Here is a 65,294-nt window from a genome sequence, read left to right as displayed (position 1 = left end):
ACAATTTTTTTTGAGATTACAATTGACAAATGGAGAATAGTTCGATGAGTCTTGGGTCCAGTTTAGTTCGCTTCCAAAATGCCAAATTTTTTAAGATTCCTCGTCACATCGAATCTTTGACGGATGCATGAAGCATTAAATATAAATAAAAAATAAAACTAATTACATAGTTTAGACGAAATTCACGAGACGAATCTTTTAAGCCTAATTAGACTATGATTGAACACTAATTGCCAAATAACAACGAAAAGCGCTACAGTATCATTTTGCAAAAAAAATCGCCATCTAAACAGGCCCTTGGCTCTTGTCAAGGCCCAACACTTGATCGTTGCATTCCAGCCAACAGGCCGCAACTTGTGTAACAGGGCCCGTTACGTAATACACCTACTTTTTGGGCCATCATAACGGAAGAAACTAATTGCAATTCGGACATGGGCTTCGGCCACAAACCACTCACCCAGGTACCACGCTGGATCAAATAGAGAGCCGACATGGCGACATTGCTAAACATGCATTGAACTACTTGCATGGCCCGATATACATAGAGTGGAGAAACGAACGTGATCTATCTCGGATAATAAACCCATAACAGACATCGTGTGGATTGAAATTTTGAGTGACTCAAGGGGGGGAATTCATCAGTTTATTTTCCTCGTCTCCAATTAACGTATAGCCAAACAAGTCTTCGGATTAGAGGTTCACACTTGTTGCAAGAACACTACACATTATGGTTTGATCCATGGAAATTTTGAGTTTGTTTGAACTCTTTTAAATCTGATTTCACATTAAAACCTATTTTTTAAGCATGTGCTTTGTTAAGGAACTTTGGATTTTCCATGCTTTTTGGAAAGCATTTTGGGTCTAAACAATTTAACCGAGCTATGAACAATTCCAAAATCTTAAAACTATGAACTATGATGCTAGATCCAAGCAAAATGGGTCATCATTGACTTTTAGCATCTACTTGAAAAAATATAGGTTTATGGGAGGTCCACAGATCCTTCATTTTGGATCAATATAAGAAAAAATAGGTTAACCGAAACATCAAATATAACGTTGGAAGAATTTTAGTTTCAAAACTACAAAAGCTACGATACCATTTGAAGCAAAATGGTGTGCTTGATTTTTAATATTTACTTAAAAAATACAAGATTTTTGAAGGTTTCTATGACATTCGTTTTGGCTTCCGTGAGCATGTTGAGTCACTGTTTCACGGTGTGTGGACACATATCATTGCCACTAACAAAAATGATTTGTTTATGTATTGCATTGGGTGCTTGAATACTTGTTCCCCATTGTAACCAATCACTTCTACCCGTTCCCTTGTCAGAACTATAACACACGATCTTCTATAAACTCATATATCACCTGTATGCGTAGCCGCACTAATTCCAATTGTGATGTACTAAACCTTTAAAGGGATTGTCTAAGAATCATTGGATAGAGGTGGAGTGTGCATCACATCGAACATCCAAATGTGATCGAGGGTATCTGTGATGTTTATCTTTTTGGTACTGAAGCAAGCTAAGTTGTCGGTTGTCAATACAACAAAAAAACATTTCATCTTTTGGCTTGCTTTCATGTCACAAGTAGTACTCATGAGAACTAAAATACAATATTATTCCAACCAACTTTCTTACTCATGTCTTCCGTGAGCATTTCAACCACTATTACTCACAAAAACGATTTATTTATCCATTGCGTCGAGTGCTTGAGTGCTTGTGGCCCTACTATAGTCAACTACTATTTCTATCAGTGCCCCAACAACAACTATGGCACCCATCTTCTATAGTCTCGCAATCAGAAGTGCTATCACCTAGATTTGTAGCGGCATAAATCCAATCATGATGAATCCAAAACTTAAAGGGGTTTGTCTAAGGAGGATCATTATTGGGTAGAGGTGAAGGAGCAAATCACGTCGAACATCTAAAGGAGAATAAAGGCATATGTGGTGTTTATCTTTTTGGTAGGCTGCAAAGCAAGTTAAGCTGTCGGTTATCAATACAAGGGAAACGCTCTAGCTTTCGGTTCACTGTCATATCCCTTGGACTCATCAAGAACTAAAATACACAATTCCATCCAACTTTATCACCCATAGCTTCCATGTGGGTGTTGAGCCACCCACATTATTGCTACTCACAAAAATAATTTGTTTATCTATTGCATCGGATGCTCGAACACTAATACTCCTATTGTAATGAATCACTCTATTTGTGCCCCAATAAGAACTATAGTACCTGCCTTTTATAAGCTTACAATATAAGTGCTATCACCATATGTGTAGCCGCACCAATTCTAATCATGATGAATCTAAAATTTATAGTGGATTGTCTAAAAATCATTAGGTAGAGGTGAAGGAGCATGGTCTAAAGATGAATAAGGGTATCTGCGATGTTTATCTTTTTGGTAGGTTGTAAAGCAAGTTAAGTCGATAGTTATCAATACATGAATACAACAAAGCCCAAGTTTTTGGCTTGGTTTTATATCACTAGAGTTGGAGTGTGTAACACATCTGGTGTTACGAGCTCGCTTAGCACTGAGATTATGTTCGGAGAAATAGATCTAGTAGTATAGTGAGTTAGTCTAATCAAATGCGATAATAAAAAACCTAATTCCTAGTTATATGGATAAGTTAATAGTTTGACTTAAAATGTGTTTTTTTATAAAGCAATAATAATATATAACGTGTGTTTGGGGTTTTAATAAAAAATTGAAGTACAAGTCGAGTAGATAAAAATGCAACTTGGGTTTTGGGAGAACGAATATTGTTAACTAGGGTTTTTGCCAGCTAAAAAATCAAAATTTAAAATTTAAAAACCATCTTCTCGCGTCAACGGTAGAAATCGGAAATTATATTTTAAAGCGTTGTTTGTGGCGATTTATTTTGCGTAAAATAATTACATAATATCCTAATATTTTGTTCCATGGCTTGGTATGGAGCATGAGCTATCGTGTGAGATGTTTATTAGTGGTAGTTGATAGGATTTAGATCTTTTAAAATTGCCGTCGTTCACATCCGCGTCGCGTCATCTCACGCACAGTCACACCGCCAGCAGAGCCACGCGACGCTCATGTGTTCAGCTGCTGTATGATCTCTCGCATCCTTGCTGCTGTCACTGTTGTCTTTGCCTCACTGCCTCCTAGCCGCTTGAATACGGTGGTGCGTCCCTTGCTCTGAATCCATCAACTATCCAATTCATTCACGTCGCGTCGTGTTGCCCTGCCGGCCACGTTGTGCTAGGCCGCCCTGCCCCACGCCGTGTTTAAGATGCTGGTGGTGAGCCGCACACGGCTCCTCGCTCTCTCTCACGCGCCTGCTCTTCCTTGCCTCTGTCCACTCCCCTCTCTCTACCGAGCAACCGTCGTGGTCACACGCCGCCGCGCCTCGCGCCCGCCATCATCGGTTCTCCCCCTCGCAGTGGAGGCGCGTGTGAGCCTCCGTTCCCGTGCTGGACCGCAGCTCTCAGCGCTGCCCCTCCTGTGCCCCGCAGCACTACCACCACCCGTCGCCGTGTCTGAAGCCCAGCGCAGCACCACGACGCCATCTTGGAGCCAGCCGCACCATCGAGCCATCCGCGGTCTCGTCGGGGCACACCACGCCTATGCACGTGATCTGTCGGCACCAGTTCCTCCCTGCACCAGGCACCCTGCCGTCTCCAAGCCCACCGGCGAGCCGCCCCTTCGGCCGGCGCACTACCTCCCGTGCGCCCGAGCCCGCGTTGCCACGCGCCGCATCCTCCTCCTCGACGGCCGCAGCTCCATGCTACCGATGCCGCTCCCGACTGCTCCTCCCATGGCGACCTCCCCTGCTCCCGCTCCTCTGCATGTAGCACCTACGCCCCTCTGCACCGTTGCCGCCGCCCGCTTGGCCGACGCCGCCGTCGCCGGTGTGCCCGCCACCACGGCTCGCGTGGGCAAGCTACCGGGGCCCGGCTCAGGTCTTGCCGTGGCCAGCCCGAGGTCGTGCGGACTTCCATGCACCTCACCGATGGGCTTCCCACCGCCGTCGTGCTTTCCCCAGCCAGGATTGACCGCTGGCCTGTGCCTCCGCTCTGTGCTCTGCTTTTGGGGAGAGAGAGCAGGTGAGAAAGTGTGAATAGGAACTAATATAGGATTCTAGGTGTAAATTACGTTCCTCATATAAATAGTGCTCTGGATCTCGGGTTGAATAGAGAAAAGCGTGGGGTCCTTTCTGTAAAAATGTGTGCCGTGCCTAGGCCATGCCGTGTGGGCCGGCCTGTTGGGCCGCTCGTCCTGCGCCTCCACATCCGTGGCCTGCTCCACGCCCTGCCTGGGTCGTTTGCGCCGCGTTGGGCCACGCGCGCCGCATGCCCTGTCTGGGCCAGCCTTGTGCCGCCGGGCTGCGCCTGGCCAGTAGGTCGCGCGCGCCTATGGGCCGAGCCGTGCTGCCAGACAGCCACTGCGCCTGGGCCGCGTGTGCGCGGACTTCCGCCTTGGGCCGCTAGGCCGAATAGGTGGCCACTGGCCCCTTTAGTTTTCTAAGCAATTGTTAATTTAGTTTCAGAAATAAACTTGTAAAATCAATATAAATTTATGCAGTTGTCCAAAAATTATGAAATCAATTTTGTTAGGCTCCTAAAATCATAATCTATTTATTAGCGTATTTGGTTCATCTAGTTTTAAAATGTTTCTAGGGTTGCTCTAATTATTTTAAAATGTTTAGTATTGTTAAAATGAGAACTTGCAGGAATTTTTGTGAAAAGTCGGTGATAGTGTTGACTCTAAAAATTTTACAGTAAATTACTAATATCATTAGCTGCTCACTGTAATTTCTGTAGCTCCAGAATAATTAGTTTGCTAGATAGATAATAATGCCCTATTTCGAATAAAGATTAAATCGATAGAATTGAATAAAGAGACAACTTGGGTTTGTATAACTAAAACACTTGTTGGAGAATGACACCTTTCTTGACGATGTTGATGCATAAGACTAGTACGTTAGTCATTATAGCTAGCTTGTTAGTTCATAGTATGTACTCTGTTTTAAGAGTTGTTGCCTTGTTAATTATTCGTTGCATCATTTGCATCAATGCATATTATATAGGTATGATGATGGATCAACGGATCAATTGAAGGATGATTAGGAATCTAAAGATGGTGTAATGGTATTCTCTCCAAGAGAAGATGCAATGGGCTTTCTATTCAGTTGATGGTGGATGATCTGAAGATGCATATACTAATTTTTTAGTATATATTTTACCTAGGCAAGCCCCGGTGCACAACCCCTACTTTTCTGCACTTTAAATTATATTTGTGCATTAAGTTTTAAGGAGTTGAATGAAACTCACTTGCATATATATATATATATATCTTTATCCTATGAGTTTTACCAGTATGATAGGACCGTATAAATTGCTATGCTATAGGACTCCGATAGAAGTCAAGTAATTGCCTGTCACTCGTGAGAGATAGGAAATATATTATTGTTGTTACTATATTATTATCACTTGGAATATATATGAGAATGTTAAATGGAGACCGGGCAGGGATATTGTTTGGGTATTGGTGGGTGTAAGAGGTTGTGCCATGCGGCTAACGGGGCATAGCTTGGTTACACTGTTTTCCCTGTCTGTGTCGGTTAAGGACCGACCATTGCATTGGGTTCTAGGCAGGTCACAGACTTATTATCCCGAGCGCATACTTGGGTATGGGTGCAGGGAAGACTTATTACTCTCTTGTCATGGGTTTCGGCTCTTTACGAACTGACTTTCAGGGTGGTTTTTGGGTGGAGGTCCTTGCACCACACTGAGTCCGAGACTCAGGAGCAGAGGCTTGGAGTCCAAGTTTGGACGGTGACCTGGTGAAAGCTCTAGTTTGGTTTTGGTTAATTGATGAACCCCTAAGTGCTGACCTAGTTTATCAAAGTGATTATGAGATAGGTAGCACTACTTTAAGTAATGAAGCAATGGTAAAGATCATGATGATGGTGATGGCATGGTGATGATCAAATGCTTGAACTTGAAAAAGAAGAAAGAGAAAAACAAAAGGCTCAAGGCAAATGTATAAATAGTAGAAGCCATTTTGTTTTAAGTGATCGAGACACTTAGCGAGTGTGATCACATTTAGGATCGATAGCCGTACTATTAAGAGGGGTAAAACTCGTATCGAAATGCGGTTATCAAAGTGTCACTAGATGCTCTAACTCATTGCATATGCATTTAGGATCTAGTGGAGTGCTAACACCCTTGAAAATGTTTGTGAAAATACGCTAACACATGTGCACAAGGTGATACACTTGGTGGTTGGCACATTGGAGCAAGGGTTAGGAACTTCACCGACGGAGTGTCCGCCCGTAGAGTGTGGACAGTTCGAAGGTGCCACCGACGCCCTATACAGAAAAGACAGGGGTTCATAGAGTCACTGCACCACCAGCGTCCGATCACTCTGTGAACCCCTGTTTTTTCTGTATAGGGCGTCGGTGGCACCGTCGGACTGTCCGCACTCTATGAGTGGACATTCCGCCGGTGAAGTTTCTAACCCTTGCTCAAATGTGCCAACCACCAAGTGTATCACCTTGTGCACATGTGTTAGCATATTTTTACAAGCATTTTCAAGGGTGTTAGCACTTCACTAGATCCTAAATGCATATACAATAAGTTAGAGCATCTAGTGGCACTTTGATAACCGCATTTCAATACGAGTTTCACCCCTCTTAATAGTACGGCTATCTAACCTAAATGTGATCACACTCGCTAAGTGTCTTGATCACCGAAACAAAATGGCTTCTACTATTTATACATTTGCCTTGAGCCTTTTGTTTTTCTCTTTCTTCTTCTCAAGTTCAAGCATTTGATCATCACCATGCCATCACCATCGTCATGATCTTTGCCATTGCTTCATCATTTGGAGTAGTGCTACCTATCTCATAATCACTTTGATAAACTAGGTTAGCACTTAGGGTTTCATCAATTAACCAAAACCAAACTAGAGCTTTCACATAGCAACCTTGTGAGCTTAGCAAAAGCCCTCCCAATCATCTCCACCATTGATCCATCATTATTGTGAGATTAGGAGAGAATCTAAGTACATTGCTTGAGTGATTGCATCTAGAGGCACTTGGCATTTGTGTTTCGCTGCGGGATTCACTTGTTTCTCTTGGTGGTTGCCACCACCTAGACGGCTTGGAGCAGCGGAGGAGGATTGGCACGAGTTGGTGATTGTTCGTGGCCATCTCCAGCGATTGTGAGGGGATTTGTACTTTCCCTGACGGAGTGTCGAAAGGTAACTTTAGTGGATTGCTTGTGTCATTGAGTTACCTCACTTGTGGGTAGGTTCTTGCGGTGTCCATTTGTGTGGACGAGGTTCGTGCAACATCTCTTAGCTGCCGAACCACCAAGTGTTGGTCGACACAACAGGGACATAGCGTGTTGGCAAGCACGTGAACATAAGGAGAAATTTGGTTGTCTCTTGCCCTTTGGTATTCTCCTGGTGATTGATGAAGTATTCATCTTGTGATTGGTTCACTCCTCTACGCGGCTGTATAATCACCTCACTTACTCATTTATATTTCCGCAAACTAGCTATAACAAACTCTTTAGTGTAGCTAGAATTGAGAGCTTGTTTTGTGGATTAAGTCACCGTTTTTCTATAGGTTGTAAAGCTACTCTGGTTATCAATACAGCTTTCTGTGTGCGTGTTGAGCCACCATTTTTTGGTAGGTTGTAGAGCAAGCCAAGTCATTGGTTATCAATACAGAAAAACGCTTCAACTTTTGGCTTGCTTTCGTATCAATGGAGTTGGACTCACCGAGAATAATAAATACAATTCCAACCAACTCTCTTGCTCACAACTTTCTGTGTACGTCTTGAGCCACTGTTTTTTGGTAGCTTGCAAAACAAGCGAAGTTATCGGTTATCAATACAACCAAAAACCGCTTCAACTTTCATCTTGTTTTTATATCATTGAAGTTGGACTCACCGAGAATAATAAAATACAATTCCAGCCAAGGCCTTGTTTAGATCACCTCCAAATTTCAAGTTTTTTCACACTCTCTCCATCACATCAATTTTTAGCCGCTTGCATAGAGCATTAAATGTAGGTAAAAAAAAATAACTAATCGCACAGTTTAGTTGGAAATCACGAGATGCATCTTTTGAGCTTAGTTGGTCCACGATTGGATAATATTTACCAAATAAGACGAAAATGCTACTATTCATCGGGTTGAATTTTTTTGCAATCTAAACATGGCCAACTCTCTTGCTTACGACTTTTTATGTGTGTGTTGAGCCACCGCTACACGATACGCAAACTCATGTCAGTGCTACCAATATTTTTTTATTGCACTGAGTAATAAAACAAATACAGTTCCATACGTTTTTCTCACGCATCAACCTATCTACTCCAGAAGACGAAAGCCAATACATGTAAACAAGGGTGCTAAACCCACAGAAGACGAAAGCCAATGGTGTTATTGAAAATAACAGTACCTCTTTTGTACCAACGATGCCACCGCAGTCCACATAGGATGATGAAAATGTATGTGTAATAAAGTTCAAAAAAAATGTAATATCAAATCAAATCCAAAAAAGTAAAGCTCCATCACAACGGCATATGATCGCATCGATCCGATCCTTGATATCTAATCACGTGACGATCCAGCGCTCCAGCTTATTGCCATTCAGATTTCAGAACCGGCGCTAGATCAGCGGATCAGCCCACCAACCCACTCTGCAGCAAACGTGCCGGTAACTATAAACAAACGGATAACCTGAACTGGGGTCCCAGGTCGCAGCACCAGATCTGGATCCACACGACGGCTCTGTTTTGTGCTCTGTCCCGTTTCCCTCCCGTGCCGTCAGCAGGCCCGTCCTATGGGGTGGGGGTAGCCTGTGCGATGTCCATGAGCCCATGAGGCTGGGGGCCCACGTATATACTGTATAGTAGATACTATCAGCCTATACTTGGCTACGTGCAACATTGAGAAGGATATTTTAGATACAATTAATCTTGAAAGTGTTCTTGAAGATTTTGCATCAATAAATACCCGAAGACGTTTTTTTTAAAAGCACTGAAGCACCGTAGTTTTATTTGAGATAACCATCATAGTTATTTTGCTATTTTTTTATCTTCTTTGATGTACTGTTACCTTCAAAAAGAATTAAATATATGCTACAAGTTATATATTTTAATCGTCCTATTCAAATATTACATTGCCGGGTAATTAGTGTCTTACTGGCCCAAGGGCCCATGAAATTTGTGGGATGGCCCTGACCGTCAGCTTATCTCATATTCGACTTGTTCAGCTTATTTTTTCAATCAAAATAATATTTTTCTCTCACAACAATTTAGCTAGAATAGTGTGCGTTTTTCAGTCAATTTCGGTTAAAATTTAGACCAGCGAACGGGGCGTAAGCTGACGGGACGGGAAGGTCCAAAGTCCAAACCCAACTCTGAACCGGGCAGCTGTGTCGCGTCACGTCGCGCCGTGCTCGTGCCGCCGCCGAGTGCCACCCGCTCTCCAGCTTTGCCCGTTGCCGTCGCCAATCCATCCCGCCCCTAAAAAAGGCCGCGTCCCACGTTGCCTTGGTTCCCCCACCCCTATTGACTCCCTCCTTCCCCGGCACTGCGCAGCGCGAGTGCGGCGCCAGTCACACTCGGCTCCCTCGATCGCTCTCGGCCCTCGGACCCGTCTGCGTCGCCAGGAGGCGAGAGGAGGCAATGGCGGCGGACGGGAATGGCGCGGCCGCTGCCGGCGGGGACACCAGGGCGGCCTTCGCGCAGATCTACAAGACGCTCAAGGAGGAGCTGCTCACCGACCCCGCCTTCGAGTTCACTGAGGAGTCGCACCAGTGGATCGACAGCGTAACGACCCCTCTCCCTCTACCTCCCTCCCCCTCTTTCGCTCTCGCTGTCGTCCTTCCTTTTATGTCGCTGTTTCCTGGTTTGATCCTTGTGGCGTGTGGGGGCTCCGTGCGCCGTCGCCGTGGCCCAGCGAGTTCTCCTCGTGTTCCGTTTAGGTTCCACCCCGGATCGGCGGGCTCTCTGTAGTTCGTGCGGCACCGGGTTCTTATTGAAGCGAAATTAATTTTGTTTACCGCGTGCACATGGACATATTATGGGTGAATAAATGAAGAAAGCACTGGATCACGGGTAAATAAATGAGCGAGGATTAGTCCTCTGAAACAGCTTGTTACTGCTGTTTAGTAGGAGTATGTTTTTACGTGGGCTGGATGGAACGGATCAACACGTACTGGAACTTCCCGTTCAGTTGGGTTGGGTTGGGTTGACGGGCTCTGCTTTTGGACATTGAATTGCTGCCAAAACAGAGCAGAGCTTGTGATTATTAGGCTCTGCAGTTAAATCCAAACCACCGTAGCAATTATTAATGGTATATATGGATCTTGGGTGTTTTAGCAGGCCACTTATACTGTTTGTTCTGTTAGCTAGTGCTTTTGATTTGCGATGCTAATGTGACATTTCTCTATCTTCCTCTTCAAACAGATGGTTGACTACAATGTACTCGGAGGTGAGGAGATGATTCTGAATTACTTACTTTTTACATTATACGAAAAACTAGTAACACTTCTGATCCATAACTGTTGTCCAATGACAGGCAAGTGTAACCGTGGGCTCTCTGTGGTTGACAGCTACAAGCTGTTGAAGGGTGCTGATACTCTGGACGAGGAGGAACTGTTCCTTGCTTGCACCCTTGGCTGGTGCATTGAATGGGTAATGTTTTGTTTTTGTCCCCCAATGTTGTCAGGAAGAATGTCAGTCAAGCAATTGAGTAGCTCATCTAAGTTTGCTGTTGTATTTCAGCTTCAAGCTTTCTTTCTTGTGCTTGATGATATCATGGATGACTCCCACACTCGTCGTGGCCAGCCTTGCTGGTTCAGGGTGCCTCAGGTTAGCCGTAACTGAATACCAAAGCATTTGTCTATTTTTCCTTTGTGTAGTAACTTCAGTGCAGAGAAATTTCTAATTCTCTTTGTTAAGTAATAGCTAAGGGCATATTTTGTTTGCGATAGGTTGGCTTCATTGCTGTGAATGACGGGATTATCCTTCGCAACCATATCTCACGGATCCTTCGCTGCCACTTTAAGGGCAAGCCTTACTATGCTGATCTCCTTGACTTGTTCAATGAGGTAACTATATGTTCTGATGCACATCAATGTTCAGATCAAGGTTTCAGATTATTACAGGTCCTGATTATGTTGTTTTGTTTTCCTAGGTTGAGTTCAAGACAGCTTCAGGTCAGCTGCTGGACCTTATCACAACCCATGAGGGAGAAAAAGATCTGACAAAGTACAACATAACAGTGTAAGTTATTATGTAATAATGACTGGCAAAACATTCTTTTGTACTCCTATGTTTTACCATGTGAACTAAAGTGTTCCTCTCACATTGTCATGTTTAGCTTTAGAGAAATGTTCTTTACATAATAGCATATCTATGGTAATTCTGATTCAGGATGTGCCTTTTATTTACTGATGATCTCCTGCAACTCGTTCTGCAGTCATGGTCGTATTGTTCAATACAAGACAGCCTACTATTCATTTTATCTGCCGGTAATTAACTTTTTTTTTTACTTTTGCATATACTATTTTCATGCGACCCCCATCTAGATTATCAATACCACATGAATATTATCAAAGGTTGCATGTGCCCTGCTGCTCTCTGGCGAGAATTTGGACAAGTATGGTGATGTAGAGAACATCCTTGTTGAAATGGGAACATACTTTCAAGTCCAGGTAACACCTATTTTACTGTGTGCGTCTATGTGAACTGTTTTCTGTCACAAGCATTAGTCTACTTAGTATTGATATGATTGTTCTCTATCAGGATGACTATCTGGATTGTTATGGTGATCCTGAATTTATTGGCAAGGTTGGTGCATTTATCTATTTCAGTAACTTGAACTAGCATCCTTTTCATTCTTTTTTTTCTCTTAGCTATTGTGATTTAATCGATTTTAATTTTTAATATAGATTGGAACTGACATTGAAGATTACAAGTGCTCATGGCTAGTTGTGCAAGCCCTTGAGCGTGCTGATGAGAGCCAAAAGCGCATTCTATTTGTAAGTCATGTCCAGACCTCTTTCAAATGATTAGAAGTTTGTTGTCTAAAGGTTTATACAATTGATGGCTCTGCAGGAAAATTATGGCAAGAAAGATCCAGCTTGTGTGGCAAAAGTGAAGAACCTCTACAAAGAACTTAACCTTGAGGTCTGTCTCTACCTTTGATGAAGCTTTCTATTTATCTGTAGATTGTAATCACTTGCTTATGTAAGCCCACCATAAACATAATGCAGTTAATACTGATTAAAGATCAATGTGACGCCCATTTTGTATATAGTATGGGGGTCTCTGGTTTGAGGAACCATCCCATCTTAGATGAGGTGGTTCAACATGAGTCCATCTCTCATGCTTATACTAATTATTAGTTTGTGAGAAATGAGGTGGTGATGCGTCAACTCATCCCATTCAACAAACCAAACAAAAAGTTGAGGAATGGCAAGGTGATGGGCCCACCTTATTATCAAACCAAACTGAACACCCCATATATGCCCCATATGTTACTGAAATCATATTGATTCTTTGGAGACTATACACGTGTGCAATGTGACACTTGAGTTTCACTGGACGAAGTAGCAATCAGCCACACTTTTTCTTACTTCTTTGTCTGAAAATAGGATGACATACTGAAGCACTTTGCAATGTGACACTTAAGTTTCACTGGACGAAGTAGCAATCAGCCACACTTTTTCTTACTTCTTTGTCTGAAAATAGGATGACAAACTGAAGCACATTCTCAAACCTTACTAAAGTCTGACATTTTGTTTATCATTTTGTTCCAGGCGGTATTTCAGGAGTACGAGAATGAGAGCTACAAGAAGCTGATTGCAGACATTGAAGCCCAGCCAAGCATCGCGGTTCAGAACGTGCTGAAGTCCTTCTTGCACAAGATCTACAAGAGGCAGAAGTAGGGCGCTCTTGGATAAGGAGCTCAGGTCCATCGCATGCTTGACAGATACCGGACTTCCTCACCTTGCTGCTCTAGTATGATGTGGAGCGTCTAGTTCAAAAAACAAAAAAAAGATCGAATGTAGTATGATGCACCTTGCTGCTCTGAATATTAACAGGCAACTCAGGCAAGGTGCTGTTTCGGTTTGGTGGACCGCATGTTGCAGACAGTAAATTGGTTGTTTTTATTTGCATCTTATCGACTTCTTTGCTTCTTTTGGCCACCGCCCTCCTAGGCTCCTAGTCGCTTTAAGTAAATTTCTAGCGTGCTCAGGGTAAATCTCTGTTATTGTCCAGGAAATTAGTAGGATAGTGTGAAATGGTGAAACTAAAGTGGACTTTACGTCGATCATAGAAACAAAGGATTTTACGGCCGGACGATGCTTAGTATACTCGAGAAAGCAAGGAAAATGCCAGCATCTTCTATGACTTTTGTGGAAAATGCCAGCAAGGAAAGTGCCACGACATGATAGAAGAATATTCCAAAACCTAAATTTCAGGAGCTTGAGCAATAAGCACTGTTTACGCAACAAAATGATTCTCCAACATGCCCGCAACAAAATGATTCTCCAACATGCCCATATTAGTATATTAGTGGTTCCAGCAAGGGCAAAAAAGAATAAGTTACAAGCGCCTGTTTTTCGAAGCAGAAGTCCAAGTAGAGTTTGGAGTAAATCACCAAGACAACTTTATGCGCGTTAAGAACACAACAATTTAACAGGCAAGTGTATTAGTAGTACATATAAATAAGAAAGGGAGCCCTACAAGTATCTTCCTGGAACTATGTCATTACAGCAATTTAACAGGCAAGTGTATTAGTAGTACATATATATATAAATAAGAAAGGCAGCGCTACAACAAGTATCTGCCTGGAACTATGTCATTGTTTCCACAGATGGTAATGAAGTAAGTGATTTCATACATGACATCTATCTTTTGGACAAAAGAACAGGATATAAACACTTGGTAAGTTAACATATATGAAATTCCATCCCTTCTTTTTCCAGGCACCTAATTCTAATTCGATTGGTTGGGAATCCAGAAAGTTAGGGCAGTTGATGCAGTTGCAAACATTGCTCGACGAGGGGCCCACTTCAATGCTGTAATAGGACCAATGTGACTGTTCCAACAAGCAATCTGCAAAAGAAATCTGACACTAAGACTCATAGCAACCTAACAACACATTACACATGTTAAAAGCCTGATTAAAGAAAAGCACCTCTTGTACTGTATTGATGTTCCAAGCATGCAGGGTTCCATCACCTGATCCTGCAAAACCAAACATATCAGGTAGCTCTCTTGGGAAAAATCATCTTCTACATTCAAATTTCCAAGGTTTATTCATAGGAGCATATGCGTAAAGTCTAAGATGTGCTAGAACGATGTAAGTGCAACATACTATCATATGATACAATGATCATCACTGCATTTTTTTTATTGGACGTTAACACTTGAGGCAGTATAGGTTCCTAAATATACATGGTTGGTTAATGGCAAAAGTGAAGCTGAAGGCCAATAACATAGTGAATTCTTGTTACTTGTCAGATCTATCCACAAAAGCGATGCAAAGAAAAAGCAGAAGGTGAGATGCTTAAAAAAAAAGCACCTTATTAGGCCTTAAGTGCAGGGAAACTAGAGGGCAATTTTCCACATGAACCAGAATATGCAATTACCTGAAATTACATATTGACCATCTGGAGTGAAAGCAGCTTCATTTGTTACATTGGGAGATGGCTCTAAACTAAAGCCACACCTCTGCAAATTACATTGGGATATCAGCAAAAGGATGTAAGATCAGAAATGTGCACCAAAAGGATTGGTATCTGAAGCACAGAAAAGGGGAAGATAATATAACTCAACTTATCCCCTCCATATGCATCCAGAACATATATATGGTTGTTAGTTGTTGTCAAAAGCATAGACTTGCCATCGTTGCTAAATTTGATGTCAGAAACTTCAGCTGTATCTCCACCAACCAAGAAAGTGTCAAACGGACCCTGAAATTGGATTGATTCACAAGATAAATATTTCACACCCCTTCCACAAATTCTGTATTATGTTCACTACATACCTTGTCATACGATCGGGAATCAAATAACTTAATAGCACCCCCTTCCATTGCTACAGCAAAAACAAGTCCCTGCTGATCATATGCAACAGAAGGTCTACCACGTAGCCTTAGTATGCCCTGAATGATAAATGAGAAAGCATGAAAGAGCTTAGAGGATAAAGGGCATCTTTCATCTCATAAATGTAAACTAAGCATAGTTGGTTGCTATAGTGAGCTCATCAACTAAGTTCCGCCCAAGATTGGTAGCCAACCTGACAAGAATTTACGCGAAGATCCCATATTCTGACACTGTGATCAAGTGATCCTGACATAAAGCTATCATTGACAGGTGACATACATAATGAAACGACCCTGAGATGAAAGGGAACACCTATCAGCATCTGCCCCTCAAAATGTGTTGCCACAAACAAGAAATGCAGCAGCATCAGAAGAAAAATAAAACAAACCTGTCTTTGTGCCCTTTGAAGTATCTTAAGCAACGGTTGTCATACAATGACAGATAACGAAGTGACTCTGCAGACTCTAGGTTGTATCGTGAAGAGCATAAGATAGAACTTGGATGATGACTAAAACAGACACGGTCAGCACCATGTTTCCTGTGATATGTAGTCTTTAACAACCTGAAACAATAGTCAGCAGGTTCTAGCACTGATTACTGGTGGCTTACTAAATATACTTTGATGGAGTACATATGACAACGCAAACTTCTACCGGCCATAGAGAACAATGACAGAACTAGGGAAAACAGGGCCATCAAAACTAAACTGCTGGATGATCCAAAGATTTCATCAAACATCCGTAATGAACAAATGTTGCCTGACAGCACAAGTAAATCACATCTCCATCAATATGGTCAACATGACAGAAGAGCAACACTAAGGCATAACCCATGTATATTTATCAAATGTTAACTGGTCATTGCCAAACATGCTGCATCTACCCATTAGGAAATTAGCTTCAATAGCACCTACTTCAGTAACATTAATTCTAACAAAAAAAAAAAATGATTCTATAATCTCTTGCAGTAGGGTACCCAAAAATCACATCGCAACACGAACTGTCCATTGAAATCAATCAGTAGAGCCAACACTTTCCTTCGCACACATTAGATTCCACACATTACAGCTGCATCAAAAAAGTGAGGAGAAATCAAGCAAAGGCTAGGGTACCCACGTCGCGCTGGTGATGTTGTACAGGCGGATGGAGTCGTCGTCACTGGAGGTGACCAGGAGATCTTCCTTGCGGTGGAAGTCGAGGCAGTTTATCTTCCCGGCCTGCAACCGATTTGGACGACGAATTAGTGCGAGGCGAAAAACTTCCAAGGAATAGGTGGGTTGGCTTCTAGCATCGGAACTCACATAGTCGGTGAAGACAGCGCCGATGGCCATGCCGCGGACGATCTCGTCGTCCAGCTGCGGCAACGCCGCCGCCATCTTGTTCTCGGTGGCTGCTGCTACAGTCGAGTCCGCCGCAGCCCAGGTTTTCGATCTCAATTTGGTAAGAGCTTTTTGCCCTGAAAAAAATACATATTCTTTGTAGGGCCTTTTTTTATTTTGAAATACTTGTATGGCCTTAAATCGAAATTTTCTTCCTCTATCAGGTCTGCTAAGCTATTCGAGAATTATGTATTTGGCGCTGAAATAAATCAGTCTTTCATATTTGGCACTTAAAAATTTAAACTTTTTTTATATGACATCAAGTTAAAATTTTCTTTTCTATACGGCACTACCATACATTTTATCCATTCATGTGTTAGTCGACTATTTTGACCGTGTCAGTTTTTCTTAGTGTGACCAATATACCCTATGTTACTCACGTATCTAATTTCTCCCTCTTGACTTCCCGAGCGGCCGAGCGCTCCTGTCTCCTGTGACTTTCTTCCACGAAAAAAACACCAAACCCTAGATTGATGGAAGAATGAGGAGAGGACGATGGAGCAGAGGATCTCGCGGCCGACGGCGCCCAGCATAAACTGCGCCACGACCTCACCCGGCGGAGCCAGGCCGTGGCGCGGTCGCGGCGATGGGGCGAGCGCGGGCCAGCGCTCTGGCTAGCCCGCGGCGTGGCGGAGGCGGCGCGGCCCCTCCGGCCAGACAGCAGCAGGGTAGAGGCGGCGCGGTGGCGGTTCCCAGCACACAGGCCACAGGGCAACCTCCTCAGGCCACATCAAGAGGATTGCGGGGGCATGTTCTTGGATCTGGAACGGGATAGAGTTTTCTTGCACTTGTTATTTTTGAGATTTGCAATGCTTTTTTTTGCTAACCGAGTTCAACTGGCTACATCATCCAACAGCTTGGGAAGACAAGCAGTGCTCCCAACGAAGTCCTTTGTTCAATAATTCGTAGTTTTGGTGATTGGGCGAGAAATACGAGTACTTGTATGCTTCTGATGTTCAATTGTGGAGAACTCTAGATGATTGGCTACCAGATGCTCAAACCTATACTATTCTAAGCATTTGTGGAGAAATATTTGTTTGTTGTCTTCATGTCTTGCGATGACCTGAAAAGAATATAGGACTGACCAAACTGAGATGAGCGAGCTGCTAAACTGCATCAAACAATTTCTGACCAAGCTAACTAGACAGGGCAAATCCCTCCCGTGCTAAGCCTACCCAGCGGGACCTGCTCTTGCCTTAGAATTTAAAATTTATTATTTATTTATTTGCAGACTTGGATTATCAAAATCCCATGTTTTAGTTCACAATATAATTGTGATATTTATAATCTTTTTATTTGACAACCTGTCCATCTATTATTTTCCTATTTGGCATGATGTATTTCTGCTACGAAGAAGAACATTTATGTCATTTTACCATCCACTTACGTCGTTACTAGTCAGAATGGATGGCAGTGCTATCGAGCGAAGGAAATTTCAACTTAATGCTAGATAAGAAAGTTTAATTTTTTTAGTGCAAAATACAACACTGATTTGTTTTAGTGACATACATAATTCCCTTTGTTCGGTTGGTACATGAAATGTCTATATTGCCCTTCTCTGCTCTTTCTGCCAATACCGCCGCATCCAACCGAGACCCAGCAGGCGGAAAGACACCTAGACCGAGCGATGCGGGTGGGGGCCGCCGCCGCCGCCGGGATCTCCGGCCCCAGCCCGGCGCGGCTGCCACCTCCGATGGCCAGCACGGCTCGGCAGTAGAATGGATCGATCTAGTTTGCTTCAGTCTGTTTCGGGCTCCCGAGCAAGCGCCGCCGCGGGCCTCCGCTTCCTCCGCGCGCGACTCCGCCGCTTGCGCCGTGCCGCGGCCATGAACCTCCGCGACTCCGCAGCTTGCGCCGTGCCGCGGCCACGAACCTCCGCCGCCTCCGCGCGTGACTTTGCCACCTGCCCTGCGCCGCGGCCACAGGCCCCGCCAGCCGCGCGCGCCCCCGCCTCTGCTTTGGCTGGGCCACCCGCCGGCGGCGCTGCTGCTGTCGTACTGCTGAGTCCATCCGCTACCTTCTCTCAAAGCGCCGGCAAGGCCTGCGCGGCCGCCAAGGCCGTCTGCCGTACTGCGTACGCATGCGAGTTCGAAGCGCTTGCAGCTCTGGTGAAAGAGCTCTGCGTACGTACGTGTGAAAGAGGACGCTGGCTTGCTGCCTTGCAGCTCTGGTGCACTCCGTGCTCACCATGGTTTTTCATTGTCAAAAATAAAAACCACCATGGTTTTGGTCTGATTTGGGGCACAATCACCCACCAGTTTGGTTCGGTATGGATTATGAGTATTCGTAGGTGGATTAGACTGGTTCAGGGCGGTAGCTGTATTTTTATACAGCCTATTCGTTTATTGATTTCAGTCAGGACTTATCAGTCAGCTAACAATATTTTTTCTATCACAATAAACCAGAGCTTAGCAGCTCAAAAACCGACCAGCGAACAGATCGATAGTTTGAGGTTGGTTTCAGTTTGAATCTGAGCCCATTACCATCTTTGGAATTTATTTGCGTAATATTTCTTCAAAAGTAGAACAAACAAAAAAATTTTTTTGCATTTTTTTCATCAAGGGTGGGTATAATGATCATTTTACCTTAGATTTAATACCGTCAAGTGCCTAAAATGAACGGAAGGTTGTATAAGGAAGAAAATTTCATTTTAGGGTCGTACAGGTAAGTTTATGAAAAAAGACCATATAAAAAAGCTGTATTTTTTTCAGGGCTAGCCATAGCTCGTTCGGTAAGACTATCACCAACAGTGCAGACCCAAATAAGAGACCTATTCTATAGTATGGGTCACGCACAGTAGAAGGATCTCGGACCTAAAACTCTCATCCTCCAACAGCCTACCCAAAACCCGTCCTTCTCTCCTCATTCTCTCCCCCGCGCCGCACGAAACCCCCGTGCGGTCCTAGGCGCTGCCTCTCCGCCGGTCTTCGTCACCTCCGGCCCCCCTCCGCCGCGGCTCCCCGACGCTGGCAGAGGTCCCTAGTGCGACGGGCCTCTCCAGCGAGCACGAGCCTCTGCGGCGGCGCCATCCCCGAAGCCCCAGATCTCCGCGGCGGCGCCATCCCTGAAGCCGGCTCCCGTGAGGACGCGGCGGCCTTCTCCGGCGAGGACGCTGTCGGTGCGGGATCTACGGGATACCCCGCAAGGAAGGGAGAAGACATAGTCTAACTAGGATTCTTCCCCTGTAATCTTAGTAGTAGTATTATTCTGTAATCCTACTAGGAACTCTCATTATAAACCGACTAGGATTCTGACCTCCTGACTATATAAAGGAGGGTAGGGTTCCTAGGGAAGGGGATATTGGACAACACAACACTTTATGATCAATCCAACGTAAAGGCTAACGCCGACTGGACGTAGGGCTATTACTCGATCAAAGATTGAGGGTCCGAACCAGGATAAATCGACTGTCTCTTGCGTTAACCGTCGAGTTCCGCATACGCTGAAGCCCGAACATACTGCCCCGGGGACCCCCGTGGCAGGCTATCGGTGGTCAAACATCAACAGCTGGCGCGCCAGGTAGGGGCATTCGGCGACTTTGCATCCGAGAGCTCGACGGACCTCGACAACATGATCTTCTCGACGGGATCAACCTTCATCTTCGGTTCATGGATCTGCGAGGCAGGTGACGATGGCAAGCTCAAAAGCCGTCTCCTCGAAGATTCGGATCACCATGAAGACTATTTTATTTCAGCAACTACGACATATCAACTTGCTAAAAGATTCGCACAGCTCGCGATATCCGATTCAACTCAGACTTCGCGACTTCACGCATCCGATTCAAACTCGGGCTCCGCTTCCGAGACGGAGTCTTATCCGAGTTCTTTCGGAAAACCGAGTTCTTTTCCGATAAGGCTCCGGTACACGACATCAACCTATCAAGAATAGAACTCGAGGTACACTCAGAGTACTTTAAAGAAGACGGGTCCTTTTCTGTTCGATCTTCGCAACATGGCAACGTCTTATCAGGCATAGCTCGAAAGATCTCTTAATCTAGTGCTTAGAATGCCACTGAGAGGAGCCTAGGAAGGTATCATCTTAACTATAACATCTCAAGACTGCATCGTCCACTGGCCAGGTTCTGTTCCTGAGGATGGCGACACCCGACTAGTCGACGATACGACAATGACAATTCTACCCTACCAAGAAGGAGACTCAATCTGTGACCTTGAAGCCTCTACTGAAGTTATCAATAACTCTGACAGTACGGAAACCAACACCAATGACAGAACAACTCACGCTCGAGAAGTATTCATGATTCGCCATCCTCGATCACCATTGGTACCCCAAAAGCGCCCGACGTTAGGTCCTCGGATGAATCTGAGTCCAATATATCACCATTTACCCAGGGGCACGATGGTGAGACCGAGAGTCAGAGGCAAGCCAGAGAAAGAAAGAACAAATTAAAACAAGGACGTCAACGCTGTGCTAAGCAGCGCAAGGAAGCTTGGATAAAATATGAGTCAGACCTAGCCAAGTACAATAGAAGAAAATCAGAGCGAGAGGTCGAAGAAGGACGAGCAGCGAATACACCCTACGATAAGATCTGAGAAGCACTAGAAGAACTCAGGGCGACTTCACATCCCAATGAAAAACAAGAACAGCTCCAGGACTTCCTCCGATCAACAGTCCTAAGGACGCACAATGGAAGGGCCCACTCAAGACTACCTGATAGGTCAACATCTCACGAGCAGGAAGATCAAAATCAAAGGAAGTCCGCTTTTGAGAGACTTGGACCAAGTGGAAGTCACAATAGAGAAAGCAGAAGAAACCATAGTCAAAACGACCGAGTCAAACAACCAAGAAAGGCCAGAAGCAAAGCACATACTCGGACAACCACGCAAAACTACTCTCACCAAGACAACAGTTGGCAAGAAGGGGGCACCGAATTAGAATACACAGAAGCTAGAACGCACGATAGATTCCCCTATTTTGCGAACAGACTTGCTTCAATACGACTGTCTCACAAGTTTAAGCCATCCAACCATTCCAAGTATGATGGCAAGATAGAACCAAAGCAATGGCTTAGGATTTACTCGCAATCGATTGAATTGGCCGGAGGAGACGATGACATCAAGACCTTGTTCTTTCCCATGGCCCTAGAAACTATGCCTCTTCAATGGTTTGACAAATTGAATCCAGGATCAATCAAAAATTGAGAGGACTTGCAAAGAGCTTTCTGTGAAAATTTCATGGGTATCATTACACACCCAATCACCCACACAGAGCTAAAAGGACTCAAGCAGAAAGGAGGCGAAAGTCTCAGAAATTACTATCGACGATTTGGCGAACTATGAGCTCAAGTACATGATATCACCCAGCGAGAAGTAATTGAAGCTTTCTCTCACGGAATCATAGCTAGGTGGCAATTTCAAGACTTCTACAAAGAAAACCCAAGAAACAATAAAGAATTCAGACAAATAGTGGAAAAGATGATTACCGCAGTGGAAAAGACACGAGAAAGATTCCCGGATAGAAACAACCGAGACAACCCGGACAAGCAAAATATTCGAAATAATAGACATCAGGAAAGAAAACGTGGACCAGACAACACAGTAGCAGTGACTGACAAATCAAAGAAGTTTTCCAAGCCCAGGAGGTATGACGACATTGAAAACATGCGTTGCATTTTGCACCCCAAAGGAAATCACACCATCGGAGATTGCTACACCTTCAAAGATCGATACACAAGAAAAGATAGTAAGGAGAATACCAAAGAGGGCAATCAGAAAAAAGAAGAAGACAATCACGAAGACAAGGGATTCCAAAAATCCAGGGGGACAGTAGCAGTAATCTTTACCGGAGTTCTAGATTCCAGAAGCAAACATCAAGAAAAGCTAGCGTTGCGAACCATCATGGCAGCAGAACCGGCTACTCCAAGATATCTCAACTGGTCACAGTATCCAAATCAATTTTCAAGAGAAGACCAATGGACTAGCATAGGAAACGTAGGCCATTACCCGCTGGTTCTAGACCCAACTATTACCGGTATAACTGTCACAAAAGTACTAATCGACGAGGGAGCCGGACTCAACATCATTTTTTCAGAAACTCTAAGGAAGATGGGACTACAACTCGCCGAGATGATTATACCAACAAGCACACCTTTTTATGGCATAGTACCCGGCAAGGCAGCAATGCCACTTGGATAGATCACTCTACCGGTTACTTTTGGGACCCCCTCGAACTACCACACATAGTTCATCAAGTTTGAAGTTGCAGACTTCGATTCATCATATCATGCAATCCTCGGGCGCCCAGCACTAGCAAAATTCATGGCAGTACCACATTATCCATACCTATTGCTCAAGATGCTAGGGCCTAATGGTGTCCTTTCTCTGAGAAGTGATTTGAAGCGCGCTTTTGACTGCGACGTTCAGGCAATCCAAATTGTAGCAAAAGCACAAACCGCCAGCGGAAGAAAAGAGATAGCTACTATCGCCGTAGAAATAAGCCAAGAAGAACTAGAGATACCAGCTAAAAAGCCCAGCATCCTCGCACCACCAAAAGAAGCCGATGTCAAGCAAATCGACTTGGGCACTGGTGATCCCTCCAAAATGGCAACCATAAGTGACCACTTCTCGGCAAAATAGGAACTCACGCTCGCCAACTTTCTTTGGGACAACAAAGATATCTTTGCCTAGAAGCCGGCCGACATGCCAAGTGTCCCAAGGGAGTTGGCTGAGCACGGAATCGATGTCAACGAAGGCTCCAAGCCTGTGAAGCAACGGCTACGATGATTTTCACCCGATAAGAAGGCAGCAATTAAAAAAGAAATCACAAAGCTAATGACGGCAGGATTCATTAGGGAAATCTTTCATCCAGATTGGCTAGTGAACCTAGTTCTAGTACAGAAAAAGAACACGGACGAGTGGCGCATGTGCGTTGACTACACAGATCTCAACAAGCACTGTCCGAAAGATCCATTCGGACTATCACGCATTGATCAGATAGTTGATTCAATAGCAGGATCTGTCCTATTATCCTTCCTTGATTGCTATTTAGGATATCACCAGATCACATTAAAGGAACAAGACCAGAGCAAAACATCCTTCATCACTCTTTTTGGTGCCTACTGCTACAAGACCATGTCATTTGGACTCAAGAACGCTAGAGCCACTTATCAAAGAGCTATCCAAACATGCCTTGGTGAACAAATCGGCAAAAACGTAGAGGCATACGTGGATGACGTAGTAGTAAAGACAAAGAACCCGGATACACTAATTGAAGACTTAAAGCAAACCTTTGAAAATCTAAAGAGGTGGAGGTGGAAATTGAACCCAAACAAGTGTGTATTAGGAGTTCCATCAGGACAACAACTCGGATTCTTGGTCAGTCATCGGGGAATCGAAGCCAGCGCCAAGCAAATTCAGGCCATAACAGAAATGGGCCCTCCTCGAAGTATCAAAGATGTGCAGAAACTAATAGGCTGCATGGCGGCCCTTAATCATTTCATATCAAGACTCGGCGAAAAAGGGCTACCTTTCTTTAAACTACTAAAGAAGACAGACAAGTTTGAGTGTACAGAAGAAGCCAATGAAGCTTTTAAGAAGCTTAAGGCATACCTCACCTCCTCACCCGTTCTCACACCTCCGAAGAAATACGAAGATATGATGCTGTATATTGTGGCAACTCCTACTGTGATCAGCACAGCGATTGTCGTAGAAAGAGAAGAAAAAGGGCGTGTATATAAAGTACAATGCCCCGTATACTACATCAGCAAAGTACTATCAAAATAAAAAATCCAGCACCTGCATGTGCAAAAATTACTCTACGCCCTCCTGATCACTTCACGTAAGCTTCGCCACTATTTTGAAGGCCACAAGATTACCGTGGTGATAGATTTCCCACTCGAAGACATCCTGCACAATAGAGACGCAACAGGGCGCATATCTAAGTGGGTAGTTGAACTTGGTGCTCTCAATATCGACTTCACCCTACGGAAGGCAATTAAGTCTCAAGCCCTGGTCGATTTTGTTGTCGAGTGGACAAAAATTCAGCAACCAATGTCAAGTACCATCCTTGATCACTGGAAGATGTACTTTGATGGATCACTCAAGCTAGGCGGAGCCGATGTAGGCGTTCTCCTCATTTCTCTAGATGGAAAACAACTCAAGTATGTCCTTTAGATACTATGGCAAGCTACAAACAATGAAGTAGAATACGAAGCCCTCATCCACGGGCTACGAGTGACAATTACCCTTGGAATCAAGCGTTTACTCGTATACGGCGATTCAGCAGTAGTCATCAATCAAGTCAACAAAGATTGGGATTGCACCAAAGAAAACATGGGCGTTTACTGTGCAGAAATACGAAAGCTCGAAAAACATTTTCAAGGATTAGAAATTCTACACGTCCTGCGCGATTCTAATATTGCGGCAGACGTCCTCGCCAAGCTTGGATCAGACAGGGCAAAGGTCTCACCCAGTGTATTCATAGAGGAGTTATCAGCTCCCTCTATCAAACAACCTGGTGAGATAACCCCTAAAATCTCAGCTAAAGGCACCCAGATTTTGGTAATCACCACTTTATGGACCCAGGTTTTTATCGATTACATCAAACAGAATAAGCTGCCAGCAGAAAAAGAGGAAGCTACTAGAGTTGTTCGCAGAAGCAAGAATTACGTCCTAGTGGGAGACAAGCTCTACAGAAGAGCCACATCATCAGGAGTACTCCTAAAATGCATCTCATTTGAAGAGGGCAAAGAGATCCTAGACGAAATACACTCAGGCTGCTATGGAAATCGCGTCGCTTCAAGAACACTAGTCAGCAAAGCATTCTGCACCAGTTTCTACTGGCCAACCGCTTTGAAAGACGCAGAAGAACTCGTCAGAAGATGCAAAGGTTGTCAAATGTTCACAAGACAAGCTCATGTGCCAGCTCACAACCTCATCTACATCCCACTTGCTTGGCCTTTCTCCTGCTGGGGGCTGGATCAAGTAGGACCTCTCAAGAAAGCAAAAGGCGGTTTCGAGTACATCTTCGTAGCAATTGACAAGTTCACCAAGTTGATTGAATACAAACCACTCGCAAAATATAGCGCAGCCAAAGCAGTCGAGTTCATCCAAGATATTATGCACCACTTCGGCATGCCCAATCGAATCATCACAGATTTGGGTTCTCCCTTCATAGCCATAGAATTCCAAAGTTGGGCACAGGACTGCGGCTTCAGAATAGATTACGCATCAGTCGCACATCCAGAGGCCAACGGACAGGTCAAAAGGGCTAACGGACTCATACTAGCCGGATTAAAACTAAGATTGTATGAAGAACTAGTAGACTATGGATCAAAATGGATTGAAGAATTGCCCAAGGTCGTATGGGGGCTATGGACTCAAATAAGCAGAGCAACCGGACACTCACCTTTTCTTCCTAGTTTACGGATCAAAAACTATACTACCTACCGACTTGATCTGGACGTCACCAAGGATAGAGCAATATGATGAAGGAGAAGCAGAACAAAACCGAAGATTAGAGCTCGACAGTACAGAAGAAGTCAGAGTAAACGCTACCCTTCAATCAGCAAGATACCTCCAAGGATTAAGGCACCACTACAACAAGAATCCCCAGTCTCGATCATTACAAGTTGGAGACCTAGTACTAAGAAGAATACAAAAAACCGACGGACTCCATAAACTACTCAGTCCATGGGAAGGTCCTTTTATCGTCACAAAAGTCACCAGACCGGGCACATACAAGTTGATAACTGAAGACGAAAAAGAAGTCAACAATACATGGCACATCAGCTAGCTACGAAGATTCTATGCATGAAAACAACTCAAAGGAAAATATATATACAAGCCACAAGAGATCAACGTTCATGATCAACAAAGATAGCGCTCATCAACAACATATGTACTATTATGACCTATCAATATTCATGATCAATAAAGATGGTTCTTTTTCGACAAACATATGTCTTATTATGGCTTTCCCCGAGTTGTTTCCAAAAGAGCTGAGCATATCGGCCGAGAGCAAAAGAGCTGAAAACATGCTTGAGCCCGCCGATGAGGGTAGCTAACAAGCTAACACCCAAAACAAAAAAGCAAAATGGCTGAAAAGATGCCTGAGCATACCGACCGAGAGCAAAAGAGCTAAAAACATGCTTGAGCCCACCGATGAGGGTAGCTAACAAGCTAACACCCGAAACAAAAAAGCAAAATGGCTAAAAAGACGCCTGAGCATACCGGCCGAGAGCAAAAGAGCTGAAAACATGCTTGAGCCCGCTGATGAGGGTAGCTAACAAGCTAACACCTGAAATAAAAAGCAAAATGGCTAAAAAGACGCCTGAGCATACCGGCCGAGAGCAAAAGAGCTAAAAACATGCTTGAGCCCATCGATGAGGGTAGCTAACAAGCTAACACCCGAAACAAAAAGTAAAATGGCTGAAAAGACGCCTGAGCATACCGGCCGAGAGCAAAAGAGCTGAAAACATGCTTGAGCCCGCTGATGAGGGTAGCTAATAAGCTAACACCCGAATAAAAAAGCAAAATGGCTGAAAAGACGCCTGAGCATACCGACCAAGAGCAAAAGAGCTGAAAACACGCTTGAGCCCGCCGATGAGGGTAGCTAATAAGCTAACACCCGAACCAAAAAGCAAAATGGCTGAAAAAACGCCTGAGCATACCGACCGAGAGCAAAAGAGCTGAAAAGATGCTTGAGCCCGCCGATGAGGGTAGCTAATAAGCTAACACCCGAACCAAAAAAGCAAAACGACTGAAACTAAGCCTGAACATAAATCAGAGCAACTACAAGACAAGACCCTCTAGCTCCTTGTTCCAAATGACAAGAGGCTGAGGGCTACACTCAGAAGATCCCAAGAAGCGCTACACGGTTTCATTTAAGAAAGCACTCGGACAATGCTTGTTCCTGCTCGACAAGACTTGAAGGAACAAGACGAGGCTTCTAGAACTCTACCATGAAGTGCTCGGGGGCTTGTCGATCCTAGGATGTTTTTGAAACCACAGATAGGACCAGATGCTGACCACACTCCGAGTTAAGCCGAAAAGAAGAAGCTAGAAATGTCCTAAGTCTTTTCAGTGCTAACAAGAACAAAAAGTTTGTCGAGACAACGATCTATACCGAGTTGTTTACAAGTCATAGACGAAAGCCAGACAAGCACTCGACAAATCAAGGAAGTCTGCCAAAACATTAATCTACATATACCGAGTTGTTTACCAGGCACAAACTAAAGCCAGAGAAGCACTCGACAGATCAATAAAGTTTGTCAAGACAATGATTTACCTAATCCAGGTTGTTTATAAGACAAAGAAATATAGACAAAGAAGACATCAACAAAGAATAAAAAAATCTCCATTCAGTTTTCAAGTATAGTGTTTTGTTACAGAAGCTGGAATATAAAGGTCGATTACATCAGGCATTGTCATCAGGAGAAGAAACATCAATGTTAAGATTATCTACAATCTTCCTAGCTAAATCATCAACCTCAGGCTCCAACTTCTCAACAGCATCCAGATACTCTTGGCTCTCGACTTCATCAGCAACCTTGGATAAAGGAAAGTCTCGAGAAAGAACCCGGACCTAGGCAAGAACATTCCTGGTACAAAGATGGGCACACTACTTCACGAACTCCTAGAAACGGGTCGACACTTGGGGAATGAACTGAGCCCAAGATTGACCATCATCTGCTGGAGTCCGGAGAAGGTCGGCTACTGACCGAAAAGACTTCCACAAAGCATTCCAGTTATCAGTAGCCGTCGCCAACTTACCAGTCAAGTCTCGAATAGTTTTTTTGGGCCTGCACAAGATCCCTGTTAGCTCCACGCCTAATCAACTTAGCAAGCGTGAGTTCTTCTTCAGCTCAAGTAATTACCTCCTTAGCCTTGTTCTAGTTAGTGCGGATGAGTGTCTTCATCTCCTCGATACCCTCCGAGAGCTTCTGCTTTTCAACTCGGAGAGCTAGGCCAGGCAACAAAAACAAGTCAGCGGAAAGGAAAATCAGAGTACAAAAGAAAAACAAGTCAGTAGATAGGGAAGTCAGAATACAAAAGGAAACAAACAGAACCCGCAATACCTTTTTACTCGTTCTTCATGGACTCCACCGCAACATCCTTCTGCTTCTCCACCTCTACCACCTAGGCACGAAGAGCCTTCTCCTCCTTCTGATGCGTTAGATGCTCAGTCTCCAACTCGGCCTGACAGAGGTCAAGCTCTGCCTTCAGGGTACTCACCTCATAAGACAACTTTTTCTTGTTTTCAGATGAGAAAAAGAAGCCGGTATGATAATGAGAAAAAGACTGAGCAAAAAGAGACAAAGAGAAACAAGACATAAGGACATAAGAAAAGAGAAACGAACATCCAAAGAAAGAACTGCAGAAAAACTAACCTGGAGCCTTTTCCCAAAAAAAGTCGCAAGGGTCGACAAGCTTCCCTAGGCGGCAGTCAGCTCCGACAGTCAATGAGTGGCATCAAATTACTGCACCACATCATCAGCCAAAGGCGGACCACCAGAGGTGAAGAAGGCATGACCAGGGCAATCTCCTGGGAAGCCATGGCCAATCCCTCAGATAAACCCGCCGCTAGGCCCATGGTCACCTCTGGAGCAACAGGATCAGCGGCAGCAGGGGAACCAGCTTCCCTCACAGCCACCTCGCCGACCGAGCATTCCAAGTCCCGAGACTTAGCATGCAGAGGCAGGTCAGAGGACTGAGAAGAAGTCAGCGGAGGGTTAAGGGAAGGCGAGGGTCTGCAAGATGATAAGAAAAATCGACGATAAGAATATGAGTCAGGAAAAAACGAAAAGAGAAGCAAAGAAGCATAACAAGGAATCACTTACTCAGCTATCTTCTTCTTCATAAGACCAAAAGAAGACCTCACAGGAGGAACTATGGTAGCAAAAATGTCACCACCACTCGGTGATAGGAGCGGCGTAGCCAGTACCAGAGCCCTAGAAGAACTCGGTACCAGAGCTATAGAAGAACTCGGTGCCAGAGCCCTAGAAGAACTGGTACCCGATGACCGCTTACTACAAAGAAATCAAGACCAAAGTCAAAACAAAGGAGGGGTTCAACAACAGGAAAACAAGAAAAGAACTCACCGACGCGCGACAAGAGGCGCATCATCATCCTCTTCTTCCTTACTCTCGACCAAGGCCCCCATAACACCAGCTGAAATAGGATAAAAGTACTCGGTCAAAGATAAAAACAAACAACAAAGGGACAGAGCGTATTAATATGCTCACCTAAGAGCATGCTAGCTACAACTGGAGTACCTAGGCGAGTACTCAACTGGCGAGACTTCTTGGCAGCCGATGGAGCAGTAGAAGAACCATCCGCTCGACCCCTCTTTTTGAAAGTACGAGGAGCTCGAGGAATTGGACGAGGAACATACTCTTCATATACGTCAGAAAATGCGGAAGAAACACCAGGAAGCATCATGGTAGTTTGAAACTTACTAGTCAAGGACGCCCCAGCAAGACTACCCCCAGCCTCCACGTGTGCAGGGAGATCATCAAGGGGAATTGGATCAGCGAAATTACACCCCAATTCCTATAAAAGAGTAAAACAACAAGACAAGGAAGATTAAGCAAAAGTGGATACAACGAAAGAGAATCAAAAGTACCCGCATAAAGAAAAGAATAACTCACAGCAGGGGGTGGGTTCTTAGCGTTGTACTCAAGGACAGCAAGCGGAACGATGCTTACTCCTTTCAGCATCTTCTGGAGACGCTCGAGCACCTCCTCGTCGGTCAACTCAAGGGCAGGGACCATACGAGAAGGGTCCTCTGCCCCAGAGTACTCGAAACCATAATGTTCGCGCTCCTTCAAAGGTTGAACTCGACGGCGAAGAAAACTTGAAATAATCCCGAAGTCGGTCAAGCCTTGCTATTTCGAAGTGCAAATCCTCTCGAGAAAAGGCTTGATCGTTTGGAGCTCAGCAGTTGTCATAGGGTTCTTTTCCCATCGGTCATTAACCAAGGGACTAGATCCAAAGTGAACGGAAAGGGGAGGAATCAAGTTGGTAGCATAAAACCAGTCAGCACACCAATCTCTCACAGAATCAACTAGGTCATAGTCAAAGAATTTGCTTTTAAAACTCTAGCGAAACTGAATCCCGCAGCCACCAAGAATGCTAGTGTCATCACAGCGAGGTTGGGGCTTCAGACAAAAGAAGTAACGAAAGAGGGAAAGAGAAGGAGGAATTCCAAGGAAAGTTTCATAAAGATGAACAAAGATAGAAAGATGGAGGACAGCATTGGGAGCAAGATGATTTAGGCTAATCCTAAAATAGCTAAGAAACCGATGAAGAAAAGCAGAAGCCAGGAGGCAAAGTCCAGCATGGATAAAGGAGATGAAAAGAATAATCTCACCAGGACCTAGAGCAGGGACCCAATGCTCACTTGGAGCCCTCCATTCAGCAATGTCCTTGCTCTGGATCAGACCATTGCCAACAAGCTCGTGAAGCTGGTCTTTAGTCGTCGTTGGAGCCAGCCAAACCTTCTGGGTAGCCCTCATGGCCATGAACTCTTAGTTCTCGATCACGGAAAGCTATGCTTCCTCGTCGACAAAGGTCGCCTAGGACTTACTCGCTGCTTTCTTCCTACCCATGTACTAGCGGAATAAAAAAGGCACTAGGGAAAGATGAGGCTTAGACGGCGGTGCTCAGGTGACGGCAACAATGGCGGCGGTGGATTTCTGAAAACTAGGGTTTCAAGGCAAAAGCGGAGCAGTGAAGAAAAAGAAGATGAAAGGCCTTTAAATAAATTTTACAGCAGTAAAACATGGCCCACCGGGCCCATTAAAACACAGTGTGAGAACGCAATGGTCCATTTACTGACACAGCTAAAATGATGGAAGACACAAATCCACACAATGGTACAGTTCAACGGGTAGATTTCGGACTTATCCATCCAGCAAAACGGCAGAGTTACCATATTGCTGCAAAAAGAGCTCATCAGCCATGAAGCAACGAAAGGTTACCTCACAAGGAACATAACAACCCGGTCCTAACATAAAGAACCCGGGAATATCATAGACAACCGGGAAATCAGCAGAATAAAAAATGACAACTCAGAAGACAAGATTCTTTCTATTACAAATGACTTCAAAAGATACAAGATTACACATCTTACAAGACCTAACAAACTTGGTACTATGACAAGCAAGGTAGCAAAGAGGAACCCAGACACAGCTAGGCTCTGGAACGACTACATGTTCCAAATTGCTACTCGGTAGAACAAACCGCCCTCGGCTACACTGTTTTCTTCAAAGGATGGACGCAGTGCATCCAAGGCGGAAATCAGCAGCACGGCGGGACAACATGGAGTAGAGAAGGCCAGCAGGCATCTATCTACCCAAGTCCAATTTGATGCTAGATATGGTGCTGATCTGCACCAGACAGTCTCAGGGTAGGCGACGAGGATCAACCCAGAACTGCCAGATGAAGGATCGCATCCCACATCACAAGACTCCCTCCAACTACCGCTACGTACTTCTAAGTACAATGCTGCTACAGGATTAGCCTACCTCTAATCCCTATCACAAGACTCCCTCCAGCTATGGCAAGATACACAAGGATGACAAAACACGCCCGGAGGCTGCTCTACTTCACAAACTACCATATTCATGACTATGGAGACTTTGGACCACGCAACAAAAATTCTCGACGAATCAAAATAGCACAGAACGAGGATATTTATATGCCAAAGAAGCGGTGCACATAGACCAGGAGCACCAGCGGAATAAACCTAACAAAGGACATAGTGAAAAAACAGAATTCAATGAAAGAAGACTCAGGCGTGAAGGAACAGTACTCAAAGACAAGCATATTCGAAAGGATATACCAACACTGTACAACTCATGAACAAACACCATTTACACTCAACCACCACCATACAACTACATCTGACAACAACAGACTAACAGAGAATATGCCAAGACCCTGCTTCCGAGTTCTTTCTAAACAAAAGAACCCGGATAAATGTTTGGGGGCTGCAACAGGAGAGGTTTTCAGTTCTTTTCGAACAACTCAGATTCAAGACCCTCCAACTCTTTGTTCCAAATAGCAAGAGGCTCGGGGGCTATACTCAGTGAGTGCACTTTTTTGAAAAAAGCGCACGTCACAAAGAGGACTACTTCAAGACAGCAGTTTTTTCAAATGACATAAGATTCAAGACCCTCCAACTTTTTGTTCCAAATAGCAAGAGGCTCGGGGGCTACACTCAGTGAGTGCATTTTTTTCAAAAAAAGCGCACATCACTCAGAAGACTCATTCAAGACAGATGACTTCAAGTCCACACGATAAAAAGAACCCGGACATAACTATATCCGAGCTCTTTTTGACAAAGAATCTGGGTATACACTCAGGAGTCCTTTGACAAAGAATCAGGAAGATTTTAAGAAAAGACCCTCTAGCTCCTTGTGACAAACAGCAAGAGGCTCGGGGGCTACACCTAAATTGGAGTACTTTTTTCTTCAAAAAGGTACACACCACGCGGAGATCTCACGAAGCGCTATATGGTTTCGCTCAAGAAAGCACTCGGACGACGCTTGTTCCTGCTCGACAAGACTTGAAGGAACAAGACGAGGCTTCCAGAACTCAACCATGAAGTGCTCAGGGGCTTGTCGGTGCGGGACCCATGGGATACCCCGCAAGGAAGAGAGAAGACCTAGTCTAACTAGGATTCTTCCCCTGTAATCTTAGTAGTAGTATTATTCTATAATCCTACTAGGAACTCTCATTGTAAACCGACTAGGATTCTAACCTCCTGACTATATAAAGGAGGGCAGGGTTCCTAGGGAAGGGGATATTGGACAATTGGACAACACAACACTTTATGATCAATCCAACGCAAAGGCTAACACCGACTGGACGTAGGGCTATTACTCGATCAAAGATCGAGGATCCGAACCAGGATAAATCGACTATCTCTTGCGTTAACCATCGAGTTCCGTATACGCTGAAGCCCAAACATACTGCCCCGGGGACCCCCGTGGCAGGCTATCGGTGGTCAAACATCGACAGACGCGATAGCCTTCTCCGACAAGGATGCGGTGGATCTCGCCGCCGTGACTCCCAGCGTGGGCTCCTCTGCCATGGCTCCTAGTGTGGGCGGATCTCCCAGCGTGGGCGGATTCTCCTCCGCCGCGTCTTCCCAGTAGCAGCGGCGCTATTCCTGGCCGCCTGGCGGCGCTTCTTCCCAGCGGCAATGGCTCCTCCATCCCCTCCCCGGCCGGCTGCTCGTTCGCCACATTTTTTTGTCTCCGCGCGTCGGGTCTCTCTCGACGACGCAGTTTTGCATTTCGGCGAGCGTCGTATGCAAAATGGGTGGGGTGTTTTGGTATTCTGTTGGAGGCCGTTTCTTTCACATGGAAGAGGCATTTTGGGTATAGATCGCGTGATGCGTTGCCTGCTGGAGACAGTCTAACGGAGGAGGATGGGGGACGACTGCAGTCTGACCGGGTGGCAGCCAGTGCCACGCCGACCACGGAATCTTCTCGCGCGCCAGCACGCGATTCCATCCCACGGCCCAGCCCAGCTCGCGCGTTCCCACCTTCTCGCTCCATGCCAGCCCGGCCCAGCTCGTGAGCGCATTCTCAAGAGTTCCCCCGCCTGCCCCCGCTCCTGCGTTCCGGATAGGAAAAAAACAAGAAGGTATATCAGAGGTAAAGAAAATAGGAGCAAAAAAGTGTGTAGAGTGCATTGACCAGAACTTGTGGCTAAATAAAGTCATTCTCCATCGCCACATGGTGAATATTTCGTCTAAGTTACAAAAAAGTTATATTACTAAATTGTATTAGACCATTTAAGTCAAAAGAAAAGGCATTCTATCCTCACAAAAATAATGTTCTAGACTAAAATATACCATGAAAAATCTCGTACAATAAAAATTCTACTTAACAGAAAAATAAATAATAATATAAAAGAAAGAATGGAATAAAAAAGGTAATAATCAAAAGAAAAGTAAAAGGAAAAAACAAAACATATTATGGAACAAATGTGTACTACGGAGTACGTGAACATCCTAAAATATATCATAGAACAATGTGTATACCAAGTAAACATCACAAGTATATTGTCAAAATAAGAAATACTACCTCCAACCCCCCCAAAAAATATAATTCTGCAGTGTCACGTTTTAGCACCTTAAGTTTGACCAACTATAGATAAAAAAATATCTATGTTTATGATACCAAATAAATACCATCAGATTAAGTACGAAATATATTTTTCATAATAAATTAATTTAAAGACATAACTATGAATATTATTCACTAAAAACATAGTCAAAGGTGAACCACTTTTCGTTGAACGCAACACATAGTTGTATTCTTTTTAGGGCGGGGTAGTAGAAAAGAAAAACATGATAATGAAAAAATAAAAATAACTAATTAGCGCAGAATAAAGAAGAATAAAAAGAGAAATAAAAAATAAAAAATAATTGCTATGAGTATATAGAAATAAAAATAAATAACTTAACTAGAAAATAAATTAATAAAGGTCGAAACAAAACATAAGGGAAAACTATAAAAATGAAAATATCCACGTAACCAGGAAAATAAAAGAGAACATCATGTGTATACTACTTGAAAAACCGAAAATATACCATAGAACATCTCACTAGTATTATGTGAGTACTCAGAGATAATCGTGGAATGTCCAATATATACTACATGAGCATCCTAAAATACAACATAAAACATCACATCAACCAATAGATGCTAGAGATACATAAAAATGGATAAATTAATTGTATAGTTAAGCAAGGGAAAACAACATTAAAAAATCATGTAATAAATGAAAATTAAAAAGCAAATCACATGGGTACAGAAAGATAGCTAAAGAATATCTCAGCTATACTATCTAAATTCTATACAAACAAGAATACATCATAGAACATCACGTGTGTACTACATGAACATCACATGTATCAAGGTTAATGAAATTTTAATATAACATCACATGGATAATGTTTGAACAAACTAAAATATAGTATGGAACATCTGACGAGTATTGAATGAAATACTGAAAGATAATCGAAGAACATCTCATTTATTGTAATACAACATCACATGTATATCATGGAATATAGAAATGAAAGAGCAAAACATGAAAATAAGGAATAAAATAATTAATTAGAGTAAAGTAAAGATGAAGAAAAAGGGAACAAAAATAAATGATAATGTTATGAAATAAATAAATAAATTAATTAAATAGAAAATAAGTTAATTAAATAATATTGAAGAACATCACATGTTAAATAATCAATAACATGAAAAAACGTTACATAGTACATGAGCACCATATGTATCTCATGAAATACAGAAAATAAAGCAAAACATATAAGTATAGGGAATCAAAAAGTAAAACACGAAGAAAAAGGAAGCGTATCCTACGCATACCTGATCAGGGTCACAGACATTACGTGACCGCAAAGCAGTCCTACCTTCAAGCGATGTTGAGGCCATTCGTAGGTTGGGACGGTGTCATCGCGAGGCCCAAGAGAATATTTGCAGACTGTGCGCGCTGGTCAGTGAGAGACTCGACTGGTCGGACGGGAAGATTTTCGAGGAGGATATGACTTATTTTCTATTTTTATTAAAAAACATAACCACGTAGTTGGGCATTTCATTTTAGCCTTTTGGGTAAGAACATTTGGGCGGTAAGGGCTGTTAATTAGCAAAATTCGATAAAAATCCAGGCTTTGTTTAGATCCATAGAATTAACAACTACTACTTCCATTCACAAAAGAATGTAATTCTCGTTTTTCGAGGAGTCAAAGAATTTGAACTTGACTAAATTTATATAAAAAGTATAGACATTTACGATATAAAATAAGTATCATTAGATTAGTTATAAAATATATTTTTATAATAAATTTATTTATAGACATAAATATTAATAATATTTGCTATAAACTTGATCTTGTCCGGTCGGTACGGATCCCATAATTAGATTCTTTTGTGGATGGAGGGAGTAGTTGACTAATTTTTAGTCCCTAATCACCCAAACAGGTAGACTTATTAGCCTACTAGTCATGAGCTAGTTGTTAGTTCATTAGTCCACTTATAGGAGCTAATAGAACTAGTTGATAGTGCTAGTCCATCCAAACAGGCTGCTAGTAGACTCAATTTGTGGTCACAAACTAAGATTACTAAAACTTTTCATTTACTAGGATCATGCATAGTGCGTTGCAACAGGAAAAAAACAATACCACGATAATTCAAACAATACCACATCTCCATTTGCTAATTTTATGGTGCCAACTACAAATTTTTCTCGAAAAACAGTAACTTGGCTACAATTTTGTAACGACGCCCCATCCCTCTTTCTTTCATCTCGACCACAGATCAAGGATGCACGGCTTAGAATGACATTTCTTGCATATAGCATTTCTTCTACTAACGTTGTGCAGTGATTTTAAAAAAATACTATTACAGTATGGTTTTAGTTGTAATGATATAATAAATATAGAGAATAGAATAAAGATAGAGAATACTGTGGACATTATTTAAAACTGGAACTCAAGGAGAACATTCATGAGATTCAAATTGGTAAAATGAAACAACAAGCAAAACCAAACAATCCAAAGATACAAATAACCCAATCACCTTTCCTGACACATTACAATATAACTAACTAATGCTTCGTCTCTAAGAACTAAGGATAGTAACCAAACAGGAGACCTCTTGGCATAACAGGAGACGTCTTTGGCATACTGGCATTGGGGTTCATGCAGAGTTGAACGATCCAGACATTCTGAACTCTCATGAAGTAACTCATTGTTGGTATGAAGAGACCATGGGTAAAGACCTCTAACACGGGCACAAAATGATAAGTAATCCAAGCGTTTGTCCTGCTAGCGGCTACGAACATGTATGGCGAAGCTGGAAAACAAACTGGCTGATTGATAATCACATCTCCAAAAATGCAGGGACGGGTAAAAACTAAATCCAAGACAATTCGCACTCGCACGAACATGGCGCACACAATAGCATCAGACAACAAAAGGCATAGCGGTGGGCATAGTTCTAACATTGTTGGCACAATGGAAGGGGCGGCTCTTGGCTTCATCAACTTTGACTCCTATGTGCACCATAGTAAGGAGCCAGAGCCATGTGAAACAAGGCCTAAATGATACTAAAATTTATAGAAAGGAAGAATTTTTTAATCATTACCCCTAAGTGTCATATCTCCATTCGATCAATATAGGCAAAAAATCACTATAATAGTAGAAATAAAGGAGAGGGGAAGACAAGAGAAAGATGAATATAGATGCATTGCACATTAATAGGGTGGAAGAAATAAGAGCACAACCACTAGGGCAAGTATCAGTGGGACTTCCATGGGAGTTTCATTTGCATTAAATAGGATACCACATAGACATTTTTATGATATGATAGTGTATTTAAGAAGAGAGAAGAAATGAGATGAAACTCTCTTGGCACAATTACCAACTATCTATTAGTCATGGAATTAAATGCCTATAAAACTATAGAATAAAACTTTACATTGAGAGTGAGTGTTTCATTCAAGTTTCATTGTCTTGAAAAGAACGCTATGAAACTATACACTAAGACTGGCCTAATTAACACCATTAACTAGCTAATTGGGTGTATATTGTGTTGACCAACTAGGGTTATGAGACAAGCAAATGAATAGGGGGATGAGAGTCCTCTGCCCTCATGCCCTTAGGCACTATATATAGGCAATGGTTAGTTACAAGTGGCCCCTGGTGGGGGTGGAATTCACATACCACTACACTAGTACCTATTGGGCCTCTTCAAGGGAGAGTCTTGGCCCATATACCATATGGGCTCCCCCAATAGTAGCCCCTCAGCTACTAGGTTATGGCTAGTACTATATGACCTAGTAGATGCTCATATAAGAAAAAGCAATACAACTCGAACCTTGGTTGCGAGGATCGTCGTTCACAACCTATATGTGCACGCCTCACTAAAAACTCAATTCCAAAAATCCTATGGGAAAAAAGGACATGGAGAAAAGAGCACACGCACAACACAAGTCCATATATGTGCTAACTTCTGAGTCTTCTAGCTCCAAGTGCCTTAATGTTGACCTTCTCGGTGTCTTCATCTTTGGGCTTCGATGCCTTTTGCCGCTTCTATGACATGGTTCATCGGCTTCGCTCGAAGCGCAAATCTTCGCCTCTAGGACCTTTTGGTCACACATATCTTTGTCTCTGAGGCCTTCTCAGTGTGTAGATCTTTGTCACTGCGACCTTCTTGTCAGAAGCTTTGCTTGATGACATATCTTCTCTTCGAAAATGGATATAGTTTTTGTAGTTGTAATCGATGTAGTCAAAGTATTAGTCATAGTCAAAGGTTGCTGTGAGGCCTCCAAATCTTTTCTCATGAGCATCGAGCAAAATAACTTGCCTTCTCGAGCGACTGGTCCTCTAGTATGCTCTCGAGCCCCTCTTGGCTGACGCTCATGACTGAATCCTCAGTTGTGCTTGGTGTAGTGGACATAATCGCATTAGTTGAAGTAGATGTCTAGACCAAAGTTGTCGGTGAGCCCATCGAGCCAAATTAGTTAATGAAGGTGGAGTAGACCTTAGTTCCAAAGTAGTTGACATTGCCCCCGAGCTTAGCGGTAGAGGCAAGTTGTCGTAGGCGTTGATGCTGTTGACGGTCGCTACAACAAAAATAAACCGTCAATTTCACCTGCATTTATCCTTAAAATCAATGACCAACATAGGTTTAGAGGCTTTAAACTAACAAATTCTACAAGTCTTGGTGATATTGGCATGTAGACTGATTTATCCAGAAAATGGACCAAAGTGGGCCATATTATGTCAGAAAATCAAGATGATCTGTGATGGAACCGATTCCACTAGCCTCACATCTGCCATTGGAGACTTACCGCCAAAGATCAACGGTAGAGGAGACCAGAGGGGGTCGATCGACCCCCCTTGGTCGGCCAACCAGTGGGTCCCCCTATCAGCCCCTCCTCAAACATGGATCTTCCACCGATCTGGAGGATCAATCTTCACCATGCATTGAAGTTGGTTGGATTGGAGGGACAAGATGGAGCCATGCCATGGATTCATGGGCCCACAGGGTGCCAGGTGCCCCTATAAAAGGACCCCCAGACCCCTTTGGAAAGGCATTCCATTCCATCTAAGAGAGGAATAATCAAGACAATCAGAGAAGAGAAGAGCTCTTAGGACTTAGATTGTTAAAGTATAGCTTAGCTAAGTAAGATTCAAGTAGAGTTGGGCTATTGCTCAGGATTTTGGACTTGTCTCTAAAAACTTGGTATAGCCATTGTATCCCTTATATTTCACATTGAAAGGACCAAGGATGCCGCCTATAGTGGGGTGAATAGGCGTTTCTAAAAAATCAACCCTTTAAAATGCGTAAACTATAGCAGAATTGACCAATTTATAAGAGCACAAGTACAATGGTAGCCCACAAGCGATCACACTATCATACTTGAGCCCATATAAACCCAGTAGTCCGTCGAGTACCACGACAGGTCTTGATTAACCATCAACATACAACCAAGATCGTACATGATTCAACATACATGTCACATGTTACATAAAGTTCACAAATATAGTTCATTCATCAGAGTACGAATTAAGGTTATTACAAACCAAGTTTAGTAAATAGTAGCGGAAGCAAATTAAAGTTTGAAACTAACATCTGCCATCATAGTTCAAATACATAGTGCCAGTTTATGATCAAACTCCCACAAAAACATATAAGAAGGATTAATAAGAGATGCCTACCCGGGGCTCACTCCTCATCCACGCTGGGACAGAAGCAGTTTTTACAATAGTCATGATAAACTATACCATCTGCAACAATGGGAATAAAACCCTGAGTACAAGAAAGTACTCAGCTAGACTTACCCATTGTAAACCAAAAATAATATGACTCCAAGGATTATGTAAGGCTTTATAAGTGAAGGTAGTTTGACAACAATGTGCATATAAAGCGACTAACTCAATGGTACAATTATAATTCAGTCATCAAGTTAATTATAGCTATTCATCTCTAGATTAGCAACTAACCTGTGCCAAACATGTGGTATATCATTTAGTAGCATACAATAATAACCATAGCCGGTGTAGTAATTCCATATCCATCCGAACCATCACATTCCATAACATAATTACTACGATGTTGGGACTAGCCAAGTTTCTCACTGTCCGGGAGAGACGACGATTCGAATCGATTTCAACCAGCTGGGAATTTATTCCTAACACAAACCTAGGCATACCAGATCAACGGTCACCTTTGGTATAACTTAGGTACACATTTCGCGGGTTCGCCCAGCGCCACACAATCAGGGACAACCAGCTGCTATGACAATCAGGACTACCCTACCCTTGGGCTCATGGCTGGCTCCCCACACATCCTTACTACCATCCAGAGTGTGCACTCTAACAGATCGGGGCCTAGCCTGATTTGAGCTACTCGGCTTCACGGTTGAAATGAGTTATCTGGCCAGCTAAGTGAGAGGCATGCGTTCAATCTTGTCAGAAGTGCCAACAACGGTACGGTCCTTAATCGGCGTAGACAAAATCACCTGAGTCCACCTACATATAGACTCCACCTGGCCTCCATTTTCATGACCTCATGGTTCTTTTCCATGATAGCAAATATAGCCAACCGTGCTTCGGTATCCACCTATATCTCGCAGGTGACAGGAAATCACCCGACTTCTACCGGTCTAAGCATGGCTAAGCATATATTCGATCCTAGACCTACATAGGGTTAAAGGTATATGTAACTAGACAAGGTAGTTCTATGTATCAAGTGTTTCTAATCAACTCTTATAACCTAATGCATCAAACATAAATGACTCAAGTAATATTCTGTAAAACATAGGAGACTTAGAATGTTCCGGGACTTGCCTTTGAGGAAAGAGGTTGGCAGGTGATCCGGGCACTCAGGGAGATCTTTGAGAGTCTGCTCTTCTTCTCCTGGAGCTATGGCCTGAGACGTCTCCTGCTGATCCTCTTCTGCTTCCTCGTTGAACTCTAGGAGAGTTATCTCTTCAGACGATCCTATATGCATGAGCACAGAATAAGATATTACGAATGCATATATAATGACATGTATAATATGATATGATGTGATGAATGCATCCTTATAAGTGTTTTCGACAGCATTGCATCAAAGTAATAATAAGTTGCATCTTATTTTACTGAGTAGGCGCATATCTTTTCTCTACTACTTAAGTAAACACTTATGTAAATCATTTTCTGGACTACAAGACATCAGCCACTTGTTTTGACCATAACCGGAGTTATACACATCAAAATAATATGGTTGTGGACATTCAGAAAGCTTATGAAATTGGCTACAACTTTCTTTTAATCATCAGAATGTGATTCAGTAGTTATCTAGGTCAAACAGTTCAATCATTCAAATCTATATAGAGAGCAAACATTTCTGACAGCTGACTTCTAACAGCCATAATTCTTAAACCATAAGGCTTATGACTATGAAAATTTAACACAAGGTAGATAAGTAAGTTATCTACAACTTTGTTATTAACAAGTTTTACAGAAAAGACCATTATCAGCATGAAATTATCAACTCAACTAAAACTATACATACAACCATCTAGTTGAATTATAAAGCAATAATTAACTAGTTGCATACAACTAATTGCTTTTAAGCCTTATTAATAATATCAACAGATAATATGTATCACAAGTACCCTAGAAAACATCATGGTCAAACATAACTAACTTATTTATATCTATTTATTATTTTCCTTAAATAATAGGATGATTTGAAGGATAAATAATTCCAGTGCTTAATAAATTCCACTGTACAAATTTCATTCCATTTGGATAAGTACAACTACCTCTAAAAAATGACAAGTTACATAGGCTGATTTTAGCAAAAATAGTTTAGCATAGTGAAAAATGTCAAACAACAGATTTAATATTTTTCTTACATTCCTCCAACCATAAGAATATTGTGTAAAAATTTGCATGATCATATGTTATGTATTTTTATCTTAATTAATTTCAGTAGAAACTAGCAATTAATTGGGATTAAATATGAAGACCATATTAAAAGTATGTTTACTATAGGTTTAATATTTTTCCTAGCTAGAGCATGCCAACAAAAGACCAGCAAAATTGGAATCACAATTTTATCACTTTTCTAGCTCAAGTTATGCAATTTACAAGATAGAAACCATTTAAAAAGCATTTATCTAGCTGCATTTTATTATACTAGAAAAATACTAGAAACAGTGCATCTCATATTTTTATCAAATACTACACTTTAGTATAAAACTAACAAAATTTGGTTCACCAAAATTGGACACTCCTAGCTTGAGATATGAATTTTTGAAACATGCATTCAAATCTATGAAAGAAATCAAAAATCAAACTAAACCTAAATGCTAGACACACCCGACTCTAGTGAACCCAGAGGCTGACAGCGGGACCCCGAGTCAATCTGGCCCCACACGTCAGTCACACAAAGCAGAGCACGGTGATTGACCGACCACTACTTGTCACCGACGAGGTCACCAGCGATGAGGTCACCACCGACGGCTTTGCCTCGACGTCCTGTATCGATAGGTGCACTTAGTTGGTCCAGAGACTCGCCAGAGTAAGCTCGACGATGGCCATGGTGGATAGCGGAAGTCGGCGGTGGTACGCCGATTATCTCTGGCTACGGCACACTTAGACGAGGACGTCTACTCCATCCTAGTGACCTAGGGAAGCTACACGGTGCAGGTGAGGGCACAAGGTGGCGCCGGTGAGCTCAGCCGCGTGCATGGCCGTGCGGCGGCGCACGGAGCACGGAGGTGCTCACACTGTTCTAGCTAAATGGCGGTGAAAGGTGGGTCTCCATCTTGCCACTAACAAGGCCTAGGGTTACTCGACCTAAGGCGCGCAAGAAAGGAGGGAGATGGTGAACCAACTCTATGGCGACAAGCTTGAGCGCCACGGCGGCCATGGTGGGCGCGCGCGAGGCGGCGACTCGTTCTGGCACCGCCACATAGTAGCGTTATCCCTAACTCCAGCCTAAGTTGTAAGACTCTAGCGTGGTGCTGGACCAAAGAAAACAAAGGCATGCGGTGCGGCGGAACGGCGGAGCCATAATGAGCCACGAGCGCGGCGGCGCTCTGGTGACAATGGCGGCTACGACGAGGTGAAATGCGGCCTTACCCTTGCTCGAATGGTGGTGCAAGCGGGTCGACAAGGTGGAGGAGGTGGTGGCAGAGCTGTGAGCAAGATGGATTGGATGGTGGTGTAGTGGTGGTTGCGCGTGCGGTCGGCGGAGGTGCGGCGGCGACGGTGGCGCTGTAGTTCCGCACGGGCGCGGCAAAGGTGAGGCACCGAGAGGGCGAGAGAGCGAGAGTGAATGAGCACGGTGGGTGCGCATCACTTAAGGGTGCGTGTTGGCCTAACTGGCCGGGCTAACACCGGCGTACGACCGCCATGCAGCGGCCGTGGCCTGTGGCTGGTTGGCCACTACCGGGCGTGGTTCAGGCGCTGCCTTCGCCGACTGACAGCATGAATTGGTGATCCAATTACTCCTAATCCATTGCAAATTAGCAAAAACTTCCTTAATAAAAGTTGTAGAGCTACATGAGATCTCTAACTTTGCTTTGGGAAGAATCCCCAAATTCTTAATAGTTTGAAATCTACAAAAGCCCTAAAGTGCTGCACTTAAAACTGAAATCCTCGTTTGAGACAGAAAAATTTTGCAAGTTCAAAACAACATTTTGTTGAAACTTGTGAGTTGTTTTTTAGCATGCTATGCACTAAATTATACATTAACCCAAAAATAAAAGTTGTTACGCTAGTCAAGTACTACAACTTTGCTTAAGGGTGCACTACCATGCAAACACTCTATGCTATAGTTCAGCTTAGGTCAAACATACAACTTGAAAATGAAAGTCTACACTATAACCATGACTTAGAGGCCAAATGAGTCCAAGTCATGAATACCAAAGTTGTTCCATGTGATATTCTAAACATGTTTAAGGTACTCCTAAGGTCCCACAAATATTTTATACATTGGTCACATGTAAATCCTAGCATATGTAAGCATTAGCATATATATATATGAATCAACATTTCATGTGACAAAGTATAAGAATGAGATGAAATTTCATATACTCATGTTCATGAATGCTTGGATGATGCTTATGCTCATGAAATGCAAGTGCAAATTGTGATGCTTAACACAGAGGTGTTACAGCCCCTCCCCCTTATAGAAATCTCGTCCTGAGATTTGAAAGACCTACCATTCTTTGTAAAAGACGAGATAAACCTCACATAAGTAATCCTCCCATTCCCATGTGAAATCTTGTTCACTATGGTTATTCCACACCACCTTATAGAACTTAATGACCTTGCTCCATGTTACTCTTTCCATTCCTTCTAGCGCACGGATTGGTTTCTCTTCATACGTCAAATCCGATTGGAGCTTAATGTTGGTGGGTGCAATGGCTTCCTCAGGTATATGAAGACATCTTTTCAACTGAGAAACATGGAAGACATCGAATATAACACTCATCTCTGGAGGAAGTTGTAACTTATAAGCGACATTTTCTTTCTGTTCAATAATCTTGTATGGTCCTACATATCTAGGCGCAAGCTTTCTTTTTATTCCAAACCTCTGTACTTCTTTCATGGGTGACACTTTTAAGTATACATAGTGTCGGTGCAGAAAGTGACCAACATGTAAATATTTGTAGTTTTGCCATACGTTGTGATCGAAGGTGGCCTAGCACTCAATGACATAGGGTTTATACTGGTTCGGGCAATGTGCCCTACGTCCAGTTTGAGTCAGTTGATGACTTTATTCCTAAGCCCAGGTGCTCGAAGTTTGCAGTGGGGTTATAAATGAAAAGGAGAAAGATGGGGGGTACAAGAGGTCTAGTCGGACTTTGGTCAGAGGGGCCGAGAGTGACGGGAGCTTCGCTATGCGCTATGTGTTCGAGCGTGTGCTTGTGGTTTGAACCGGGCGGTTCTGTTGTTGTGAACTAGTGAACCGATCAATTTGAATGAACTTATCTGTTGAAAGAGAGCGCATCCCCTTTTATAGATGAAGAGGATGGCCTTACAAGTGAGAGGGAGGGAGTACGTTCGCTGCTAAGTCTTGCTGCCCACACTGGCAAGTACAAGATAATGGTAGGCACCTATAATACCGTTGAATGTCAGATGTACATGGGAGGTTGCATCGTCTTCTTCAGGTATGGCAGATGTCGGTACTTGCTATACTATTGATGTCGAGAGGCATGTAGGGGGTTTTACTATGTTCGCCTGGCACGGTAAATGCCGGCGCCCACAACACTGTTGATGCCTCAGAGGCACATGGGGAGAGCCTTACCGTATTTGTCTGGTATGGGAGTTGATGGCGCCCACAACACTGTAGGCAAAAATGTCGGTGCCTACAACACTGCTTGCGTTCTGTCACGCCAGGGGAGGTCGCATGGTACTGTCCTGCAAGTGTACAGGGTACGATCCTTGGTATTGCGGTTGACTTGAGTGCGCTGCCAGCTTTCTCTATCTGTTTCCTGGTCCTTACCGAGCGGGTATCCCCGATCGGTTGGTCCTAGTCGGCTCTGATTGCGCCAATCGAAGAGGAGTCGTAGGTAGGGGTCCGGTGCATTCTCGGTCAGAGAAGCGGGTCGAAGTCAGAAGTGGCATTTTGGCCAGGCCTTTCGATTGGCAAGACCGTCCAGAGGTGGGCTGGAGACCAAAGAGAGTGCTCCGGTCGGAGAGGTGGGCCAAAGTCGAAAGAGGGCGCCATTCATCCTCGACCAGGCCTTCTGGTCGGAGATTGGATCGTCCTTCTAGCATGTCATCTAGGTATTTGGGCCGGCCCATGAGGTGCGCGTTGCTCGCAACGTTGTCTGTTGGGCCAAGCTTTTGTTGGGAAGCCAGACCATGAGGGACCCTGGGTTTATGAACCCGATAGGAGCCCCTGAGCCCCCGGGTGATTCGGGTAGAATTGTTTAGGGATTTTTGTCTTGACAGGGGGTGCGCGCGAGCGCACCCGCGGGTGTAGCCCCTGAGCCCCTGGACGATTCATGCAGAATCATCTGGGGGGTTTTTCGTGTTGCCAGCAGGGAAATTTTTGTTTCGTCAGTGGGTCCACATGAGCGCACCCACGGGTGTAGCCCACGAGCCCCCAGGCGATTCGGACAGAATCGTCTAGGGGGTTTTGTTAGCGGGCGTGTGTGCGTGCATTTTAGTCGAGACGGAGTTTTCAACCAAGGTGTCGTGCACAGCTGAGGCAGTTTTTTAGGGATCCCCGCGTAGCTGAAGTAGTTAGTTTTAGGGATCGGGTGAGTCAGTGCTCACGGATCCTGGCCTCGGTGCAGCCCGCGTAGCAGAGGCAGTTAGTTTTAGGGATCGGGGGAGATGGAGCTCGCGGATCCTAGCCTCGGTGCACCCCGTGTAGCCGAGGCAGTTAGTTTAGGGATCAGGGGAGATGGAGCTCATGGATCCTGGCCTCGGTGTAGACCACGCAGCCGAGGCAGTTAGTTTAGGGATCAGGCGAGACAGAGCTCGTGGATCCTGGCCTCGGTGCAGCCCACGCAGCCGAGGCAGTTAGTTTAGGGATCGGGCGAGATGGAGCTCGCAGATCTTGGCCTCGGTGCAACCCGCGCAACTGAGGCAGTTTAGTTTAGGGATCTTGAGCCCCCGAGCCCTATTGGGCTTGGTAGGGGTTGGTTTGAGTTTTGTGAGTTACCCTATCCTCGGTTTCTCACAACCGGATGGGCTGAGCTTTATCGCTTGCCTCGATCGCTTGGGCTCTAGTGACGCGCTCGGTGAGCTCGCTAACAGGTATGATCGAGTGGAATCCGGGTTCGTCGTTCGTGATGAGGTCGGCATAGCCCTCTTGTCACATTCCACTGCTCCTTTACCTGCAACCCGACAGATGCCTGGGTCATTCCGGAGACCAACCCGGGTGGCCTGCTGGCCTCCCCTCGATGGAGATTCTGTGGGTTTGGCAAGAGGTTTAGGATCGAACGAGAAGGTTGAGATGACCTTGTCTGCTTTGGGGCAGACTAGGCGAGGGCCTCACGGGGCTCATTTGCGTTTTCTTCCCTGGCTCTGTTCGACGCGAGGTGGCCTCGAGCCCTTTGTGGGCCAACCTTCGAACCCCGGTCGGTCGTTGCTCATGTTGAATGAGGCATCTGCCGCTTCATGATGCAACACAGAGCGTTGTGATGCATTTCGCTGCACGTGCGATGCCTTAGTTCCCGAGCCCCTAGGCAATTTAGGCCCGAATAGTCTAGGGGGCGTGGGCGTATGGAATGAATGTATGTGAAAGGATCAAGATGCCCAAGAGGGGGAGGTGAATTGGGCCAATTCTAAATTTCTTTGGAATAATTAAGTCATACGGTTAGCCCAATTAACCCCTTGTGCCTAGAAAGTGTTTCTATTGATTCTACCACACAAAAGTTTAACAACCTATGTTCCAATCCTACTCTAGCATGATAATTCTATGAATGTAAATGACAAGAATTGAATTGCTCAAAGTAAATGCACAAAGTAAAGAGAGAAGGAGGAACGGGACGATGTTTTGCCGAGGTATCAGAGAGTCGCCACTCCCCACTAGTCCTCGTTGGAGCACCCGTGCATGGGTGTAGCTCCCCCTTGATCCATGCAAGGATCAAGTGCTCTCTACGGATTCATTCTTTGACACTCCATCACGGTGAATCACCCACAACTGCTCACAACTTAAGTTGGGTCATCCACAAGCTCCACCGGATGATCACCAAGCTCCCAATCAAGCCGTCTAGGTGATGGCGATCACTAAGAGTAACAAGCATGAACTCTCACTTGACCATGACAAGCCTAATGAGAAGGGTGGATGCACACTTTACTACTCTTGCTTTCACTAATGAGGGCTCTCTTTGAGATTCTCAAATCTCAATCATCTCACTAGGACCTTGCTCTTCTTGGCACTCTCAAAGGTGTTTCTCAGCTGTTGGAATGAGCAAAAGTACTCCCACACACGAATGGAGGAAGTATTTATACACATGGCTGAAAAAACGAACCGTTATGTGCCTCTACGGGGTGACCGGACGCTCCGATCATGTTGACCAAATGCTCTGGTCAGTTCTCCTTGAACTCCAATGTTTAAGTTGTGATCGGACGCGTCTAGTCACGATTTTCCCTCTCTGGAACCTTACTGGAGTCGACCGAACGCTGGCACCCAGCGTCCGGTCACTCACCTCTCAGCGTCCAGTCGCGCCAGACGAAATCACCTTGATCAAATGAATTGACCGGACTCTGCGCTAGCGTCCGGTCACACCGGAACCAGCGTTCAGTCAGTATTTGACCCTCCATTCACTTCCAACTCTCAATCATACATGAATAAAGTTTGCTCCAATGAATCTAAGGGATTTTTAGGAGCTACCTATGCTAGATTTAGCAAGTTTGCACCACACCTAACTCACTAGACTCACCTAGGTCAAGCTACCCATCCATACCCCCCTCAATAGTATGGCCGAAGGAAAAACAAAGTCCTAAACTACTCTAAGTGTCTCCTGAACACCAAACGATACTTAAAACTAGTCTATCCTTAACATTGTCATCCATCCTTTGAAAACCGAAACGATTTCCATCATAGGGGCATGACCACCATGATAGCGCAACCGATCTTCATTACCGTGACCTAACTTAATTGCCTCTTCAAAACACACGTTAGTCACATTAATCATGTATTGTCATTAATCACTGAAACCCAACTAGGGACCTAGATGTTTTCAATCTATCCCTTTTTAGTGATTGATGACAATACTAACTCGAGTATGTGAAAGAGATGAGGTCTTTAACATGCTTCGTTCATATAAGCTTTTGACAATAAGAACAAAAGAGTTAGGCAAACTTATATGACCCAAGCCAATATGATGTACTCAAAAGATATGAAATAAGCATGAGTACAAGTAATAAAGCTCATTTGCATCAGAGTAAAATACAGAAGTAAAGCAAATGAGCATAACACAAGTGATATGACATATAAATAATTCAAAGTAGAGAGCACACATGTCAAATATCACGATTACGATCACACTTAAGTAGTTCAATGCATAATAGTAAACATGAATGCATAATGTATCACACATAAAACTCCAAATGTAGTAGATAAGCTATAAGCTAATAGATAGACTCCCCCTAAATGTATCGCTCCCCCTAAGGCTAACATACTCGATCCCTCTCCCCCTTTGGTGTCAAACACCAAAACCTAAGGGTCAGTCGGCGGGGCTGCAATGGATGAGTCGGGCACTGAGGTACGAGGAGTGAGCTGAAACTGTGTGCCATCATCATCTGATCTTGACCCTCTATAGCTGGAAGTGATGTTGAAGCGGTCTAGGTCGGATCTAGAACTGGCGTTGCCTGCTCTGATGATGCAACTGAAGAAGGGAGCGTCTCTGTAGTCCTAGTAATAGGTGCAACTATGGAAGGACCTGGGACATGTAGCTCTAGCGGTGTAGGCTGCCCTGTCAACTCACTGAATGAAGCACCAAGGCTCCTAGAAACCGGGGTGAGCACTAACGAACTCTAAGGCAGAGTAAAGCCTGTATGAAGAGGTGTGAACTATGGGGCTAGCACTGGCGAAGCAAACCATTATGACACCTACTCTATAGGTGAAGGAAACTATGCTGGTGGTTGTCCCTGACTCTGAAGCCCACTGAGCTATATAACTGGAGTCATAGAAGTGGTGGTAGGCTGACTAAGCTAGGGTGAAGGCTGTGGTGGTGGAGCCCCAATAGCTATCACAACATGCTACATAAACCCAAGTAGCTGCTGCTGCATGAGAAGCTGCTGCTGATGCATGGCCTGCTGCTGCTGTATAGCCTACTACTATTGCTGGATCACCTGCTGCTATCGCTAGAACTCATCCTACCTAGTCTGGAACTATGCGAAAGTAGCAGCGGTCTCCTCGGCCTGGCAAGCCTGATCCTGTCTCATCCGCTCAAGTATGGCAAGTAGAGCAGGGTCTGTCTATAGTGCAGGTGGACCTAAACTGGAGCTACCGGCCTCATGGTCATCTCGTCGTGGAGGCATCTGAGGAATATCCTAGTAGTCATCATCTGAGCTATCACTGGGGTCGCTCTCGACCATCCCCTCCTACTGAGCATCTAACTGCTCCTCCTCAGTAGCTGCTATGCCCTTGATGGTCTTATCCTACTAGGCTGTAGTCTCTAGCACCTCTGGACGACAGCACAGCTAGCTGGGTGTCCTCACTGCAGTATGGCGGATCATCTGAGTCATGTTATATACAGGGAACTCTATTGTAGCACCACTATACTCTGCCAGCATCTTAGGTGGCCTCACAGTAACTGCTCTGTGGATCAGGAATGTAATTCAGTGAGCATATGGCAGCTGCCAGTGACCCCTGAACCCCTTTACAATAGTGTCCTCCATCTCTAATAGAAGGAGATCCCCAATGTCAAACACAGTCTGCTGCATCAGATAGTTCAGTAACCATAGCTATATGTGAGTTAAGCCCTCGCGATACCCCATCCTCGAAAGCAGTGTCCTCATAATAGCATCAAGCACTCTAGCAGTAGGAGTGAGATCACTGGGTGTCCTGCTCGACCCCTCACTGAATGGCTCTGTGAAGCAATGGTGAACCAAGTCTGTAGGAGGCACCATATCGCCATGAGGGTGTCTAGGAGGCATTGTCTGTCCATAGCAAACCTCATGAAGCCAGACTGGCTGCTCCTAAAGCCTGAGAATCTCTCTAACCCTAAAGCTCATCAGCCTGTAATCTCTGCCTCTGAATGTAAAGTGTATAAATCTATGTTGTGGGTCAATCCAGAGTGTAGTATAAAACTCACGGACCCAAGATGAAACATATAAGCCTATCCATCCAAGTAAATCTGTCAGCCCTGGCAAGTAAGATAGGTAAGGGCGAATATGCTCTCCAGCTGCTGCTACTATGGACTCAATGTTGCACACCCTCTGAGATCTAAAAATTGCCCCACTATTAAGATATGCATTATAAAAATCTTCCTGCAGTGGTGTGTGGAAGCTCTCTGATGCACGCTCATCTCCTCGGCAGGAACCACTGCTCAAAGTCCACAAATCTGAGCTAATGAACCTGCTTGGCCGTGGTAGCCCTCAAATCCAAGTGTGTCACTGGAGGCGGACCCTATGGTCTAGGCGGTGGATGAGAACCCCTCCGCTGTGTCTCTGGCCTCAGTGTGACTTGAGCACGAGTATGACCAGAGCGACATAACTGTGGCTGAGGTGCCTGCTCTGTCTCCTCAGCCTGCTCTCCCTCCTGAGTCTGCTCTACTGGCTGTGGCTGCTATTGTGACTCCCCCTAAGACTGACTCTCATCAATAGCAACACGCCATCCTCCAACCATGATAGTCCCAGCTGGACCACCATGACGGTGCTCAACCTGCTCAAGTGCAGCCCTCATAGTTGGAGAAAGCTGATCTGTAATAACAACACCACTCCGAGTACCTCCTCTCTCTACGCGCTCTGCGGCCTCTGCAACTGTGGCTGCTCTCGCTGTATCTGCATCAGGGTACTTACGCTTCTTTGTCACTAGCTTCTTCATCGCCTTGCCTTTTGTATCTGTAGGCTGGCGAGGCGGGGGCCTCGGATCCTCATCACCAGAACCACCTTCGACATTCTTGACATGAGCCATCTGATGGAGCTAAAAAGAACAACTGTCGCTGACAAAGATCAACTGCCAACTATCACTTCTGAGGCTTGGCCTCGATCTGTACTCGTGAGCTTGGCCCCGAGTTGACTGACAATTACCACTGAGACCTCAAAAACACCGACTCACTGCACGATGGAATAGATCGGATATATGAATAATTACAATATATCTAGAGATACAAAACCCAAAGAAAGGAAGCAATAGATACGAAATTGGAAACAAGGGCTTGCTACCTGACGAACCGGCGATCCGAAAAGAAGAGGAACGACAATCGAGGAACCACCGGGAGGCATTGTGAAGCTAGGGTTCGCAATGCACAGTGAATCGATGGCTAGGGTTCAGGCAGGGCTCTAGGCGCTGGTGAAGCTGGCGGCGTGGCTCGACGGTGCACTGCAGTGAAGAGGCACGGTGAGCAGTGGCTAGAGCACCGGCGGTGCTTCTTGCTGGCGTAGAGGCTCAGGCACAGGCAGCGCTGCTGCTTGGTACGGCGGCGGCGCTGGAGCATGGCGCGGGCGTGGTGACGCGCGGGGGGTGCGGCGGCGTGCGGGCATAGGAAGGAGCGGCGCGGTAGTGCTGGAGACACGAGCTCACGGCGGGGAAGCAATGCGGTGCAGGCGAGCTGTGGAGTCGGCGACTAGAGCGCTGCGGCGATGTCGGCGCGGTGCGAGATGAAGATTAGGTCAAACGGCGTGGCGTTATATGGGGGTCCCCCGACGGATTGGATTAGGAAAGAAGAAAGAGTCCATGATCCAAACATTTTTTATAGACCAGACACTCTGGTGGCAACGACCGGACGCTCCGGTGGCAACGACCGGACGCTACCACCCAGAGTCCGGTGGATTCCAGAGAGGTCCAAAACCCATGGAATTGTGACCGGACGCGTCCGGTGATCCCCTACCGGACGCAGCTAGAGTCCGGTCCTCACTGCCTTGATTGTCTTCGCTTGATCGGACGCTGAACCACCATATGACTGGACGCTGAACAGCAGAGTCCGGTCACTCCATCGCAGCAGGTTCACCTCCTGTGAACTGACCGGACGCTGGACTACAGAGTCTGGTGCAGCGTCCGGTCACTCTTTTTCTAGCAAATCTTCAAAGTCTTTCATGCTGCCTGTTCCCAATCAAGTCCTAACTTCAATAAGATCCAAATAAACACCAATTGGGACTAATGTGAGTGACCTCTCTCAAACCCTTAATTTTTTCAAAATATTTTGCCTTAGGCTATAATTCTTTTTAAGAAAATAGGCAATAAGAGAGCAATTGAAGATAAACGACAAAGCAACAATCATGCCTATGTAATGCAATAATTGAAAGTAAATCTAGTTGCTTGTCAAGTTTGATCCAAGGTTAAGCTTCTTCACACGCTTTATAGCGGTTTCTTAACCATGTTAGACAAGCCCTAAGTGCATTACCATAAAGTAAACATGTTGTATATTACAATGCAATGCAAGAGACAACACAAGCTCAATTTTTAGTGAAGTTACTAAAGTCAAGCATATTGAGCTCATTCCATAATCGATAAAAAGTCACCTCATCTAGCGATTTAGTGAAGATATCCGCCAATTGATCCTCAGTCCTTACACCTTCTAATGAAATATCATTCTTTGTAACATGATCTCTAAGAAAGTGATGGCGAATATCTATGTGCTTGGTGCGAGAGTGTTGAACCAGATTATTTGCAAGTTTTACCGCACTTTCATTATCGCACAAAAGTACTTTTTCTAGAACTACACCATAATCTAGCAAAGTTTATTTCATATAAAGTATTTGTGCACAACAAGCACCCGCGGCAATGTATTCCGCTTCGACGGTGGACAAAGTCACACTATTTTGCTTCTTGGAGGACCAAGACACAAGTGATCTACCAAGCAAATGGCACCCTCCGGATGTGCTTTTTCTATCAACTTTGCAACCGACATAATCCGAATCGGAATAGCCAACTAATTCAAATATAGCTCCTTTGAGATACCAAAGGTCAATGCTTGGTGTGTGCTTAAGATACCTAAGGATTCTTTTAACGGCAATCAAATGAGTTTCCTTAAGATTAGCTTGAAATCTAGCACACATACACACACTAAACATGATGTCGGACCTAGATGCGGTTAAATATAACAAGCTATCAATCATAGAGCGGTAGAGAGTTTAATCAACCGTGTTACCTCCCTCATCTAGGTTGAGATATCCATTAGTTGGCATTGGTGTCTTGATTGGCTTACATTCATCCATCTTGAATATCTTGAGAAGATCATTTGTATATTTCTCTTGACAGATAAAAATCTCTTCTCTCATTTGCTTGACTTGAAAACTAAGAAAGAATATAAGCTCTTCAATCATTGACATCTCGAACTCCTTCGACATCATTTCATCAAACTCTTTGCAAGAATCTTCATTTGATGATCCAAAGATGATATCATCAACATACACTTGACAATTGAAGATATGTCCATCAAGCTTCTTGGTGAATAGTGTGGTGTCGACTTTCCTAATGATAAAGCCCTTCTCAATGAGGAAGTCCCGAAGACGCTCATACCAAGCTCTTAGGGCTTGCTTAAGCCCATATAGCGCCTTGGACAACCTATAAACATGATTAGGATATCTAGAGTCTTCAAACCCGGGAGGTTGATCAACATAGACTAGTTCATTAATAAAGCCATTTAAAAATACACTTTTCACATCCATTTGATATAGTTTCATTTCATGATGTGATGCATATGCAAGGAGGATACGAATGACTTCTAGTTTTGCAACCGGTGCAAAGGTCTCTCCAAAATCCAAACCTTTAACTTAAGAGAACCCTTTGCAACTAGTCTTGTCTTGTTCCTCACAACAACGCCTTGATCATCTTGCATGTTGTGGAACACCCGCTTTGTTCTAATGACTCTTGCACCTTTTGGTCACTGTTTAAGAGTCCAAACTTCATTACGGATGAAGTTGTTCAACTCTTCATGCATGGCATTTATCCAATCCGGATCTTGAAGTGCTTCTTCTACCTTAGTAGGCTCAAAGCAAGAGACAAAAGAGTGATGTTCAATAAATGAAGCAAGTTTTTGTGAGCGAGTCATTACTCTATTTGATGGACTCCCTATGATGAGATCTTGTGGATGAGCTTATAGTAGAGGTGTATTTCTTCTATGGACTAGTTGAGGGGGAGGTTGTGAAGCATCAACATCTTGTGCTTGTACCACCATTTGATCATGGGAGACATGAGTATCTTTATTTTCTACTCTCCCATCTTTTTCACCATCTTGTGGCACATTTGATGAAGAAGGTGGATTAATCACTTGTACATCTTCATTATCTTGAGGCTTGATGTCTCCAACCAGAATATTCTTCATAGCCTCCCTCAATGGTTCATCACCTACATCATCAAGATTCTCATGTGCTCCTTGGGAGCCGTTAGATTCATCAAACTCCACATCATATGTTTCTTCAACCAAGCCGGTGGCATGATTAAATACTCTATATGCTTTGGACTTTGATAAGTAACCAACGAGAAAACCAATATCACAATATTTTTGAAACTTCTCTAGGTGTTGCCGCTTCTTGTAGATGTAGCATTTGTAACCAAATACCCTAAAGAAGGAGACATCCGGCTTCTTCCCATTGAGCAACTCATAAGGTGTCTTGCCAAGAAACTTTTTAAGGAATAGACGGTTGGATGCATAGCATGCAGTGTTGATAGCTTCCGCCCATAGAGCTTCAGGAGTGTTGTACTTATCAAGCATTGTTCTTGCTAGTGTGATCAATATCTAGTTCTTTCTCTCAACTACACTATTTTGTTGAGGAGTATATGTTGCGGAGACCTCATGCTTGATCCTAACTTCATCACAATAGGCTTTTATGTTTGTGTTGTCAAATTCTTTGCCGTTGTCACTTCAAATTTTCTTGAGCTTCACTTCAAATTCATTTTGTGCTCTCTTGGCAAACTTCTTAAAGCAAGATGTAACTTTGGATTTGTCATGAAGGAAGAATACCCAAGTGTATCTTGAATTGTAATCAACAATCATAAGACAAAGATTTCCTCCCAAACTCTTGTATGTTGTTGGTCCAAATAAGTCCATGTGAAGGAGTTCTAGCACTCTTGTGGTTGACATGAAAGCTTTTGTTGGATGAGTATTTGCAACTTGCTTGCCGGCTTGACATACACTACAAAGCTTGTCCTTCTCAAACTTCACATCCTTCAACCCTCTCACCAAATCATTCTTCATTAGCTTCTTGAGTGAGCTCATCCCAACATGAGCAAGTCTTCTATGCCATAGCCACCCAAGTGTTGTTTTGGTGAATAGGCATGTCTTCAAGTTAGCATCTTCGGAGGTGAAATCCACTAAATATAGATTGTTGTATCTAAATCCTTTGAATATCACTTGATCATCATCCTTCTTAGATACAACAACTTCCTTCTCGGTGAATAAGCATTGAAAGCCAAGATCACACAATTGTCCAACGGATAGCAAGTTGAAGCTAAATGAAGCAACATATAGCACATTTGAGATAGAATGATCATTTGATATTGCCACTTTGCCCAATCCTTTAACCTTGCCCTTTGAATTATCTCCAAATGTGATTCTTTCGTATCCATCTACTTCTTCATCTAGTGAGCTGAACATACGAGGATCACCAGTCATATGTTGTGTGCAACCACTATCAATAACTCAATGACTTCCACCGGTCTTGTAGTTCACCTACACACAAGAGATCAAGCTTTAGGAACCCAAACTTGTTGAGGGCCCTTCACCTTCTCAACAAGTGACTTTGCTACCTAAATTTTCTTAGGCCTATTCTTGTTGAGAGGTCCTAAGAACATGACTTTCATCTTCCCCACTAGAATCCTTTCTAAGCATGTAATGAGCATTGAAAGCAAAAGGTCTAGCATGCTTGGGCAAGGGTTGTGGTGGTGGAGTTTGGCACTCATGGGCAAAGTGGCCTTCTTGTCCACACTCAAAACATCTCTTTGGCTTTGGCTTTGACTTGTGGTGTTGTTGAGCTTGAGCCTTCTTCTCTTGGTTTGCCAAGTACCCAATACCACTTCTATCCATCTTCATGAAGGTGTTCATTAGTAGCTCACTTTGAAGATGCTTGCCTCTTGTGAACTTACTCAATCCAATCTTGAGATGCTCTTTCTCCAATTTGAGCTTCTTGTTCTCTTCCTTGAGTGCATCATTATTTTTCTCTTCCTTGAGCTTCTTATTCTCTTCTTTTAACTTCTCTTTCTTAAGAATTAAATCACCATCATGATCAAGAGTTTCTAGCACTATGGTGTTGGTGGTTTTGAGCTCTTCAAGATCTTTCTTTAGTTTTTCATTATCATTCTTGAGCTTGACATACTCACCATAATTATCGGTCTCAACCACTTGCTTGCCCTTGCTACTAGAACTTTGCTCAATACTCTCAATGATCAAATCATCACATGATGTAGCTATATCAATCTTAACAACATCGTTAGTAGCATCATGTGGCTCATTAGATAAATATTCTTGAGCAATGACAAGATTATCATGATTAATCTTGAGAGTTGTATATTAATCTTTTAGCATATTATGGCTAGTGATGAGCTCATTATGTATCCTCTCAAGTTTATCATGTTTTTCTTTAAGCTCTTTCTTAGAAGATTTGAGCTCCTTGAGCTTGGATGATATAGCATCATTTGTTTCTCTAAGCTCAACACTAGCCTTTTCGGCTATATCACATTTAGCTAAAAGAGAATCATTCTTGGCTTCTAGCTTATCATTCTTGGCTCTAGTCTTTCTAATGATCCTAGTATATTTGTTTAGCAATTTGACAAGTTCATCATTTGAAAGTGATTCAAATTCATCATCATCACTATCACTATCACAATTATCATTGTTAGCATGATCATCACTACTACTATCATTATTATTTGATACCTTTCGTTCACCCTTGGCCATAAGGCATAAGTGTTTAGAGGATGATAGCGGTGGTGTTGGTGAAGATGATGAAGAGTCAATCACAATGGCGGCCACCTTCTCATTATCACTATCATCATTGGATGAGCAACTTGATGAATCAATGTCTGTGAGCCAATCACCAATGATGTAGGCCTTCCCATTCTTCTTCTTCTTGTGGAAGTCCTTCTTCTTGCCATCTTTCTTCTTGTATGGTTTGTTCTTCTTCTTCTCATCTTCTTCTTCATTACTTGAGTCATCTTTCTTGCCCTTGTACTTGTCTTTCTTGGGCTTTGTGCATTGATGTGCTAGATGACCAAGTTCCCCACAATTGTAGCAATCCATCTCCGAGATTAGCTTCCTTCTAGAGCTAGTGAAGAACTTCTTTTTCTTGCCATCAAACTTGATGCCACTCTTGTTAAGCTTCTTTAGCATCTTGGCGGTTCTTCTCACCATGAGAGCAAGACTAGCATCATCAACTTCATCATCACTTGAGCTCTCATACTCAAGCCTTGCTTTGCCCTTCTCTTGGCTAGCTTTGAATGCTAAGTCCTTATCTTTCTTCTTGTTAGAGGATGAGCCATCTTGTGATGTGATATGCATGTACATCTCATAAGCATTGATCTTTCCCAACATTTGTGTCGGTGTAGCGGTGGAAAGATCACCTTGTAAAGCACGGTCACAATATGCCCATATTTGTCAATGGGGAGGACACTCAAAATCTTTCTTACAACGTCGGATGGTTGCATTTGGGTAAGTCCAAGCCCATTGACTTCCTCTACAAGAACATTCAAGCATGAGTACATTTCATTAGCACTCTCTTTAGGAAGCATTTCAAATGAATTTAGTTTTTTCATGACAAGATGATAGCGTTCCTCACGCTCGCCCATGGTTCTCTCATGGAGCGCACAAATATCCGACCATAGTGCATGGGCGTCTTTGTGGTTCCTCACCCGGTTGAACACATCTTTGCAAAGGCCTCTAAAGATGGTGTTTCGAGCCTTTGCATTCCATTTCTCATAATTCACCTCATCGCCTTGTAGGTGTGTGGCATCCTGAGGTTTTGGGAAGCCTTGTGAGGCGGCTCTAAGTATTCCAACCTCTAGAGCTTCTAAATACACCTCCATGTAAATTTTCCAATATGGAAAATCATCCCCCTCAAAGATAGGAGGAGGACCATCCACGTGAGACATCTTTCTCTAGGCGGTTAAGTCTAAAAACATAAGCACGAGGCTTTGATACCAATTGAAAGGATCAAGATGCCCAAGAGGGGGTGAATTGGGCTAATTCTAAATTTCTTTGCAATAATTAAGTCATATGGTTAGCCCAATTAACCCCTTGTGCCTAGAAAGTGTTTCTATTGATTCTACCATATAAAAGTTTAGCAACCTATGTTCCAATCCTACTCTAGCATGACTATTCTATAAATGTAAATGACAAGAATTGAATTGCTCAAAGTAAATGCACAAAGTAAAGAGAGAAGGAGGAACGCGGCGATGTTTTGCCGAGGTATCGGAGAGTCGCCACTCCCCACTAGTCCTCGTTGGAACACCCGCGCAAGGGTGTAACTCCCCCTTGATCCGCGCAAGGATCAAGTGCTCTCTATGGGTTGATTTTTCGACACTCCGTCGCGGTGAATCACCCACAACCGCTCACAACTTGAGTTGGGTCATCCACAAGCTCCACCGGATGATCACAAAGCTCCCAATCACCACCAAGTCATCTAGATGATGGTGATCACCAAGAGTAACAAGCACGAACTCTCACTTGACCATGACAAGCCTAATGAGAAGGGTGGATGCACACTTTGCTACTCTTGCTTTCACTAATGAGGGCTCTCTTTGGGATTCTCAAATCTCAATCACCTCACTAGGACCTTACTCTTCTTGGCACTCTCAAATATGTTTCCTAGATGTTGGAATGAGCAAAAGTACCCCCACACACGAATGGAAGAAGTATTTATATACACGGCTGAAAAATAAACCGTTATGTGCCTATGCGGGGTGACCGGACGCTCTGGTCATGTTGACCAGACGCTCCGGTCAGTTCTCCCTAAACTCCAGTGTTTAAGTTGTGACCGGATGCTGGACAGCGTCCGGTCATGATTTTCCCTCTCTGGAACCTTACTGGAGTCGACCGGACGCTGGCACCCAGCATCCGGTCACTCACCTCTCAGCGTCCGATTGCGCCAGATAAAATCACCTTGATCAAATGAACTAACCGGACTCTGCGCCAGCGTCCAATCACACTGGAACCAGCATCTGGTCAGTATTTGACCATCTATTCACTTTCAACTCTCAATCATATGTGAATGAAGTTTGCTCCAATAGATATAAGGGCTTTTTAGTAGCTACCTAGTGCTAGATTTAGCAAGTGTGCACCGCACCTAACTTACTAGATTCACCTAGGTCAAGCTACCCGTCCATACCTCCCTTAATAGTACGGCTAAAGGAAAAATAAAGTCCTAAACTACTCCAAGTGTCTCTTCAATACCAAACGACACTTAGAACTAGTCCATCCTTAACCTTGTCGTCCATCCTTTGAAAACCGAAATGATTTCCATCGTAGGGGCATGACCACCATGATAGCCCAATCGATCTCTATTACCGTGACCTAACTTAATTACCCCTGTAAAACACACGTTAGTCACAGTAATCATGTATTGTCATTAATCACCGAAACCCAACTAGAGGCCTAGATGCTTTCAGTATGAATGATTATATAAAGAAATAGCAGGGGTCAGTAATGTTACCTTGATGACTCGAGTGACGGGGTTTGAAGAGCTCCAATCGGAAATGTTCGACCAGGATCCGTGCTCGTCGTTTGTGACAGAGTCGGCATGGCCTACATGGGGCGTCCCTTTGCTCCTTACCTGTCTCTTGGCGTTTTCCTAAGACATTTGATCGACTTAGGAAGCCCGATGGTCTCTCCTGACGGAGATTCCGTTGTTTGGGTTTTTTCAAGTCCCGCCTGGGAAGGCGGAGAGCCGCCTGCGCATGGTGGCACTTTGTTTTTCATGCCCAGTCGTGCGGTAGTGGTGGGCCATACCCAAGCCACGTCCCGTCTGACCAGGCGCCGTTTTGTCGAGCAGGGTGCATCTCATCGGTTAGGGCGCGTTCCATCGTATCCCATCTGCATTAAATGGGGAAGGGAGAGGGTTTTTTGCCCCCGTCATTTCGCCTTTCCCCAATCGCCGCGCCTTCCCCAACCGCTGCGCCCTTTTCTTTAAGTAGGAGAAGGGAGAGGGCTTTTGCCCCGTTCCTTCGCCTATTCCTCATCTGCCGTCTCTCCTCTTTCTTCCTTCTCGCTAAGAGCGTCTGAGTGTCACGGCGGTTCCTAGGAGACAAAAGGGAGAGAGCGAGGGAGAGGAGAAAACTCACAAATCTATTCATGAATCTAGAGCAAAATGTTGGGCTGGAGGTCATCCACTGTGAGGGAGTCCGTGCTGAAGTCCTTCGCCGTGAAGTGGTTTTCTGCCGCCGAAGGAGGTGGCACACTGGAGGGCTCCCGGGAGGGAGGATTTCCTGCAACCTCGGCCCGGCGAGGTGGTTTCCTTCCTTGCCTTCCACAAGCGTGGGTTAGGATACCCCACGCACTGGTTCCTGCGCGGGCTCCTCAATGAGTGGGGTCTAGAGTTGTAGCACCTCAATCCGACTAGGGTGCTGCATATCGCCGGCTTCGTCACCGTCTATGAGGCCTTCCTCGGGATGGAGCCGTACGCGGACTTCTTTCGGCGGCTGTTCTCTGGGTGAACTTTGTCGGTGGGGAATCCACCCGAAGCCACGCCGGTGGGGGGCTTCGCCCTGTAGAAGAAACCGAGCGTGGGGGGCTCGTATGCCGCGTACATCCCCTGCGACTCCAACCGGGGGTGACACGACGAGTGGTTCTATATCAGGAACCCGGTGGAGGCGCCGTTCCTGGCGTTCACCGGCGAAAGGCCGAAGAGGCGGGTAAGTTGGTCGTGGGGCCCTTCCCGTCAGGAGAAGGTGGAGATCATCGAGGCGGAGCTCCAGAAGCTCGTGCGGCACGGGCTTGACGGGGTGTGGGTGTTCCACACCCTCTACCGCCATCGGGTTGCTCCATTGGCGGAGAGGGCGCGGCTGATGTGGAAGTATGACGGCCCAACGGACCTCGATCATGCGTCGCTGGAGGAGCTACCGAACATCGAGGTCTAGAGTCGCCTCGACCGGGTGCTGCAGCTGAAGCCCAAAGAGAAGGTCGATGGAAAGCCCGGACCTCTCAACGCCTCAGTGGTGTCCAAACTGGTATGCTCCCCTCTCTTTACTCCATGTTCTTTTCCCCTTTGCTTTCCTGCTTTTTTGATTTTGAGTTGTCTGTTTTGTAGGGACTTGAAGCTTACAAGTCCCGGCCGCACCTTCCGAAGGGACCGGAGGGCGCGACTCGGCAGGCCACCCAGAAGGAGGCGGCGGATGCCAAGAAGAAGAAGAAAGCCAAGGAGGCTCGGCGGAAGTATGAGAAGGAGAAGGAGATCGCCCGACGCATGAAGGCCGAGGAAAATAGGAGCGACGTCGAGTCAGAGCTCGAGTCGGAGGACCATATGCCTTTTCGAAATAAATCATAAGGATTATCCCATTCATTTTCTTGCGGTGTAACTCATGGACAGTTTCATGCAGTATGACGACCCCTTCCAGGATGTTTCGTCCATGCATAAATGCTATTTGAGTTGGGCTAATAACTTTGTCCGCAATTAGGTTAATTCTTAGTGTTGCTACTTTGGTGAATATCTTGAAGCTCACATTAAGTAGACAAATAGGTCGATATTGCTGGATGACATTTGCCTCCTGGACTTTAGGTAATAAGGTAATCACCTCAAAGTTAAGACTAAAAATTGGCAGCTCTCCTCTATGAAGATCATGGAACATTTGCATAAAGGTCTCCCTTTATGGTTCCCTAGAATTTCTGATAGAATTCAGCAAGAAAGCCGTCTGGACCCGGTGCTTTGTTATGTTCCATATTGAAAACCGCAATCTTGACCTCCTCCTCCGTGACAGGGGTAGTCAAGAGGTCATTTTCATATTCAGATACCTGAGTAATATCCTCAGTCCGATCATCCAGACTAAAAGGTCTCTCTTCAGGTTCACTAAACAGATCTTTATAGAAGTTCGTAATATATTCTTTTAGGTTTGCCTGCCCCTCAATTCTCCCATTGGCGTCATCCAGAGTAAAAATCCTCTTTTTCCTATGCTTGCCATTAGCAATCATTTGAAAGTATTTGGTGTTATTGTCTCCATATAAAATATCCTTAACCTTGGCACGCTGATAATATTTTATTTCCTCCTCTCTAAGTAGTTTGGTAAGGTGATCCTGGGACTGAGCAAGGAAGGTGCGCTCAGCCTCAGTCAAATCCCTTATCTAAGCTGCAGTATCGAGATCTGTGATTGTGGCTTGCAATCCGTCTTTCTGCTGCTTATAACTTCCATTTATGTTGGAAGCCCAGCCACGCAGATGCCGCCGCAAGGCGCTAAGCTTATTGTTCCACCACTGCACCAAATTATTCCCTCTTACTGGCTTGTTCCATACTTCCACGACTCGGTCGAAGAAATCCTCATGTGTGAACCAGCTTAGCTCAAACCTAAAAGGCTTCGCTCCCCCCAAGTATGCGGGCTGTCCCAGTGTCCAAGAGAAGCGGTGTATGATCAGAAACCCCTCTGTCTAGAGCTTGAACTGCCACTAGAGGGTATTTGAATTCCCATTCCGTAGACATTAGAACTCTATCTAGTTTTTCATATGTTGGAATAGGTAATGAATCAGCCCAAGTGAATTGACGACCAGTCAGCTCGATTTCCCTCAAGTCAAAGCTATCGATTACAGCATTGAACAGAAACGGCCATCGATCATTAAATCTTGTGTTATTCTTTTCTCCGCTATGCCTTAGAATGTTAAAATCGCCTCCAAACAAGGTGGGCAACTGATTCTGTTGGCAAGCACGAACTACTTCAGCCAAGAAACTTGATTTAAAATCATCTTGAGCTGGACCATACACTGCCATCAAAATCCATCTAAATCTAAACTTATCAATTTTATTCGTTAAGTGAAACTTAACGTAAAATTCCCCTTCAACTATCACCGATAAGTCTAGCATAGTGGCATTAATCCCAAGGAGGATGCCACATGATCGACCTTTCGGAGGAAGGCAATGCCAAACAAAGTCAGCATCTTCTGTGAGTCGTGCCAAATTTGTTTTTGACATATCTTGTTTTCCTGTTTCCATTATTGCTATAAAGTCTAACTTGTGCTCTTTTGTTGCATCAGCAATGTATTTGAATTTAGCCAAGTCTGATAGACCTCTGCTATTCCAAAAGAAACCCTTCATTTTAAAACTTTTAATTTTTTCCTTTTATCCTTCTTACTCTTTGATTTACGAGGACAGACCTTAAGATTACAAATCTTTGTGTCCAAGTCTTCCTCATCAAAGTCCACTTCGGAGACTTCCTGAATTAATTGTGATAGTAAATTGCCTGTGGATTCAGCGACATCATCATCACTATCTTCCTCCTGTGTGGCTATCCCAATATTAGTTTTACCTTTTTGGGTCAGCTGTAATTTCCTCCTATCAATTTCAATTTGTTTTAGCCCATTAATGGAAACATTTACACTACTAATGCAGCCCTCGCCTTGTTTAAACCCAACCCTTTGTAAATTTTCCGCGCATAAATCAGACGGCATGCCTACAAAAGAAATGGAAGAGGACGGGTTGGGGTTACCATTCATTTGTAGTTGTGGGATGAAAGGTGATTGTGGCATCCCGCATTCAGTTGCCACCGTCTTGTTCCCCAGCGGACCGTCCAAGTTCCGCTTCGCGGCTCTCAATATGGACTTGAACAACAAATTCTCATCAGCTGCATCGACACCATTAACCTGAGAATTATTAGCCCGAAGACTGTGACGAAAACCGTCCACAGAATAGAAATTCTCAGACCTAGCATCAGAATTATTTAAAATTGAAACATTACCGTCATTGCGAACATCTAATGTTGAAATCTCAGGTGCAGCCATCGCCTTCACCAGATCAACAGGCTTGTTCGCCCCTGTCCCCTCCTTAGCTCCTACTAGCCCAGCAAGCTCAACTTCCTTTTGTTTCTGAGCTGGCGCCTTAACTAGCCCAGGTACCGAGGAAGCATCCACCGGTACCGGCTCGTTCTGTGTCATTGCCAGAGCAGGCTGATTCAACACCCGTGCATCAACAACAGCCTGGCGCTTATGCACTGTGCTAGAATGTGTCTCCATCATAGGAGAATGTGCAACCGAATCACTCACCAAAAA

General features: G+C 44.2%; 3 protein-coding genes across 3 annotated transcripts; 1 reads left to right on the top strand and 2 right to left on the bottom strand.

Moving 5' to 3' along the window:
- The first annotated feature begins 9,480 nt into the window (after window positions 1-9,480).
- Window positions 9,481-13,196, top strand: LOC136516769 (farnesyl pyrophosphate synthase-like). Its single transcript, XM_066510252.1, has 12 exons — window positions 9,481-9,822; window positions 10,462-10,486; window positions 10,574-10,689; window positions 10,780-10,866; window positions 10,989-11,105; window positions 11,192-11,280; window positions 11,477-11,528; window positions 11,616-11,711; window positions 11,803-11,847; window positions 11,949-12,038; window positions 12,115-12,186; window positions 12,819-13,196. Exons 1-12 carry the CDS (start codon window positions 9,679-9,681, stop codon window positions 12,945-12,947), a joined length of 1,062 nt encoding a protein of 353 aa, XP_066366349.1. The 5' UTR covers window positions 9,481-9,678; the 3' UTR covers window positions 12,948-13,196.
- Window positions 13,197-13,797: 601 nt separating this feature from the next.
- LOC136518260 (protein ANTHESIS POMOTING FACTOR 1-like) lies at window positions 13,798-16,570 on the bottom strand. Its single transcript, XM_066511900.1, has 9 exons — window positions 16,414-16,570; window positions 16,229-16,329; window positions 15,502-15,675; window positions 15,307-15,406; window positions 15,056-15,172; window positions 14,846-14,981; window positions 14,658-14,741; window positions 14,204-14,253; window positions 13,798-14,121 (listed from the first exon to the last, which is right to left on the bottom strand). The coding sequence occupies exons 1-9, from the start codon at window positions 16,486-16,488 to the stop codon at window positions 14,002-14,004; spliced, it is 957 nt and encodes a 318-aa protein (XP_066367997.1). The 5' UTR covers window positions 16,489-16,570; the 3' UTR covers window positions 13,798-14,001.
- A 24,635-nt stretch (window positions 16,571-41,205) lies between these two features.
- On the bottom strand, window positions 41,206-65,087 carry LOC136517492 (uncharacterized). Its single transcript, XM_066511059.1, has 3 exons — window positions 64,985-65,087; window positions 64,736-64,870; window positions 41,206-41,490 (listed from the first exon to the last, which is right to left on the bottom strand). Exons 1-3 carry the CDS (start codon window positions 65,025-65,027, stop codon window positions 41,264-41,266), a joined length of 405 nt encoding a protein of 134 aa, XP_066367156.1. The 5' UTR covers window positions 65,028-65,087; the 3' UTR covers window positions 41,206-41,263.
- Window positions 65,088-65,294: the final 207 nt, after the last annotated feature.

This window comes from Miscanthus floridulus, chromosome 17 (genome assembly GCF_019320115.1).
Source record: "Miscanthus floridulus cultivar M001 chromosome 17, ASM1932011v1, whole genome shotgun sequence".
In the NCBI taxonomy this organism is placed as follows: domain Eukaryota; kingdom Viridiplantae; phylum Streptophyta; class Magnoliopsida; order Poales; family Poaceae; genus Miscanthus; species Miscanthus floridulus.
Note: the sequence above shows the minus strand (reverse complement) of the source record. Positions and strands in the feature narration are given on the sequence as shown.

Excerpts from the sequence above, each read along its gene's own strand:
- LOC136517492 (XM_066511059.1), bottom strand. The coding sequence starts at position 65,027 with ATGGCTGCACCTGAGATTTCAACATTAGATGTTCGCAATGACG. Across the intron at positions 64,871-64,984 it reads ATTAGATGTTCGCAATGACG|CTGATGAGAATTTGTTGTTC; the intron begins GTAATGTTTCAA and ends GTGTCGATGCAG. Across the intron at positions 41,491-64,735 it reads CCCACAACTACAAATGAATG|GATCGTCTGAAGAGATAACT; the intron begins GTAACCCCAACC and ends TCATGCATATAG.
- LOC136518260 (XM_066511900.1), bottom strand. The coding sequence starts at position 16,488 with ATGGCGGCGGCGTTGCCGCAGCTGGACGACGAGATCGTCCGCGGCATG. Across the intron at positions 15,173-15,306 it reads TTCGCGTAAATTCTTGTCAG|GGCATACTAAGGCTACGTGG; the intron begins GTTGGCTACCAA and ends TTTATCATTCAG. Across the intron at positions 14,254-14,657 it reads TGGTCAATATGTAATTTCAG|GATCAGGTGATGGAACCCTG; the intron begins GTAATTGCATAT and ends TTGGTTTTGCAG.
- LOC136516769 (XM_066510252.1), top strand. The coding sequence starts at position 9,679 with ATGGCGGCGGACGGGAATGGCGCGGCCGCTGCCGGCGGGGACACCAGG. Across the intron at positions 9,823-10,461 it reads CGCACCAGTGGATCGACAGC|ATGGTTGACTACAATGTACT; the intron begins GTAACGACCCCT and ends CTCTTCAAACAG. Across the intron at positions 10,487-10,573 it reads TGACTACAATGTACTCGGAG|GCAAGTGTAACCGTGGGCTC; the intron begins GTGAGGAGATGA and ends GTCCAATGACAG.